The sequence below is a fragment of the Cebidichthys violaceus genome, unplaced genomic scaffold, assembly GCF_023349555.1.
Source record: "Cebidichthys violaceus isolate CVI_PGR_0920_01 unplaced genomic scaffold, fCebVio1.0.p SCAF_21, whole genome shotgun sequence".
NCBI classification, from domain to species: domain Eukaryota; kingdom Metazoa; phylum Chordata; class Actinopteri; order Perciformes; family Stichaeidae; genus Cebidichthys; species Cebidichthys violaceus.
Genome location: NW_027176384.1, coordinates 1,149,512 through 1,221,600, shown reverse-complemented (window position 1 = coordinate 1,221,600; position 72,089 = coordinate 1,149,512). Strand labels below are relative to the sequence as shown.

At 42.3% G+C, this 72,089-nt stretch overlaps 1 protein-coding gene across 2 annotated transcripts; it reads left to right on the top strand.

Moving 5' to 3' along the window:
- The first annotated feature begins 28,761 nt into the window (after positions 1–28,761).
- On the top strand, positions 28,762–43,840 carry LOC137877160 (leucine-rich repeat neuronal protein 3). Of its 2 annotated transcripts, none has more exons than XM_068716887.1 (2): positions 28,762–29,125; positions 40,101–43,840. In XM_068716887.1, exon 2 carries the CDS (start codon positions 40,525–40,527, stop codon positions 42,652–42,654), a length of 2,130 nt encoding a protein of 709 aa, XP_068572988.1. In that variant the 5' UTR covers positions 28,762–29,125; positions 40,101–40,524; the 3' UTR covers positions 42,655–43,840. The 2 variants fall into 2 exon arrangements, with proteins under 2 accessions (XP_068572988.1, XP_068572987.1); XM_068716886.1 differs by having other exon boundaries at positions 40,097–43,840.
- Positions 43,841–72,089: the final 28,249 nt, after the last annotated feature.

Below are 72,089 nucleotides of genomic sequence, written 5' to 3'. Positions count from 1 at the left end.
AAAACAGGAGGGAGTAGCTTTCAGCATCTCCATTAGGAGTATGAGGAGTGTATAGAAGATTTATAGCCCGAAAAGTGTATAAAGTTCTCAAACATCAGATAAACCTTGGTGACATAACACTGTCTTGTGGGCTTTGCTGAATTTCAATGGGAAGAACGTACCTCCAGCACTACGCTCAGTGCTGCGACATACTATTCATCCCGTCAGGGCCAATGCACATCCTGATCACAGCTTTGAGGTGACTGGAGGGCAGTTGGATGCTTGTGCTTTGTCTCTGTCTCATCAGTTAAGGACATTTAGACCAGCCAGGCCCTCTTTTTTTTTCTTTCTTTTTTTTTGCCTGCAAGTATCTAAAAACAGTTTCCTTGTTAAATATTCATGCTGCCCTTCTCTTTTAGGCAGGCTAAGAATTTTTTTTTGAAGAGCATAAGTGCTGTATTGGTGTTTCGATGGCGGGGCGTAAATGGAGCGTGAGGACTTTGGCAGATGTGCAGCCCAGGATTCAGCTGTTAACAGCCGTGTCCGTTACATGAAGGAAGAACACAGAGGCGAGCATCTGATGACAGCAATGAGACGTCTTCTTTTTGTTTGTGTGGAGGAGACAGGGAGAGGGAGGCGGAGAGGGATGAGGAGGAGGGAAAACGAGGAGGTGTGAGATACTCTTGAGGGACCAGTCCTCGATAGATGAGCTATATAACGCAGAAGTATGAAATCTTACTCATTTTGTGAGTTCCCCTCTTGTGTCCTTGCACTAACCCACCCAGCAGCTCCTTACTTAAAAGCCAAAAACTTGCATGTCCTTGAGAATAACCTGCTTGTAATGAGCGCTGGGTAATCTACCGTAGGACTTACTTTTAATTGACAAAAGAACCATCAAAGGCAACTTCATAGCTGGGACTAAGCGTAAATCATGTTTTAATTAAGGAGGATATAAGGATTCCTTTCTTCCCTCAGTGAGAAAGACTTCCCCAACGGACTGCCTTCAAATTCCTCAGTAACGTTACTCCAAATAGCTTAACTAGATGCTAATTGGAGGCTGTGCTAGCCCAGGCAAGGATACATTCTTTTTTAATCAATCTTTTAGGCAAAAGGGCCACGGTGGTGCTTTTATTTTAAAGGAGCCAAGTCGACCGCTCCAAAATCAGCGCTTCTTTTTAGGCAAGGGAATTTGCAAGCATGACAGAACAAGAAAGGTAAATACGATAGTGTCAGCAAATTGTTTGTGACTTTGCCCTTTGATTCTTCTCAGAACTTTCATTTGAATAACAACTATGAAAATGAATTAAATTTGCTGTGCACTGGGAATGAAATGTAAAGAAGACATGAAACCGTCTGACCATGACAAATAGTTAACGTTGCAGCATTTTGCAACTAGACTTTTCTCAGCATAAAGATAGAGAGCTCCTGGAAGCAAATTAGACATCATGAACATTCGGGAAGTCTCACGATAAAACAAAATCCTTATTTTGCCAGGCAGAAGAAGAGCCTAAAACAACTTCAGAGTACTTATTGATTTATGTTGAGAAATCAAAGCTCTCATACAGAAGTATGATTCACAGATAACCTTGAGGTATGAATGGAGTGAACAACTCAGCGCCCACGGAAGCCATCGTCAGTGTACGAGTCATTAACATGTCATTTATGTATATAGGGAAAGGGGGGGGGGGGGGGACAATAGGCCATCAGAGGGCCAGGTGGAGTAATTAAAGTCGCAAATCACTTAGGATCTGCCATTTCTACTGGCAACACGTTAGCAATAAACACAAACTCATTATTGCGGCGCACTCCTTGGCCTATAAATGTCTCCAAAGCTGAGACAGGTAATAGTGATGAGTAAAGCCTTACATCACTGTTTGGACTGATGGGCCAGAAGGGAACCCACCCGGCATCTGTGTGTATTCCACCCAAATGGCTGAAATGGCAGCTGCAATGGCCTGCGAGTTATTTGATTAGGGTTCCCTTCGGACCAATCATGAGAGAGAGAGAGAGAGAGAGAGAGAGAGAGAGAGAGAGAGAGAGAGAGGGGAAAAAAACAAAAACATAAATTGTCATTTTTATAGTTGGTTTTTGTGTAGGTTTAGCTTCAGAGGTGCAAATGGCAGATTTTGTTTTCTTAGGACCGAGCAGGCTATCTATTTTCCTCTATTTCCAGTCTTTATGCTAAGCTACGCTATCAGCCACTGACTTCATATTTAACATGCAGACACAAGAGTGGTATTGATCTTCTCATCTAAATCTGGGCAAGAAAGCATTAAAGCATATTAACCAAAATGTAAAACTATTCCTCGAATTTATGAAAGTAAGTGCCAATTTTAGTACGGCTCATCATATCAAATGTACACATGCATCTTGACAGTGACAACTAAGCCCATTTTTTTACGTAGTTTTATAACATAAGCAAAAGAAAGTGGATTTTGTTTCCCCTATGTAGCTGTAAATGCAAAGTGTCCCTTCGATTGGCAAACAATCTCATCTAGCCAGGCCTTTAACCTTGAAAGCTGGCATCAGAAGCAAAGGCAAGTTTTATGATTCCAGGCTGGACAATAGAAGAAAACAGTGCGTCACTGTTCATTTACATCAGCATGCCCTCAGGTGATATCTAGGCAAATGGCTGTCTCTAATTCTTCACTCAGTTTTTTTGTTCTTTCTTAACTGTACCTGAGCTTACCATACAAGACCTACGTGTACTCACATTGACACAAAGCTCACTAGCCACATCAGAGGAACGCTCACATTTTGCCGGCCCACCCAAGCACACATCACACGAAGTCGCTAATGAATGGCACCGCTAATTAGCCTCCTTCCTTTCTTCTGCCTCCCACTCCCTTAACATGGGATCACAGAGTGTGGGTCGGTCGTTCTCAGTGTGGAGGGCAGACTATTCACTAGAGAGCCCTTTACTGCCGAAATCACCAAGATGCCGGTGAGCAGCTTGTCTGATTAGCACTGATTACTCTCTAATTGGAGTTCTCCAAAACACGATGACCTCTGCTTTGTTTACTGATGGGATTAATCACAGTCTGGCAGAATTAGAAATCCCAACTGAATTCATTCCTTCCTCATTATTTGAAGGCTGCGTAGTTTAGCCCCCTGCCCCTCACCACCCGCCTCCTTTCTTGTTGGATGCTGAGTGGCTGGCACATTATTATTTTAAATGCTGTGCATTTTCTGCAGGAGCAGAGTGTGAAGACTGGGGTGAACCTCGACCCTGCCAGTGTCCACTGTTGGTCTTCCTCTGGTAACTCTCAGAGTCAAAGAGGACTGCTGTGAGTTTGCATTTGTGCTCCTGTGAAGGTAAAGGTCTTATGAGATAATTAGACATAATAGGACGATCAGGGATGATCAGTTGATGCTGTGATTTGTATGGATGTTGTGTATATCATTGCATAATATGCTATATAGTATAGTTACATCATTTGTGACATATGAAGTTTGATTTCATCGCACAAACGTGACTTTCCCTTAGAAGCTTCTCTGGTTTGGCTCCGACCAAATGTAATTAACCAAAATTGGTTACAATTACAATGTCAATCAACATTTCTTGTGAAATAATTGATATCTTGGTGAGTAGGCCATATAATAAGCAGGAAACTGAACAAGAGGGCAGTAATTATGGCCAAATTGTGTCTTTTTGATGTGATCAAGACCGTCCACTTCACACCAGGAACAGCTTGGGCTTATTTGGCAATAATGACAGCTCTCTTTACAAAACCAGTGATTTATTATCCGCAGCAAACTCCCAATTTGGGCGATTTTGGCTGTTTTCTCAAATGAGTACTTTACAGATTTTCAATCTAATCTTAATGTTCTTGTTTATATACACCATTACCTGTATCGATACTCTTTGTATAGCATAGGCAGGCTCTGTTCACCACATCTAAACTTGGCGCAGTCACAGGCTGAGCAAGAAAAACTGCCGTGCTTAGTTTTTTTTTTTGCAGCCTTTCTGTGTGCATGATCTTTGTAATGAAATTGAGTCGTTCTTGCTTCTGCTCATTTCATGCTTACTTCATAAAGGTGAAGGATTTGGGCATGAGCTTCAGCATCCACATATTTTAGGTATGACAAAAAAAGTGAAATAAAGGCATGTAAGGCTATGACACGGGGAAGGTTGAAAATGGGCAAATCTTGTTCCTGTTGTTGGAATGTTAAGTGGCAGTACAGCTGATGACGACGAGCAGCACTGAAAGTACTGACACCATGTTGAAACCAACAGCCTTTAAGTTTGAGCGACCACTCCAGACGAGGAAAGTAACTGATGACACGAGCCCAAGAGACGGGAGAAGTTATTATGCAGACTGGTACGAAGACAGAAACACAGATGCATGTGGATGGATCTGGTGTCACAAGCAGAGAACCAGCCAGCAAGTGAGAGGACGGAACAGATGCTCGGGGACGGGCCTGGGCTCGCAGCCGTCACAACCACAGAGTGTGTTGTCAGCGCGGAGAGGTTGATGGCAACATCACAGATCCCACTTTAGAGCCTGCTCGGGAGCGTCGGCCGATCCGTGGGGACCGAGTCGGGCAGCCAGCGTTGCTGTATGGCTGGCAGTGGCAGGAAAAGACCAGGTTTTCAATGATCTCACTGACATCTGTCCCCCCCCCCCCCTGGAACACTCTGGGCCATACCACTCAGTCTACACGATAGAAAATGTCCATCCTTCAGCATTCATTAAGTCACACTTTACCGAAATGTTTCCTTTTCGTTTGTCAAGAAATATCTACATCATGTAACTCCCTGCAACTCCCTGATATTTGTGAATGGATTCATTAGTGAGCTGAGTGGTGCTAGTACAGCGTAGGTGTACTTTTGAACTTGAAGCAGAGCCAGGCCAGCTGTTTCCTCCTGCATTCCTGTCTTTATGCTAAGCTACCCTAATTGTCTCTTGGCTCCGTCTCAATTTCTAACACGCAGACACAAGAGTGGTATCGATTCTCTTATCTAATATTCTCTGCAATAAAGTCGATGAGTGCATTTCCCAAAATATCAACATTTTCCTCGAAGGTAATGGTTTAAATGACATCACTTGCAATGTCCCCTGTATTTTGAGAATGAGTAACAAAATGTCACTTCATTTGTTTTATTTTATTATTTTTAGTAGAATTATAAGCCACTATTATAAGCACTATAGTGCCCATCGCTTTGGGCTGTTTTAGCATAGCATCCAGTACTCCGTTAACATGAACAGACTTTTCCATGTGAGACAGCCTGCATGCCACAACCAACTGACATAAACACAATCTGGAGAGCTTTATGAGACATGTTTTTTCTTCTTCTTAATCTGAGAACATTTTCCATTAGGCTGATTGCAAAATAGCAAATTTCAAAATGCCACAGAATAGTTAATGCTTATGGGTCTTTGCCACAAAAACTCAAGTTCCCGCCAACCAAAAAGTGTTGTCCTCTCTTGACACTCTTGCGTGCAATACAAAAGACTTTAGGATCCATTAAGGGTGCTACGTACAGACCCCCAAATATGGAACCAAGGGCAATGAAGCTAAACATTTACTCATCTATAAATTTAGAAAAAAATGTTTAACATGCAAGAATAAGCTGTGCTGAGTAAAACATGCAGCTCAAAGAGTTTTTACATGAATTGATGTGCAAATCATTCTTCATCTCTCTCCATGCTGTCTGGGATCCTGGGGTTGAAAAGATTTCCCATCAATGATGAGCGAACAGTGCGCTGTCATTTGAACATCATCAAAGATGCATCCGCTCTGAATGGTTAGAGAGAGAACAGCTCCCTCACATCACACAAGGGCCTGCTGAGCACCTTTTTTAGCCTCATGCAACCTGAACCAAATTGCCTTATCTTTTGTAGAAAACGATAGAGCAGCTATTACCAACAAGGATACTAAAACATTCGCCTGACAGCTTCCAATTACACATCTATTGATTACAGTAGAGTTCTCTATCACCCTTTAGCCTCTGCTATACCATCACCTGTATCTCGCTTTGCCCTTCTTCAGATGACAAGATAGTGAGGCTGAACTGCCCCTCTAATCAAAATTTCAAGTCCTGTTTTTGGAGAGTAAAGAAAAATAAAAACGACACAGAAAACCCAAAGAGCCTGGCTGAAAATAATTGGAGCAAAGAATAGTAATTGCTCACAATTCCACTTGTATGTTTTGTACCCTGTGATCAAAAGGGCTTTGGACGTTTTTTACAATAATGTTTAACTGCAGAAGAGCACAGGCCTTTTTGTAGCTTGATGAAGGTAGCAGAAATGCACGAGGTTGCATATCAAACTATTTTTATCCATGTTTTTTTACAAGCTGGCTTTTCCAATCCTACTTTTAATGAAATAGCGCAATTCTCTCGTACTTTCTTCATCATTAAAAGTAGAAATTAAATTAAAACAAGAACAAATTCATTCACTCTGGCCTTCTCGCTTTTGAATGACCCCGATATTTTACTACCACAAATATACCACAGCCTGGTCTGCTGACCGGGCTCCCCCTGACAGAACAAGCGGAATGCAAACGACATAATTGGCTATGTAAAACTCTTGCTCTATTAGACGAAGGGAGCATGGTGCCTGATAGCCTTCATCGCCACTAAAGCTCTTCATTAATCTCCATCCACAAGGTCAAGGAGTTGCCCTGTACGAGACAAATGAATTAAAGCTCCGTCATCAAGAAATTAACCTTGTGTGACCGAAAGATGGGGCTGGCACGCAGATTTTGTACTTTATCGCAGTAAGCTGCAAAGTATTTTTTCTTTCTAGTCACAAAAGAGACCATTATTTTGGTGGCGACGTGGTGATCAAGAACTCAGCGAACGTCTCTAATGTCCTCATGCTGCGTGCGGAGGTCTACCTTGCTTTGATAACCCCTTAAAGCTTCAAACCCCCAAGAAAACTCTTCTTCCCAAAGCAGTAAACAACAACTCCGGGCATTACCGGAGCTGCATAGCGCCGTCTGACCCTAAAATAATTTCCACTTCCACCAAACCAGGCTTCCACTCAGCGGTAAAGGTTAGCCTCCAAGCCAGCATTTAATGTAGAGGAAAAATATTGTGCGCCTACGCAAATAAATCAAAACGCATTTAGGACAGATCTGCACTGATTCATAACCCCCAGGAGCAAACTGCTCTCACTCACTCACACACTCACACACTCACACACACACACACACACACACACACACACACACACACACACACACACTCTATCTCCCTCCTATGAGTATTGTAAGCAGCTAACACAAAAGCTGCATTGATCATACCAGAAATGTGTGCTTTCATTACCTCTCATATCCTCGAAGGTCCCCTTCACTCCCCGAGTATGCAAGTGGGTGTGAACCTGCAGGTGTGTGCCCTTTTCCTATCAGTTTTTTAATCAAAGTTTGCTAATGGCAGACAAAATGAACACATTCCAATGGCCAACTCTTCCAGTTTATAATAGGTTTAGGTCAGCTGCGGGGCACTCACCCTTCTGAAAGACACTCACTTATTAAGGCCTGTAATCAAAAGTGCTTTGGCTGATGGAAAGATGGGGTTATATTCATGAAATACGCCTCTCTAATAAATCCTCTCCCATCTGCCTAAATAGATGTTTTTGAGCTATTACAGCTTGTCGTCAGAGGACAAGGGGAATTGAAATCTTAATGGGGCTGGATTAGAGCCGTCGTTGTTGTTGTTTTTTTAATGAGGGACATTTTGCTGGAGAAATGACCAGAGAAAAATTGGTGAGACTTGACTGGAGAACAAGGCTGAGAGGCACCAGGCCTGACCTCAATTACACGTATGCCCCTCAAGCAGCCGCTTTGCTCGAGATTGGACCGTACCTGCAGATATGCATTTGCATAGGTCCTCACTCCATGCATACAGTACATGCTGGTGCACATGCACTTGTCAGTTACCTGCACTTGCTCACATTTGAAAAATAAATATTATAACACTGATAAATATCAGAGCAGTGTTTGAGAGAGGAGTCTTTGTTTGTAAATCAATCTTAAACTGTGTGAGATGTTATGTTCTTGCCTAACAACGGTATTCATAGTGTCTTATAGTTCATGTGGGCTGTGCACTTGTATGTGCTTAACACAGTAAATCAGATATCCAGATAACTGACTACTCAGCCAGTGAAAACTGCTCTAGAATGTCTTATACAGGCCTGAAGCCACGATGTATAAAGAGAACTGGATACAGGGTTAGAGTTCAGATGAAATTACTCGGATCTTGCGGCGATCTTCCGCATCCATGAGCCCATACATGCACAGTAGCGGGTCCTTTCAGATATCGTCAGTTTTCCTGGGGGAATGTAAATCCAGCTTGCAATTTGAAACATTGCAGATCAGTCAGGAAGGATCCAGCAAAAAGTTGATCAAGTTGCATAATTGAGAGTGTAGGATCCTACTTGTGTGCTTGTGAATAAAATAAGCCTGATCCTACTTGTCCAGCCTGTCCCCATATTGTTCTACTACACTGGCAGCCATTCCATCTTACATGCACTGTACGCACATAGTACATACTGCACTGATTTAAGCTCCCATATATAAAAAGCAGTAGCAATAATATAGGTGAAAAACTGGTCACGGTCACCTGGGAAACTTCTCTCCATCACACACATGAACAGAGCTATAGAGGGGCCATGCTGTTCGGTTCACACTAGCAATCAGCAAGATCACATCACATGCTTAGATAAATGTTCCCGAGCTCACACATAAACAGCCTCGAAGCACACTTTGTCATACTGTTTTAAGCTCTGTGCAGCACACGCTGTTTAAATGTGATGCCTCTCGTGCTCACTAAATGAGCAACATCATTTGTTCTGGTAAAACTGCTGGTGGTGCATGTGAAACTTGGCTCCCCATAGCTAAAAACCATTACAAGTCTATATGTGTGTGCGTGTGTGTGTGTTAGTGCCCAGTGTGTGTGTGGGGGGGACATAGATGCATGTTTGCCCCAAGCACTTATAAGACAAGTGGCTGTTGTGTTCCATGCACACGTCAAAACGGGAAATCATATCATGTGTTGCAGCATGGTACGGTGTGCAAAGCAGAGCAGCTGGGTTACAAAAGGGTTTGATTCAGACATTCACACAGGGAAATATGTTGTATTATAATACCTCTTATGTTGTGTTAAATTACTTATATTGCACAATATAAACACTGTATTCACATGAGTGTTGATTTGTTTCTTCATATGACCTACTGCTGTACACAATACTGCTTTTTAAACACATAACTTCATTGAGCTACAGCACAATAACTCACCTACAAATAATTGGATTGAATAAGTTCTACGCCAAACAAAAAAAGCATATTGAAAACTCATCATTTTGATTAAAATGACTGCAAAGTTGCTAAATATTGACTCATAACTCAAACCAAATAATTCTCTGCCCCTCTTTTTATTACCTTTTAAAAATGACGGCTCTGCCTCTTGGCTGCATTTAAAGCTGCAGCCCAGAAGAGACATTTCAGATGAGTTGAGCTCAGTGGGTGAAAGCTCCAGTTGAGCACCCGGCAAACCTGGTGTATTGTCCCAACAACCAGCGGTGATGTCACACCTCAATGTGCAACTTAGCCTTGACACCTCACACACTGGCTTGATGCCCTGCAGCGGTTTAAGAACACCACTGGGCCAAGTTACCGTGTCCTGGCGAATGACATTCACTAGCAAGGTGACTGCTGTAAATGGCACCACTTCACATCAGATTGATAGTAGCGCTGAGTGTGTTTCTGTGTGTGTGTGTGTGTGTGTGTGTGTGTCCTTACCTGTAGCAGGCTCGCTCTCTCCCTCTCTCTCTGTCTGCCTCATGTGCTCTCTCTGGTTAATTGGTTAATGAGATGTATGACATCAGCCTGAGGAAGAGAGCAGTGAAAAAAGTGTCACTGTTTACTCGGCTTGTCACAACGATGAGAGCTTTGGTGCAGTTGATCGCATGAGAAAATTAAGCTAAACATTGCTTTCTCAAGAATGGTGTAATTATATTTGTGCGATGCATAGACAGCAGTTAATTTAATTAGCATGTTCAGTTTACATGTCATTTAAAAGCACATCAGTGCATGTAATAAAATAAGTACAAGGTTGAAATGTGTGTTTTATGAGGGGAAATCTGCAAGCTGCTTTGGGCAGCCACCTCCGTTCTGCTACTCTGATATCATACTGCTTTCATGTGTGCTGCAGCACCGGTCTGCTGAAAGCTGCTGTATGCTGTTGCTTGTGGCTGTAGCAAGTTTTTTTTGCTTATCGTGTGTTCACACTGGAAAGTATGTATACAGAGACCAGGTGGAATGCATACTACATTTTTGAGTGTGTTGTTGATGAATACTATTTTGAAAAAAAAAACATCAGTATCCAGGAAAGACATTTTATCATTCTGTTTGTGAAGATTAACTTCCTGTTAGTATAAAGCGGTTGAGTGTGTTGGTTGTATTTGTTTAGGTCTACTATGACAATTAGTATGTAGTATGGATCTGGGACACACGTGACTTATTATCATCACTCCTCACTCTACATATCATGACGAAATAGGTTCAGTCAAACACTATGATCGGTGTCACACATGGCAACGGACATGCAACAGCACGTCTCGCAGCCGTGGATATTCTCGGACAAAGCCCATAAAATGTACCCAGATATGGAACTCTGGACCCAATTAGCAGTCATCTTATTAATAGATGCACGCCACAAACAGTGCACATGTAGCCTATAGGCAGGGACAGCAGGTAGTTGAACTATTTACACAGTGACTCTGGGATAGTTGTAGTGGAAATTAAAGTATTTCCTTGTGAGAGATCTAAAAAGTATCTCAAGCCTCCTGTCTTTTAAGGATTTATTACAGGATAAGATATAGAAAAATTACAAAAGAATAGTGAACAGATTAATTAACAGATTAATCTAACAGAGTCATAGATTACGATACAGCTGTGTAGCAGAGCGCGTTCCTTCACCCATGGTAGAACAAAGGAAGACTCTGCCTTCTCCGTAAAGAAGGCCCTTCTTAAATGCTTGTCTGAGCGGAGTATCATCCTCCTCAGCAGAAACTACGTATCAATCAAAGTCCAGCTGTCCAGTTCCATGTGGCCTATGGATGTTTATATAAATCAGGTAACCATCTGTTCTCTATAAGGCCCTATCAAATGGAAGTTGCCCCCCTTTGTTCCCATGAGCCTGTTTATCCAAAGGCCAAAGTTCAAACTAGACAGAAAACACATGATCAACGAATCTAACTAAGAAATAATCATTAGAAGTTACATGAAACCAATTTTCCCCCGACAATAGTCTCTCTCCTGTCCACGGGCACAAGTTACTGCTACTTACCATAATGGGCGATACCTATAGAATTGTTTTTAAATGCTATAAAATGATGCAATCAGTGAAATTCATCTTTAACTTACTTTGTTGTGCGATTTGTCTCAAATGAATTACACTCAAAATAGTACTAGGGAGTTGGAGAATAACTGTATAACTAAAATCCTTTTAGAGGCACTGGGTTATTTACATGACAGCGTCATATGTGTACTATCAACATGATATCAATATTTCATTTTTTAATATCCTGGTCATCGTGAATATCGGTATATCACAACACCACTGAGCACAGCCAATAAAGTTTCTCTTCTCTAATCCCCCAAACACAGTCAAACAATTTTCAACCAAACTTTATTTAAATAACCAGGAGAGTGTCTTTAATTTGTGCTGCAGTAGACAGAAATAATTTTGATGATTGACTTTGAGAAAGTCTACTTCACTAATTTCCAGAAATTTTTTTCATTGTTATGATGAAGACTAATTTGTGTCCTAATTATTCATAATTATAATCAGGGCTTCCACAACTTCTTAAACATCAAATTCAAGGACTTTTCCATGACGACACTCCCTCACATTCACGGGGACCCAACACGGCTTGTCTGAGACACGGATCGAGCTTCATTACTGTCACAATACTGATCATTTCAATAATTAGAACTAGCAGGCTTCACAGGCGCTCACAGGCAACAATTACAATGAGAGAGAGAACACGCGAGCACCTCTCAACTGTGCAGAGTTACAGTGATGGCAGACTACGTGGTCTCTCGCCTTCTCGAAAACAGCACAGCAAAACAACATCTCAAAAATACATATATCAAAAGAACTTCAATTGCTTTTCTTGCAAAAAAATACACACTGCGGCTCAAAAGTTTGGGGTCACCCGCAATATTGATGTTTTTCTTCTTTCCTTCAGTAATGACGATTCTAACAGCAGAAGCTGTTCCTCAAAATCCTCAGGATGGGTTAAATGCACAGTTCAAATTCCATTTCTGTACCTATTTGTATATGACAATTGTAATAAAGTTTTTTGTTTTTTTTCAATAACTGTGGACCTTGCAATGTAATGCCTTGCAGTTCATCACGCACGCACGCACGCACGCACGCACGCACGCACGCACGCACACACACACACACACACACACACACACACACACACACACACACACACACACACACACACACACACACACACACACACACACACACACACACACACACACACATCCACTCAAGTGCACATGCGCTTGCAAAAGACCACAGCCTCTATCTTTAAATAAATACAGCTCTATTTGGGCATTGGCTCCGAGCACGAGAAGATAACACTGGAAATTAGAGCGTATAAAAGCTTCTCCACTGAGAGCGCCATCAACAGGTTTTCTGGCACATTTTCCACCGCCTGCGTGTACTCAAGTGTCTAAATGTGAGGTTATACGGTATGCATGTGCTATGCATGCAACACACACTCATGAGTGGTCGAGCAGCTCCACCCGTGATGATGAGTGCGTGTGGTGTGTGTCTAAGTGGGAGAGTGGAAGCATCTGGAGATTTTGATCCTGAACTTCCCCCCACCTCCTCTCCTCGTCGCTCTCTTTCTTCTCACTCATGTTCGCTCTTTCTCATGGTTTGATTTGAGGCAGAACTCAATTCCTCAATTCCACACCCTGAGCGCTGTTGATAAGGGCCCCGCTCGCTGCAGTCGGGCCCCAGAGAGAGACACAGCATGCACTCAGAATGGCAGAAAATCGAATTCCTCAAGACAATGAGGTCCATTTGTAGAGTTAAGCCAGATGAAAGGCCCATATTTAGCCAGCCACTGTTTCAGCCACCATCTCCCTGTTTCCCATTGTTGGCCAGAGAAAAATAAAAGCTTATTTAAGAGAAAGAAGAGTTGTGAAAAAGTGTTTTGGCTCCAACAATTAGCAGAGAAGCCAGCTGGACCGCTGATGTTTTATCCTACATGCTTTCTCTTCACATTTTCACATTTATGCATTTATTTCTTTATACTATTTTACTGCTTTTTCTAATTATCATAGAGTGGATTACTTTGACTATGTGAGTTTAATGGTTGAATAGAACATAAATCATTTGAAAATAATGAGGAATGTTTCATCTTTTCAAATGAATGATGCCAGAATAACTTTAACTTTTTTTTATTATTTACATATTTAGCGGCAACAATTTAGCTATAAATGTGAGAATATGTAATACTATACACAACATTGCAAAATGTATTACAGTTTTGCTACCTCTAAAAAGCAATGTTATCAAATTCTACTAAATATACTGTCAATATAATATATGTACAAAGTTGCTAATTGACAACATGATCGGCTTAATGCAAGATAATAAGCGTAAATGGGATTTTACACAGCGGCCCATGAGTGTTCACTGGAGCAGACAACCATTTGTTCCAGTTGTTCCTCATTAACTATACGTCCCATTGATTCCTGCAATGGTGCGGTAAATGGAACAGACCTCAGTCAATGATCTGCCTGCAAACATCTCTTTGACTGGCAAGTGACATCATCCACAACTAACACAGAATTCAATTCTGTTTCGAACAGGCTTCACCTTCTGGAGAGAAATACGTCTTTGTGTACAATTAGGATGGCATGGTCATCATTTTGCTTGACTTCAAAGGTACATTTGACAATATTTTGTGGTTGAAAGTGGGAGGAGCTGCTGGTTTTGGAAGTGTTTTCCCTGATTCTGTATTCACATTATATTTGCCTTTCTTTCAACGATATCCTCAATGTTGCTTAACATAGAAATATATGCTCTCCAGGATAATGCAGCGATGGCTGCTGTTACTATGGAGAAGAAGTGTGAACGGATGTGAACAAAACACAGCTCCATGGTAGCTGAATTCATCAAAGATGGACTACTTAATAAAAAATAATTAGTTTTAAACTGCAGATTGTAAAAACACAGCAATCTCCCGCCCAAGTGACTGAACATTAAACTCTGTGATTGGATGTTTATAGACAAAATGCACTTTGGGAGTTGTATTTAACTTCTCCCACAAAATCTTAAAATACCCTTGATCTTTCAAAAGAACCACATAATTTGAATGCACTTGTTAATCTTTTGGACTAATGATTCAACCAGTTAAGTTTTTTTTGTCGACCTAAGCCATGGAATTACTTCAACTGTCAGTCACCTAATATTGTTTATAATAAATATTCATAGGACTTTTACTTCCAGAACCAGGGGCTTTTGAAATAGCTCAAACACCTTCAAAAGTCTAGTTTATAGAATAGAGCTGCAGATCTGAATATTATCACAAAATCATCACTATCACTTCCATGTCTAGCTTCTAATCTCATACATATTATTTCAACTAGGCTTACAGCAAGCCAGAAGAACATATGGAGAAGGCGAAACAAGTCTGGGCTAAGGTACTGACATGTGAGATGAAACAACAAACAACTTTGAGTACTGAATTTATAAAAATGATGAGAAACAGGGAAGTTATCCTGGTTTCCAAAATCCAAAATCACCATAAACAAAATGAAGGTTATTGGTATAGCGATGATTTACTCATTTTGCAGAGATATGATGCAGAGAAAGAAGAAAACTGAAGCAAAGATAAACAATTGTGGAAAGCTGACCAATAGCAGGAAATATCAGGAACAACCTCTCATTTCCTTGTCAATGTGTAAAAGGCTCCTACAGTGTGACGACCAGGCATGGCAGAGCAGATGACCACCAATTTCCTGACTCTTCACCTCTTTACAATCCTCCTCCTCCTCCAAAAGAACTGCAGCGGAGACAGTCCTATAATGGGGACTTTTAATGGCCCTCAGACCTGCTGCGATCCACGCGGGCTTCTACTGTACATGCACTGCTGCAAGTTCCCTCTGATGCATGCTCGCTGCCTTCCTGACAGACTCCCACAGAGCGATGGGAGGAGAGGAAGAAGAGACAGACACAAGAAGAAAGACTTTACATGAAAGCGGAGACGACAGAGAAAACGCTCCTTTCATGCGTGGATCCTGGTGTCACTTTCTCTCTTTCTTCCTTCCCGTGTTCTTTGTCGTTTATTTGTTGCAGCCGAATGCTTGGAGACGAAATGGGGGGAGGTGAGGAGGAGCGAACACGGACTTGATGACTTGTGTGTTTTTGGCTTGGCCAATAGGAGGAAAGGGTGCAATTTTATTGGCATTGATTGGAGCATTATACTCAGCATTGTTGCAAGATTATTGCATTAACGGGCCTGACTTAATCACATTAGGAATGCGAGAGAGGAGAATGGAGTATGTCATACCCTTGCAGATACACACATCATAGCCTCGGCCTTTCTGCTTGGTGGGTTTATTTGGCGGCATGCCAGGCAGCTATACAAGAACTGTGGGAAGTTTGCTGACTTCACTGACAAATGGACTTTTATTTCTTGAAAGGGGCAGGCAACTTTTCGGGGTGATGATTTATGTTGTGCTTCTGTCCTCGATGACTGTGGCGATCTACCCTCCCGGAGTCTCTTGGATTTAAGATCCGACCTAGTGTTCGGAGCGCTTGGAGATGACATGCCTTTGTTCTCTAAAACAATGAAAATACATCAAATAAACTAACTTTTTTTGCTGCTGGCGAAATTCCTTCAAACGTTGTCCCAGCATCTGACCCCGCTAAAGGAAGTGTTTCTGAGAGGAAGTGACATGGCAGGCCAAAGAGAGGATTGTTTTTAGCTGCCTTCTACGCCTCATTGCTCCATGACCTGCTTTACAAGCACCCTCGCAGTCCGAGGAGACAAATTGTGCCTCGTCGGTAACTATAAAAACCAGTGTTCCTTAGAGCCCAGCTTGGGTTGCTCAGGAGGTTAATTTACCCCAGGCAGTCTACCTCTCTCCACCCCAGTCAGGGGGCCACTCTGACTGAGGACCGAAGCTCTCAAAGCTGGACTCTCATGTGGGAGTCTCCGCCCTTCCCATTTCCTCCTGAACCACAAGGCTTTTAACTCCTGTTGTCTCTCTTTCCCCTCCAACTCAATTTGTCTCTCTCGGTCTATCTCTCTGCTTCTCTCTACTTTATCTGTGAACACCTCTGCGCATAATCAGACATTTGACTCCCGGGACCAGGGACGTGCTGAGGTCTGGAGCCAGGACCCCACTGTTCACCACGGGGCCCCTGCACCTCCTAGCGGTCCTCATTAGTGCCTGGGTGAATGCTGATGATCTGTCTGTCTCTGCGTTGATCACGACCAAAGCACATCAGTCGTGAAGTCATTGTTTTGTTGCCGTTTACATTCCCGCAGATGCAAATTCAAAAGAGGCACTACAGAAAAGCTAAGTTTTTCGTTTTGTTTAGTCATGTTTGTCTTGTGTAGCATAAATGGACTAGGCTACAACGGCATTTGGTTGTGCAACCCTGTGTCGCAGAATGACAATAAATGATCCTTAAACCTTGAATCTAGAGAAGTGATGGGCAGACCCTGCAACAAGCTCTAACGCATCAGCTGGATGAAGCAGCTGGATAAAGGGTTTTGCAGGGGAACAAAATAACTATTTTACAACACAATTGTGAAAGCTTTAAAAATTCGCCAAATTCACAATTCAACTTCCTGTGCAGAGGGAGTAATTCTATTTTATCCAAGGATAAAAAATACAACTCACAAAAGCCTCAACAGGTTTGGTAAGCACCACCATGGCCACAACGTCAAAGCCATTAGCTTGCCAAAAGTGATAAACACACAATCTCACACATGCTGAAGACCTCTGGTTCTCTCTTCAGCAGTCAGAGAATTTCAAAAAGCCTCATTCTCTGCTGTGATAATTACCCATGCTGCTCTCTGATGGAACATTTGCATATTCATCATCAGCCATTCACAGAGGACACACAAAGGATTATAATGAGGCAACAGAGAAACGAGAAGCATTTCAGGGCGCCACATAAGAGTCACACTGAGAGGGCAGTCATTGTCAGCCGATAGTGTAAGCAAAACGCCACCGAATACATGTAATGATCTTCTGTTCAGGTGAAAAGAAACCATGAAAACACGTTGGTCAACGTGTCCCCAAGTGATCATGTTGCGTAACTCGGCGTAGCCTTCTTAGGCTGAGATGTTGTATTTGTGGAGAGTTGGTGGAGAGGTGAGCTGGAGAGTGGGAAGTGAAAAAAAAAAGAATCCTCTTAAACTTGCTGTTGTAACAATCACAGTAGGTGGAAGCAGCAGGAGCTGTCAGATGCACATCCCTTTAAATCCACAGTTATTGGTCCAAACTTTGTTCTAATATCATGTCAACTTGAATATCATGCACAATGTAGATTAGCATACACCTTGCATATGATGATGTTCACTGTTAATTATGGCTGGGCCTTTTAATAACACAAGATAATGCTGTTTGCCTTCCAGCTCGTCTCCCTTAAACAAAAAGGACTGATATCATGCTCTAGAAGATGGCTTGTATTAATTACAAGCGACAAGTGGGTATATTGCTAAAATCGTGAGAAAATTACGTTTTAATTATATTTAAGGAAATACCAGCTTGTTTGGACCATCAGGCTGGATTATTATTTGTTTAAGATGATTGCAGGGAGAGAAATAGATCGACTGCTGGGGGAGCTCAATAGGAAAATTCTAAACACAATTTGCAGCTGTCGTGTTACTATAGCCATGTCGATAGCTTGTTGTGATTGGTCTAGACTTCACACATGACAGTAGTGTTATAAATGTTGTCTCTTACTTGTTTACATAGACATTTTTTTTTTGTTTATTGTGTATTTAAATGTTAATTCTAATAATTAAAGATACAAGTTAATAAAATATATGTTCTTCCGACTGCATTTAGGATTGGCAAGTTGTACAAGTGGGCGCACACAGGCCCCTCATGCGGCTGTCACATATCTCACCACAAACATTATACACTGACCTAAATGTCTGATTGTGCTATATTATAGCAGATTTAAAGGCTAGCAAAGACATAAACCACTTTAATAACAAATACAGCAAATGAGCCAATTTCAGCTTGTGAAAGATGGGATTTTTTTTAAAGATGATTTTCTTCCACCTTCAACAGCTGTGTGCAGGGGCCCAGGTGTTGTTCTGATGTCTCTGGAGGCTACTGAATCTTATACAGCCTTTTTGTGAAAGGTTCGATGCTTTACAGTCCTGTCAATTTAATGATGAAAAGCTGGAAGGTACTGCATGTGCAAGAACATTAACAATATTACAAATTCAGTTTCTGTCTGCAACATTATTTTCAGACTCTCCGTACGCTTTGGGAAGATTTTATGAGAACAGGCGGAGAGCACAACACAATGTCAGCTAGAAAGTGTGCATCATCCTACTGCATCAATCCTTTTTAAATGCTGGGATCACGATGATAAGGGGGGGGGGGTTTAGGCAATCATAAAGTCATATTATTCTTGCTGTGACATGGCCGAGATAACATGGTGGACTACACATTGGACTCAAACCAATCTCGCGTTGTTTCACGACCTGCGTGAGGTACAAAAGGTAACCAATTTCTCTGGTCACCTGACAGCACAAACACCATTTTATTTTTGTCATGTTTACTGTTGTATTTGGAAGTCTGTGTCAACGCGTCATAGGAGTTGTCAAGCAACAACAAAAGCATTGATTTCATTCCACTGCACGAGATAAACCCTGTAATTGTTACACCAAACACATTTTTTGTTCCCCTCATCCCATGTCTGTCTAGTCAAGCCATTATTGGGCTGATACTGTCAAGACTCTTTTACCTGAACTGTTTTTTTCCTCCAGTGGGTCCTGATAGCGTCACTCAGAGAAGTACTAGCTTTGAAAAAGCCCAAATCTCCACTTCAAATTGAGCGTCTCAATCGTGGAAAAAAGTAATTGATCTTTTTGCGCAGTGTCTTAGGGACAAACACAAGTCTTCTGAAAAGCTTTTTCTTTTACAGTCTGGGATTTCTTAACTTGAAAACGTATGTGTGCACATCAAAGAGAATGGCATGAGCAGTGATCAACAGGCCTCGCAACCTCCCATGTGGAATTGTTCAAAATAAATGCCTCTGCACTTTGAAGTGAAGGGGATTGATTTATTGGATGTTGAGAAAGGGGAACTGAAAAGTAGGCAGAAACGTATGACAGACCAATGGGGGTTCAAATGCTCCGTCATTTAATCTTGTGAATGACTTATTACGGCTCCATACTGTGCTGGCTTAAACATTAATGCTCAGCGAACAACAGCGCACTGTTAATCAATAATTCAGGTTAAGATGATTGTGTATGCTTGCTGCATTTAACGTATCAAAACATCAGCCTTATGTGGCGTTACCACACAATGAATAAAGTAGGTTGAACCGCAACATGTGACGGGAAAGGCGTTGATCAATTTATGTTGCATAAACTGCGTGCCCTTCAACTGACGGGTAAGATATGGTTTATATAAACAACGAGCTAATTATGCATTCAGCCAATGAGCTGGATGTGAGCAACATCTGCCCACTGCACTGTGCAGTCGGCTAGCTTATTCAGGGAGCATTCGAAGAACGGCCAGCCTGTGGGGAGAAGTGCACGAGTGGCATCCCTGAGCTGTTTCTCCTCAAAAAAAAATAAAACATCCTGCATGCCTGTTGGTGTCCCCCTCCCTTCCTTTCCTCCCTCCCGTCTCTCTCTTTCTCCCTTTCTGCAGCTCCCTCACTTCACAAAACTCTCCCATGAAGGGACTTGTCATCTGAACACCTCCTCCTTGTCATGTTTTCCTTTCCTTCCCTTCCCCTCCTCTTCTCCCCCCCCCTCCCTGCCTGCCTCCTCTCTGTAACTTTCACTTGTTCTGCCTCGTCTTCCTCTGAGCCAGTCCATGGTGACAGCACGGCCTCTTCCTCTGGATGCTGCTGGGTTGACAGGGAGAGGGGAGGTCCACGAAACACAAGATAGGCATAGAGGGGGAATAAATGAACAGAAAAAAGAGATAGTGAAGAAGAAGAAAAGGCATGCACAGAGACAGAAAAGAGGAAAGGGAGGGAAGTTAAAGGAACTAGTAGGAGAAAAGTGGCAGGTTAGTTTTAGTAGGACAAAGCGAGAGGAAAAAGGGAGAGGTATGGTAAGAGAGTGAAAAGGTGAGTGATTAAGAAAAAGAGATGAAGAAGGGAGCAGGGAGCAGAGAGTGTGCAGTCGGGGCTGTGGGGATATGAAACATCCTCAGGCAATATTCCTCAGCCTCAGCTCTCTCACGGTGAAAAGACAAAAAAACTTTGCTGCATTGTAGACGAGGCTTAGGAGTAAGAGCAGCACGGTGAGGATGATGATGAATACAAATGTTAACTCTCCTTTGACTGCATAAGATAGGGAACTATGGTAGGGCATCAAGTTGTTACTTGAGAGGTGTGATCTTTTTTGACAAGGGCATCGGAGCAACCACCGTGGGCTGCCAGGCAGGTTGAGCAGGATGAAGTCGAGGCCGAGCTGACCCACTGATGCACACTTCATCATTCATTACAGTAGAGCCAATCTTGATAATACAGTCCTTGTTCTTTTTTTGCTTCTCAATATTTAAAGGAGCTGTATTTAACATTCCTAACGACTATTTGTTACGTGAAGATCAGAGCGTAGAGTAATGTCTACTCGAGCAGAGAATTAAGTCACTCTCCCTCGGTGCCTCGCTGCCCAGCTATCCGCCGCTGCTCTGCACTGCTCTCATACGACAGTTGCAGCTGATAATGTCGACACGGCCAACAGCTTAGCACCCAGCCTCCAGTTCCCCGTCAGGTAAACACTGTTAGTTCTGTCCGCATGTACGCTGTGGTTTGCGCTGTTAGGGCTGTTAGCACTGTTAGATATGAGCCGGCTCTTCGCCTTCGACATGTTGAGAGGCAATCTAAACACTCCCAATCTCAGATCTTGCACCTTTAACACATGCTACTTTCTGGTAAGCAAAATACGGACGTTTGGTGAACCTACCCTGTCCAATCAAAGCTTAGCAACTGTAACAAGCTATGGAATTCTGTCACTAAAAGCATCAGGGCAAAAGTTTGAGAAAATAATGAATAGTGTGATTATCTACTCCAACATAAGCTGCAGTCACTAGCATGTACGACTAAATAGCTCACTACCTGGTCTTGGAAATAACCATGCATTACTTCCAATGCCAGGAGTTAGCATAGCATTAACTAACTAACACTAAAGTCCCTGTTCACAATTACCACATCTACTGTATAGCATTACCACGCTGTGTGGAAGCTGGTCCTGGATGCTACTATGTCAGATTTTGGCTAACAGCAGCTCTGTTCTGCATGCTGTTAGAGTTGAGGAACTTTACAGTCTGGTAACCTGATGTAACGTTAGCATTACATTTACCAAACACATCTGTTAGTCCTCATCCAAAAAACCCTTTCTCTTCTAACGTTAACAGTGAAAACATACAGTTTGGGTATTACGTAAGCTAAGACTTCAGACTATCTATGTTAAGGGCGACCATGGCTGCAGGGATCAAGGCTTCTGCCAAAGCGAGCCTTTCTGCAACTCAGTGCTCTAAACGTGATGATTGAGAGGGTGTTTGATGTCCTGTTCTATTGCGGTTGCCATGCTTGCAATGGTCTTATTGTTTAGCTCTGCTGCAAGTTGGCTGTGGGGAGACAATTATCCTGGCAGTCAAACAGTGTTAGGTTAGATGGAAATAACTGTGATCTTATATATATTTTTTTTTTCATCATACTTTAGTTACTAGGACAAACTGGCTCTACACTGCAATGTAAAAACAATGCAGCTTCAGCCTTGGTCTTTTAGCGTGGTGTCACATACGTAGCCATTCATCTAACGGCCCCCAAGTTTCTCGTTTTGAAACAAGTCAACAAGAAACATATAAAAGTCAGTCAGAGACAGTGTTCTCAGCCAACTGATGAAGATTAATTAGCTAGCTACAGCAGATAACATCCGCCACCGGGTAGAAATGAGAAACCATTTTTTGTCTACCTGTCAGAAATCAAGGCCCCATTGTTACAAAATACAAAGAATTTGAGTGTTAAATCCTCCACCGTTATCACCGTAACCTGCATCATGTGCCGTGCCACAACAAAAGACAGGCATAGCAACTGTAACTGATGTGGACGGGAGCCAATGGTCAATTAGCTGATAAATTTACCACATAAGTGAGTTTTTAAAGAAGCTTTGCTTTTACAAACTCCTGCATATTGAATAGCACTTGAAGTACTCTCTCTCTTCTTCTTCTTCTTTTTTTTCTGACCACACTTGGAGATTGTGCCTCAGGCTGTGAAGTGTGTGTGCGTGTGTGTGTGTGTGGGTGGGTGGGAGGTTGAGAGAGGTGTGTGGGCGCAACTGAAGCATTTTGACTGCTTTAGAAGAACAAGGTCTGTAGAGCTATAACATGACAAGTCTCTCACGCTGTTCCTCATTCTTTTGCTCCCTGTCACTCTCTCTTCCTCTGTCATCATTATGAAGTCAATCAGCCTGCCGCACAACAGCCAGATCGTCTTTTAATGTGAAGTAGGTCAACACATACTGTGGCATAATGAGGATCCAGCATGCGGACTCCAAGCATTTGTCCATTTTACCATTAGAGATGTCTACTTGCATGTACTACGATCGTGATGCAAATTGGCAAAGTGTAGCAGATGATTTCTTGTTTCATCGCTACAGGAGGTTAAGCAAACAGGCCTATTTTCAATCCTGTACATCTCATTATGTATGTATTTATTTACATAGGAGAAGATCTTTTTATAATTTCCAACATAGACATAACGTCACAGATAGCATGCTGTTTTTGAACCCAGTGTCATTACTTGTTGGGATTTTCTTATATCATGCATCACAGAAGTAGATTATTCGTGAAGAAAATTTCCCTCAGTTGTTTATAAAGGGCACTAGGTTTAATTCAATCAGACACATACAGAAACAAGAAAAAGAACAACAGGCCCAAGATGTGTCGATAGATTTTTCCCTATTTTATTCTTGGCACATGCAAAGTAAATATCAAGAGAATAAAGAGCATAATTGGAACCTGAGTTTTGGAGTCTGACGATGTCCAGGTTTGTCATTTCTTCGGGGCTTTAACCAAAGCACAGACTGCCTGTTCTGTCTTAGAGAGATATGCGCCGTGAGCCCGGACTGTGAGTCTTAACTATTATTTAAAGAAGCACCCATGAGGGCTAATGTTTGACGTCACTGCTATTGTAGTGGGTGTGATTAGCTAGAAATAGGTTTAGAATCTGAACTAAGATTGGCATCTCCAAGGGAACGTGATTGATGTGATCTTGAAAAGCCTCCAGCACTGGAGAATATTGATAAATTACAACTTAGCGGTGCAATATTTTCATTTCCTCGACTGATTGAAATTACTCACCAGATAGAAGTGACTAAATGTACATCAAGCTTTGACATTTGCTCTTCTAAACAACCATTGTTCAGCAGGTTATTCTCTGTGGTGCGCAGGGTGTTTTTTTAAAATAAAGAAGGTAGAGAGCGTAAGCAGCAATAGCCACAATGGTTAAGCAGAGAAAAAGGAAATTGTGTCGCTGACTGAAATGCCATTAACAGAAAATACAAGCCGTCACAGTGCCGCCCACACAGCTGATCTCTGTCAGGTTCAGTGCAAATATAACAAAACACTGACTGCTTGTTGCACCCGAGATTTGATCAAGTGTTTAAGAAAATATACAACATTAGGCTTAATGAGCTAAAGGTCACAGAGGCATTCAGAGAAGCATGGTTTACTACATTTAGTACTCATTACACAGCGGAATGGTGATAATTTATACAAATAAGGTACTGCAATGACCAAGACTTTTACTTTTGATACTTAAAGCATGTTTTGCTTATATAACTTTCACCACTGTTTTGTTTTTGAAACAAAATCTCCGGCTGCCTGGAATTATCTTCAATGTTTTGACTTTACTGTGAAGAAAACAATAATCCTTCCCATTCAAAGATACTGTCACTTCAGACCCCCCCCCCCCCCCCCCCCCCCCCCCCCCACATGCATCAGCAAGGTGTTTATTTGCTGAAATAAGTTTCCAAGTTTGTGGAAAACTAACAATTTAAAAGGAAATTGCTTGATTTCTAAACAGTTTGAAGCATTCAATTCAACACAGCAGCATTTTTCAGACCGCGGCAGTCTTAAGGAAAGGCATTAAAGCCTTGGGGTGGTTTTGTGTGGAATATGTATTGCTTGAGTAACACTGAGTGTGCAGCGTAGACAGTGGTCTCTTTGTGTACAGCTTTTCTCTAGAGACGATTATTCTACTGGAGATCTCCCCATAGACCGTCTTCAATGCTGAACAGACGTCTGAGGTTTTTACAAAACATGTAAGACAATGATGGAACATAGCCTAAACTACCGGCAAAAATGTAAACACAGGCTGTTCATACAGAGCCTAAGGAGAGACTATTGTTGGAGACAGAATATATGCAGTGGCTAAGGGTTTTCTGTGAAAGAAACTATTCAGGTGCTTCAAATACTTTGCCTCCATCTTCGATTGTGGAAGATATTTATTATTAAGTTACAGTCTGTTGAACAAAACCTTATTTAATACAAGTGCCATGACTGTTGGCAGTAGACGGAACAAGTTTACAGATCTCCACGGCCTCAGCAGAGAACAGATCATTTTCTTTATGTCACTTGTAAAAGACTCATTTATAACTGTGAAATTCAGTCAATAAATTCTACTGCCCTCTGCGGCCTTTTCTCCCCCTGCGGAACACATCGCAAAATGTCACCATGAAACGCCTTCAGAATATTCCCCAAACTCCGCAATAAACAAGAATGAGCGAGAACATAACTCGCTCTGTAAACACCTCAAGCCTTTTTCACGGGAAGCTCCCTCCCCTCCAAAGTAGTGTTTTATTGCATCAAATGTGATGCTGATTTCTCACGGCGGGGCGATATCCTGTGTTTTTTCTGTCCATGCAAATTCCTTCCTCCGCCTCGACACTGCCAAGCTGTGTTGGAGCGGTTTCATGAGGCACGGAGTGCACCCTTGACTGGCTTCATGAGGTGTGAAGTCACCACGGTCAACTTATACTGTAAAGGTTCAAGACAAAATTGCAGAATCAGCTCTGGGTCTGCCATCACTGAACATCTAAAATAAAGTAGGCTGCTTTAAAAGTTTCCATCTTTGTAGGAATGAAAAAAAAGAATATGTTTTGATTTTTATATGATGATGTATTATAACGGTGTGTGTGTGTCATTACATACAGAACATATACTGTAGGGCTAAACTCTGGTTTTCAAGAACAACAAGACTGAGATCCTTTAAATATTCAGAGCTTATTTCTCAAGCGCTGCAGAATCTTGTGCAAGACAGGAGTCACTGTGCAGAAGGTTAAATACACAGACGGTCCATGTGCTTAAGTGGTTTTCCATGTCTCCGTCAGAAACTATATTCCGCACTTGAACAAAACGAAGCGATGTTCAGGTCTGCTATAACTTGCACTGCTGTTCCATATGTGCACATTTAACATGTTTGACAGAAGAAGAGAAACACAATAATTCACTTTGAAGCAGTAAAATGCGAGCAGGTTTAAGACAACTAAAACTAAAATGAATTATCCAACTGGATACTCAAACAACTACAGAATTTATTGTTTGGTGTTGGGTCATGTTAATTTGTCACATTCTCCTTATTTGCCACAAACATACAATAATATATTGTAAACAATTAAGAATTTCAGCTGAAGTTTTCTTCATAATTATGGAGCCAAATAACAGACTTTTATTTCACTACGTCAACCAGACGAGGTCTACTCATTCAATTTGGCCACATCAGTGAACATACTAGCACAATATGATGTAAATGAGAACATACAAACAAAAGCTTCTCTCCAGGCTCACTATTGTTATTTTATTTGTTCTGAATTAAACAGCTGGCTGGTTTTACTTCTGTAATAACCATATAAAGCTAGCGTCTTTCGAAAAGGCATCTGTCCCATTATCAGCGGCAGAGGGCAGTTTGCAAATCTATAGACAACACAAATCTTAAGCACCGTAATGTAAAATGCAGCATAAACTAAGAGAAAAATATGGAAAATATTTGAAAAATCACATAAATACTTCAGTTTTGAGTGTACAGCATCTGGGGCCATGGCAAAATCCTCTGCATCTAATTAAAGAAAACTGTCTAAATAGTCTCATGGCATTATATTTATTCATAAAGCTCATCTGTTTATAAGATAACTTTCAAAAATAAATTATTCCATGCAATTTACATTCAAACTTGAATAATTTCTAGTGGACATTCAAAGGGGAACTTATGGGGATATTGACCCAGCAAAACTCCCAAATCTCCCTGAGTCTTTAGAAATGTGAATGACACCACATAGATTAAAAACACCATGATGTACGCTGATGTTGTATATATTAAGACCTCGACCCAGTCTAGCAGCCTCGGGTAGTACAAATCTTGGATCAGAACCCCTTTGGGCTGTCAGATGAGGTACATCTCTTTCTCCGAAGCTGCGGATAACCCAGCCCGACCTCCACGGAACATCAGGTTTGTAGAACATTGTGTTACAAATCCTCCTGGGAACTGAGTCGGGAGCTCTGGAGCTAATAGGTACAGATATCCATTTTCTTTCCTGCCTTGCGCCCTCTTCCTCATTCCCTCTGCACTGCAAGAAATGTTGCATCTCAAATACACTTGCACACGGAGAGTGACAGCTGCTGGCCAGGCTGCACACAGTTTGAGCTGAATTCCGCCGTGCACTTGCGCTGATGCAATTAGTAAATGTGCCAGGAAGGTGTGGCGATTCAAAATATGAGAGTCCATCTTCTTGTTTAAAGCTGGAACTTTGGTCTCCCCCCTCTGGCAGTGAGAATAAATACACAAACACTGCTTATGACGTACTCCTGCAGGTGAGCTCGCCTTACTCCCCTGAGTGTTTGTCCTCTCTGAGGATTGCTTTCTTATTTTTACTTTAATCCTTCCTCTGAACACCCAGTTTCTTTGTTTATGTGAAGCATCCACTGCTGCTCTGTCGCTTTGGTCTCTCACCCTCCTCCTGCCCCTTTAGCTACAGCTGGTTCCGGTAGAACGCATCACCTGTGCAGCACCACAGAAAATCACCACAGACCCCAGACACCACAACTCTGGTATACTGTGAAATACAGAGAGCTGTCCATGGCGGCGATAGGCTTTATCAGCATTGAGTGAACTCGTTTGACGAGGGCTTCAGTGTTCATTCATATGTTAAAGTCCTGCACTCTAGCTCGAAAGGAGTAAATCATTTTCAGGTCCATACTTGTCTCTTGGGTTTCTACTAAAACATATTTATATGCGTTAATGTTCAAAACACATTTGTACTTTTCTCCCACTGTCTGTCTGAATATACTTTACTGTCGTCCACTCACATCATATCTGCTTTGCAATTACTGCCTGCCTGGTTCCATGTGAATGCAGCGTCAGTCCCAAATGGCCATATGTTGCAATGGTCAATTCATTCTTTTATTATTATGAGACAATGTGTTTTCGAGACACAGAACAGTGTGCACTGCTGTTTGCTACTGTTTATTTTATACTAGCACCATCGCCCATTTTAAAATCATACACATAGAAGACCCAATGATGTCCGTTAGGAGGCATAATCCCTCTCATTCTAAACTGCATGAAAACTAGATGCATTGTTCTGAGCCCTCTCTGTGTACAAAAGAAATACCTGGTTTACAAAGGATCTGTAGTTTCAGTTTGGTGAGTCCTCTGCAGAGGTGGAATGTACTTACATACACATTTTGGGGACTTTGAGGTACTTTACTTGAGTATTTCCATTTCAAGTTACTTAATATTTTTAACGTCCCTACAGATCTGAGGGAAATATTTTACTTTTGATACCACTATATTTATTTGACAGCTATACGGTACTTTCCAAATGAAGGTTCTAAGAAAGTAGAGTGCATGCAATTCAAACTACATAATCAACACTATAGAACATCATTTAAAGTAGCTCCACTGTGACCAACTACAACAGTACACTGCTAGAATGCTAAAGGATCTAACTGATTTCTTCCCACCATGGTCCTTGACCTCAGGGCATTCTGGTGATTATCAAATAAGCTGGATATGTTTTTTGTAAGACGCTAGTGTGAGCAGTCAAACAGGTCAAACTGTGAGGTCAGAAATGATGCCAGATACTGTCACATGGGCACACGACCTTAGGAGGTGGCAGATCTTTACAGTGCAGATAAACCTGATCCGACTATTATCTTGACTCGTCATCATTTTGATGTTAGTGCAGTGCCTGCATTTGTTTTGAAATGCGTCTTACACATTTCCATCAGACAATGGCACCTATCTCATCCACTTTAATAGTTAGTTTCCCATTTCAGCACTTTCCGCAACTCATAATTTGAATCAGTGACTTGTTAATATGGATATTTTTTGCAGCGTGCTTCACCTCCAACAGAAGAAGACATAGATGAGAACGGGCTTCTGGGATATGACTGACGGCTCCCCTCAGCCAACCAGAGCAGGGATGCTGCGAGCGACTCGCCCGATTCTCTGACGCTATTGGCTGTTCTCTGGAGAGTCGGGGTTGTTCTGATATTAATGACTGCTGAGGAGACGGCGGGCGCATCTATGTGGTCCGCCTGACGCTTGATCGAGGGGAGAGATGCGCCCTTAGCAGCCGCTAAGACGGGAAGGGAAGGGCACGCGGAACACAGGAATCTCTCTCCACGCTCTCGAGGTCTCGCCAAACCCGCTGCTGGTGGACTTCGCCGTCTTTCGTCCTCGCTTCACGCAGAAGCCGTGTGTTTTTACCGTGGAAGAAGCCCAGAACTGATTTCTCATCAACAGCGTAACAAATAAGAAGACCACACATTGTTGACTGGCTTTATGTCGCGCGCTGGGGCTCGCTCGTCATTGGAGCGGCGCACTTGATGGGAATATAGACAACACATACATGCTTCGAGAGGGCTATCATGGTTACATCGGGTAAGTTAACTCTGATTACTATAACAATGCATTTCGGTTATTTGATGGTTGCCTTTGCGCAACGCGTTTTCCAAGTTAACGAAACAACGCCTGGATTCAGTGATGTTGGAGCGGACGCGGAGTCTTGTGATTTAAACAACGCATTGATTCGCTCCGCAAATACCGATCACATATAAGTTGTTGCAGAAATTAGTGAAAAAATTATTGCAGGACAATAATGCTGAGGACTGGCCTCGAACCCTCGCTGGACGTGGAGACGCGCTTTTGCGCAACTCTGCAGGATGCGCCTTAACCGGATTTATGATGGACTCTGTTTAGGCTAGAAAGACTAATTAATTAAGGACATTCGAGGAGGAGTTGCGTTTGTGTGTGTGTGTGTGTGTGTGTGTGTGTGTGTGTGTGTGTGTGTGTGTGTGTGTGTGTGTGTGTGTGTGATAGGAATGTGATGGACCGGCAGTTTCATGTCCCCGGGTCCAGCTTAGTGAGCGCACACCAGACACGTCTCGAAGAAATCCACAGAATGGTGGCCAACCCCCTCCTCCTCCTCCTCACTCTCTCCTTCCCTCTCCGTTAAACCTTCCTGTTGCAAAGAGAGAAGACGTTACCGACACAAGCCACGAAAGTACGTTACACGTACACCCGGGCTCCTTTTGAACGCGATCACGCGTGCGCACACACACACACACACACACACACACACACACGCTCCAACGGTGGACGGAAAAGGACTCGTTACTTAGACCGCCTTCTCGTTGCAGCCAGGGCTTTTGTGTAATTAACGCACAGCCACAGAGAGGCATCTTCCAGCGCTCCACCTGCGCGAGGAACCCGCTGGAGAAAGAGAGAGAGAAAGGGGAAGGTATTCACTAATCCCTTAACTGCATTGGAGCGCCTCTCTACCCTCTCTCCATCCCTCTCCCCCCCCCCATCTCTCGCACCCTCCCCTATGTCCAAAACGTATGTCATCCAGCAGATGCATTACTCATGAATATTTCAAATGCAGATAAACAGATAATGGCCGATAATGATAAATGGGATTTTCACTGAGGGGGGGCTACTAAATGTGATTGCTGTAATCTTCTGAGCAGACGTGTCTGCATGCATGCATGTGTGCGTGTGTGTGTGCTCTCGTTCCCAGTGATGGATACAATAGAGTTTGGCCTCCACAGTGCGAATGACTCACCCAAAGCAGCTGCTCGATATGAAACCCACAGTCAAATGCCACATGAGAGCCATCATGCCCTCACATCAGACGCCACACCACGCTGAGAGAAACCTCGGCCCACACACTATGTTTTGTTCTCACTTCGAATTATGCGACCACCTGCCGAGCCGAGGCCGCTTGTAGCTTATATTTCAATAATCAGCCATCAGCTTTTCACAAGTGATCCTTGAGCACAAATGTTTATGTATTTTCGAACAGTGGTGATTTCATCTCATGCAGCTCCAAACAGTTAGTGAGGTTCAACATTAAGTATACGCTTATATCACAACATCGTAGCCATGTTGCCACGTCCCCCCCATGGTGATAAAAACAGTAAAGCAAAGTAGTAATGGGTTGCTTTATTAATTTGGGCACATTTGTTCAAAACAAATCAATATTACATGTCCACACTAAGTCATACACTTAAAGTGAGTGCCTTTGCGAATTGCCTATTGATCCGCGTTTGAAACAGTGAGAAGCAGTGTGTGTGTGTGTGTGTGTGTGTGTGTGTGTGTAGGGGAGGGGGGGCTATTGTGCCTGCAGTGGCCTTATGGAGGCTTGGAGAGCATGATCGGCAGCACGGTGCGGGTGCTTCATATTAATTTCTCCAGAAACAGAGGGCAGCAGGTTCCTGTGAGGTGAGAGGATGCACGGGTGCCAAAAGCTACGACCGGTTCAGAGTCAATGTGAAGTTCAGGAAGACTGCACTGTTGCACCATCAAAATCAAATTAATCTCACAATTTTTTTTTCCATGATGTTGATAACGAGATGCCTCAGGATCTATCGAGGCTTCTGAGTGAAATGCATGTAAACATATTCACAAGACAGCTGCAGGGGATCAGCCTGTGCAGCCAAGCATAGGCTCTCTGATAGCATCCTGTTCCCAAACAAACACAGGCATCCATTAAAATAGAATAAGCACAGGCAGAGGGCAAAGGGAACAGGGGGGGACGGAGTGCATGTTTTAATTTTCTAGGATCTAGTGGATGGACTGTAGTGGACCTAATGTATATAAAAAGACACAAAGGAAAAAAAGCTGAGGATGAAAACATGGTTTGATGGCAGCATGCGTGACATTTTGCTGTTCAGTCCTTATCAAAAGGTCAGAATGGGAGGGGACAGCTCCTTTGTATCCAATGACATTTGCTTTCACATTAGCATTTTAAGTATTTAGCCAGCACACGTTTCTGTGGGTACAATGTGGTTTAACTAAAAGGTGTCCTAAAAAACTAACACGCATAGAAATGTCAGGTATTTGGAAAACAAGAACTGACACTGATGATGACAGACGAAGACGCCAATCCTCACATAGAAAAATCTAAGTTATTAATAACTAATTAGTCTGCTATTCTGCAGATTCTTATCAGAGTTGGACATGATAGGGACGTATGGCCATGTGGCAGTTTCAAACATGGGCAGAGAAGAAGGATAACATCTAAGGGCTACTGCTGTGCCGTCCATCTGTTCTGCATTCAGATTGATACATATAGGCCTCAGTGCACTAATGTAAAGCTTTGTGGAGGCTGCATCAAGAGACAAAACCAAGTGTTCATGCATTGATAAAGCCGCGGCCACTTATGCATAGATTTTGCACACACGGACAGACACAAATTGCCTGTATACATACATTGGCAGAAATATGCACGTAAATGGACATATATGTATATAGCAATGACTGTCTCATGAACAGACACATTTTTGAAAGTGCCATATCTTGCATCTGTTTTAGCTGAGGAAGAGTAGCAGAGAATGAAAACAGAAAGAGAAAGCCCATATCAAACCCTATGAAATCATAATAAAGAGGTCCGAGCCAGCGATAAATGCATTTCAGGGGCATATAATGATTGATTCCGTCTGCCGTTGGAACTTATTCCCTGCAGGCTTGTGGCCCCTTGACCAGCCATATATTATTCATATAAATATAGATAGCCGCGCATCTTAGAGGCAGCACACATGCCACATTTGCACCTGCAGATTCAATTTGACTCTGACTTTGAGGGATATGCCGCTGGCTCCATTCCCCCTGCCAGCCCCCCCCCTCCATCCATCCCTCCTAACGCCTTCCTCTTTCATTCTGGCTAGCAGCTATACATCGAACATTATGCAGATTTTTGTCAAGAGTGAGTGTGATTATGTTGGGGGAGAAATGAGTGTTGGAATGTGTTCGCTACGCCTTTGACCTTATCAGCAGCAGCCTTAAGCTGGATACCTTGCCTTAATTTTAATAGATGCAGCACTATGTGAATTAGACAAGGGGTCCTAGCTGTGCTCTTACACTGTGTGGTGCGTTATGCATGCATTATGCGAATGAGCTTGGGTATGTATTTTTTACGTTCTCCATGGGGACAAAGTTATGTGTGCTTGCGTCTGCAAATGCATTTATCTTTCTATGTATTTATACTTGTTCTGGTCCGGTGTGTGTGTGTGTGTGTGTGTGTGTCTGTGTGTGTGTGTGTGCTGTAGTGTTCCGTAGTGCCTCATGCGTGTTCTCCCTCGCTCAGCCCAAGGGCATGTCTTTTCCAGAAGAGGGCTGAAATACCAGAGATCAGGGTCCAGTGGTTAATTTGGAACATTGATTTTACATTAACAGTCGACTTGCCACTGATTCATGGCCGTGCAGATGTAAGGGAAACGGTTTCCATCCGCTCCCACATGCACGCGCGCACACACAGGACGCCCATACAGGAGACTTTCATTATGCATATACACTGAATTGAAGGTTCTCTGTAATGGACTCTCCCTTACCTTGGAGAAAACATAATAGTAAATCAATGAGGTAAAGGGCAGAGGGAGGGACAGTAAAGCCATTCAGAGGCACCCACCCACTAAGGGGTTTACCCAGAATGTCTTATCGGAAGTGGCTTGGTCGCGTCATGGCTGCGCTACATGCCCACTGTGGGTCCAGTGTCCATAGTGGAAGCTTTATGGAAGCGCCGTGTTTTAAAGCATCTTCTTTCACTTACGTTCTCTTGCTTTTCACATCAGAGATAGACAAACTCTCCAAAAAGCTTAGCCACACTAAAACTGCTTTGTATTTACAGCGAGAACGATATTTAAAGAAAACACACTGATACTCTTTCTCTAACCATGTGTCTCCAGAATGTCAACTTTTCATGAGCAAAGAAAATCCTTTGATTTCATATTAAGAAATCATAAAGGAATACTTAACCCTTTATTTTATTTGGGGGGAAAAACTATTGGCGATACATACGTTTTCTTTGGAACACCTCTAATGTTGCATTATTGCAAATTGACTGCCTGTAATATGAAGAAATCAAAATAGAACTAGTCATGTGCAGTGATGAATGGCATTACACCTGCAATCATATCAAATGTATGGATACTATTTAATTTCAGCTGTAAATGAAAATGGATTTAAAGTGCTTGCATTGACAAGTGACCAAGCCTCAGGAGTGGAGAGAAGAACTGCACCTACGCTGCGAGTGAGGATCACCGCTCATGTGTCTGGTAGACAGTGACGCACTAGGTGGAATGCGATTGGCTCGGGACCAAACCACATCTGGTGGACTTTAGGGGTCACCAAAAAGTCATGATGCACGGGCCGAAAGACACTCATACTCGGACACTCGGACGGTTGCAATTAGGAAGTAGCAGCTACTGAGACAAACAGTCAGACGGGATGCAGATAGACTAGATTTGGCATAGCAGGGCTGACAAGTATTGAGAAGGCAATTAGGCCGACAGTGAAAGAGCAGCGAGACAGTAGGATGCCCAGGAAGAAAGACGGGTAGCTGGATACGCAGGGAGACAAAATTAAATGCCTATTTTCTAAATAGTCCATGGCTTGGGTAGATCATGATGCAAGTGGGGAACATAAGGAGAAATGTTCACTTTAAGGGTTTGAAGAGCGAACAAAAATGTGAGAGTGTAGGCTGAAAAGGACAAGGTTTAAAAAAAGAGATGTGCAATATGAGAAAAAGAGAGGGAGAGAAGAAAGAACCTGAGAGAAGGGGTGACTTGAAGAAGAAAGCCTTGCAAAGCTTATTACCAGTGGATCAAAATTCCACAGTGAACCATTTCTACAATACACAGGCCATTCTCCTGAAAGACGAGGCAATTCGACTGCGCCCTACTTTCCACTTACGTCTGACCTTTATGTCTTCCGCCCAGTTTTACCACAGTGAGTGAGTGTAATGTCTACCTCTCTGCAGATGCAATACTACCTTGTTACAACTTAAACCGTGCAGGCCTCATAATCATCTCCCCGAGGGCCAATATGCTCCCTACCTACATCTCGACTTGTTCCACAGCTCAGATCTCACAAATGTTCTCTTCCATGCATGCCAAAACCCCTCACAGAACTTGTGCATTGTGTTATGAATGATTTTATTTTTGCATTTACTGTAGGTCAACCTGTCGCCACACAGGGCATTCAGGAGCACCCAACCCGCGACAAAGCAATCATCTTTACTTCCCCGCTCCGCCAACCCTCATCCAAGCCCTGTGAAGCGAGGGGGGAGGATTTATAACTCATTTCAATAAACAGCATAAAACAAACAGTTCTGCCCGGTTGTTTGGCGGCACGACCGACCCGAGTCGGGCTCGCCTGAATTAGCACCGCAGAGCCACCAGGACCAACGCTTCCTGCCCCTGCTGTGCACACTCATTAATTTAAAGTGGTCGTATCTCACTGGTCTCTAATCAAACTGTATTTGTGCCACTGCTGTCCGGAACCGCCACAATGTTAGTATAATGGAGGTGGCCCAGTGGGAAAGTAAGTGTGAGGTGTTGCCAAGATGTGAATGGAAAAGCTTTTCACCTTGACAGCAGCTGAACCTCTTAAATGTAGCCGCGTCCCAGATCAGGTCCATCGTGATTAGTCTGTCGTCATTTACAGGTGAGAGCAAATGGTTTCCAAATCGTACATTTCAGGGCACATAAGTCATACAATTCCCTCAACACATAAAGTATGTGCCTGTGTCTAATTCATATTACTGAACAAAAAAAGCTTTTTACCTGACAACAACAATAAGCCAACCTAAATGTGCAGCATTTTAATGAGGACAGGTTCCAGCTTCTTCAGAAATGTCAAATGTCACGCTAATTAAGAGTGGAATATGTGACTAAGGAGGACTAACGACATACCGGTTTATAATGGTGATGCAATGACAGCCATCTCTCAACAGCTTCTCAGTGTGAATATGTCAATAACTTTACAGATAAAGTAGCTCCCGACTCCTAATGGTGATGCAACAACACTCCCTGAAAAGTGATTTTTAAACATATATTTTCATTTAAAAAGAGGCTATAATCAATCCTTTTTATAATTGCAGTGAATCAAAATAATGTGGAAAGTGTCTCTTTTAGTAAACCAGTTTTTTTTTTTAAACACCTAAATATTAATAATTAATATTAATCAGTATAGTCTGAAAAAACTCAAGTATCACGTGGGTTTTAATAGACTGTTGCTCTCCTTAGCTCCATGGGGGCTTTATAGTGTCTTTTTTTTTTTAGCTCTAGCAGAAAGCTGTTTTCAACGAAAAAGTTCACCCACAGTATGCCACCTGCCCAGCACCAAGCAGCAGATAGACTAAGTTAGCAACATAGTCGAGCATGTAGCAGCATAAGGGCTGAACATTTCCATCAGGAGTTGGCGGAGACCAAACCACAGCTAAAAATGGAGTAAACACTTAACTCGATGGCCAGAAGCATGACTTCACATGAATAGTAATGTTTCTCCGTATCTGCTGGATCTGTAGTTAGGCAACTGTATGCTAAAAAGGTAACAAATTAAAAAAGGTTGATGACGTGTTCACAGTTTGTCACCAAAACATCGATCATTGCAGGTTTAACCTTATTTTTCGCTGTAACAAACCCGGCTGTATTTCTCACAGTTAAGGAAGTCCTGAAACAAGCCAGATACCAGGAGCTTGTTTGCTGTAATGTTCACAGTCAGGATTAACACTGGTGAAAGTGAAAAGCCCATGGGCTAGACTGTCAGCCTGCTACAGTAATGGAGGTGTTTTGGAGACCATGGCTTGAATGATTGTGCCCCCCCCCCCCCCCCCCTTTCCTCTGACACCTGGGAACTTGTGTTAACTCCATGAGTGAACACCTTAGCCTGACCTATAAAAAGGCTTCTATTGGCTGCTCCAACAAATGTCAAAGCTTAGACTTAATGTGTAAGTGCAGTTAGACATTAAGTTACAGGAGATCCCATTTCAAGCCCTCTAGGTTATACTGTATTACCAGCTGTTGATTATGTATCTCTCTACACAAGGTTTGCAAAGGCTTTTCCAGGCACATATTACAAACATCCATCCTTTAATTCTATTTGCTCCAACCATATTAACCACATTACTCTTGGTGGAGCCAAATGCAAGTTATTGCCAATAAAATACACATACATCGTTTTCTTCCAATACTTGGCTGGCTAATACTTCGGCTTCATGGTCTTGCAAAGGTTAATATGACAGTCAGGGTCACCAGAGGTTAATGCACCACTACTGATACAATGACAAGTTCCTCCTCTGGCAAGTCATTTTGTCCTCCAGATCTCTTCTCTCCCTTCTGCCTCCCTCTCTCCACTGCAATTACCGCCAACCGAGTAGCGGAGAGTTGGAAATTAGCTTTACATCGTAGCAGTGTGTGTGTGTGTGTGTGTGTGTATGTGAGTGTGTGCTGGGTAGCTTGACTGTACCTGTTACTAATAGGTTAGTACAAGTGTGTGGACTCCATAGCCACAGCAGTCACGGTGCACAGCCCGAAGAATATAGACTGCCTCTTCACTGGGCTTCACATAATGCGGTCGTACAATACCAATTTACCTGCTCAACCGCCTGTGCATGATTAGGATAGTTCACTTAAGATGATGCAGTTTGGTACCAGATTTCCAACTTCATAACGTGTAATGAAATGCAGTTTCTGTACCCTTAACAAGCCATATTTTTCCCGTCAGATAAGCATTCTTAATGGAGGCTCTGTTGTTGAAAGCTTTTCAATTTTGCTGACGCGTTGCGACACCTCTTGATTAACCACACTGAGCTCTGCGGATGTTCCACTTGTCATTGACATTTAGCAAATCTGAAAGCAAGCATTGTGTAAACATTTTCTTAGTTGTATTACATAGCCGTCTTGCCTTGACTGTCTTTATTGCAAACTGTTTTATTACATAACTAAGTCATTGGCTCAACACTATAACGCTCAGGCGGCAAGCATGCCTGAAGACTCTGAAGTACATTTGCCACATCAGACACATTGCCACACAAGATGTCACCTCTGATTCAGTCAGCTTCTTCTTACAAATGACTCCCACTGTTTTCCTTCAACGGGACCTCAGCTGACACACAGGAGAATGTAAATTAAACATCATTCAAATACATTTGTCAATAACATTTCAATTTACATTTTTTGGGAATATGAAAGTCCTGCAATATTTATATTATATAAAAGTAAGAAAGCAGGATTAATAATAATAGTAATTTGAGAGTAAATCTACATTTCAAATGTATTTGCTAATTTTACTTTACTCATTGTTAAGACTAGAGCCTAAAGTATCAATCTGCCCAGATATTAGGTCCATTAAATATCCACATTACTGGATACAATGGAATAAAAACAAAAATTTAGACTTTTTATTATGTATTTTGATCATTAGTCTAAACACGTTATACTATTTAATGACTCAAGTGACATCAAATGAGGCAATTTATCTGATTTCACACAGCTCCCTCTGGGAAATTTTCACACATGCAATAGTACTAGACAATTTACCTCAAACTGAATGGTTATAACAATAATTTGATAAAGCTAAAGTGATTAGTTGATTTAATTCATTAGTCGATAATTTAAAAAAGGAATCTGCTACAATTTTGCTTAACTGTTCAATTCTTTTAAGATGAAAATTTCTCAAATGTGAATTTATTTTCTTGTCCTTCAAGGACTGTTGCTCGGACAAAATAAACAATATAAATATGTCAAGACACTATATAGACCGAACTATGCTAACAAGTTTGAAAATGCTAACATTCCAAACTTAGACAGTAACTGTAATTTTGCAGTCAAAATGAAGTGGTGGCCACAACAAAGCCTAAAATGTCTATTTCAATGAACCAAGTGTTGAATGATCATTAACAGGATTGTATCCTCATTAATTGGCCTGGAAATATGTTTGCTGGCCACACCATCTTGTAAATTGTCCGGTAAAGCCTTCCTAATCCCATCCTAGATACTCGCCAGACAACAGATTCACATTAAACTAAAAACAATAATTAATTGTCTTTATCAATCTGTCTCTTTCTACCTCTCATTACCATGATGTCCTCCTCACATCTATCTTCAAGCTTACGTAAATCTGATGAAGTAACACCTTATTTAATGTGTTGTGAAAATAGTGCAACACTATTTGTTATTCCACTCCAACACTTTGCATTCTTTAAAAAAAAAAAAAAAAGACTTTATTTCGGAGTGCGGCAAAGCCTACAACCGAAAATATCAATCATAAAACAAAAGCCATTGCTTAAACCCTCCCAAAAGACACAACTAACATCATCGGTAAAATGGTAACAGCCCACCCGAGCCGCCTGCAGTGATTGCACAATAATGCTATACACAATAATAGCTAACCTGACCAAATTACACTGCTGGTAATTGTGACTGCTAAAGAGAGAAACTGGAGCGAGCAGAGGTGAGACCCAAACCCTGTAGGCTGAATTACAGATTATGGCCTTTTGTTTGCAGGGCACGGATCAACTGCATAGCCCACAATGAAGGGCCAGTGCTGAGGGAGGGAAGCTAAACCCTGTTTATCAGAATGCTCTGGGTGTTGTAGCTAATTAAAGTGCCAGGTGCTTTTGAAAAATAATCCCGCCCCGCTCTCTTTCTCGTTCCACTAGCTCCTTGTCGGCCTTCCCTCCTCCCTCACCCCTCCGAAACCAGACTCCAGCCAATGCTGGAGCAGAGGTTGAGGAATGAACCCCTGGCTCGACTTCGCCAGCGGGGCAAACTGCAGCGTTTCTGCCACCTGCTGAAGATGTTATTTATATATACAGACTCCCCCCCCCCCATGCACGCACACACGCACACACGCACACACACACACACACACACACACACACACACATCTCCCCCATGGCCGCTGAGGGGGAGACGGCGAGGGTGATGAAATTAAACCATCTCTCTTTTCTTGTGCTCAGTTCCCAGCTGCCGTCACACTTCTTCTCTGGGTTCTTTTCCATTTTATGTGTGTATTTTGCAAAAAACATTAAATTTGATGAGTGTGCAGATAAATCACGTCAATACACTAATAGCTTTTTAGCTGTCGGTTGCTGCATCTTCTAACAAACAGGTGCAGGCTGCGTCTGTTTGCATGTACAGCTCAACTGTCTCACTGTACGGTGTTTGGCATTGGCTGCCCGTTTACTTGTTGCCATAGTAACTGCCATATTCCAGTGTCTTTAAGCCGCTTGCCCAAAAGGCTAATGCTTAAGCCCTAGGATGTCTGCCATTTAAGAATCTTAATAAAGCCTTCCATTTAACCAATAATAGACATACCCTGCTAACATCAGATTGAATGCCATGTTGTGGGGGCACACCGGTACGACCCCACAATGAAGTATAGAAGGTCAAGTAGATATAAATCCACGGTTCTATATCTTGAAGGGAGCGTGCACAAATGTCAACATGCATCAGTGTGTCTCTGACAAATGTCAATATGCCCAAATCCCTCTATTATGAAATTCCCTGACCACGTCCAGTGTCATGTAATCCTCACACCGCTTCTCTCTGTCTTGTTTGTCTTACTCAGGTAGGATTGGACCGGGCTGTGGACTCTGGAAGCAAGTGACGACAATCAATGTGGACATCCATCGTTAAAGAGATTTTTCATGGATGAATGTGCTCAACATAAATCCTTTGAGGTATAATATCGGTCCATCCTTTTTTTCCTTCTTTTTTCCCCCCCTCCCACCTTCTCGGGTCTGTCTGACTGCAGCGTTGGCCCCGGACCCTGACACCTGCAGGCAACAGTGAGTGATTGGTCATTACATCCAAGGGCGTCGACACAGCAAGACAAAAAACCCCAGGGAGCCCTGCTGCAGTTGGTGGTGGCGGTGGCAGGGGTGGTGAGTCAATCGCCTCAGCAGCTGGAGCAAATGATTCATTATTTGTGAAGTTAACAGCTCAGACCACTTAATCTACAAGGACCAATTTCTTACTGGAGGGAAACGGTCCAATATGAAGGACGTGTCATTCGTGGATCGCCTCTTTGTCGGCTTGGCCATGGCCTCTTTTGTTGTGGCCACAGAGGAGAGGCCTGATTGCCCGAAGCTCTGTGTATGTGAGATTAGACCCTGGTTTTCTCCAAGTTCGGTGTACATGGAGGCTCAGACAGTTGACTGTAATGACTTGGGACTCTTTAGCCTGCCGGAACAATTACCGGTGGGCACACAAGTACTATTACTGCAAACAAACAATGTTGCCAAGATTGACAAACCCTTGGATTACCTGTCCAACATCACAGAGATTGATTTATCGCAAAACAATTTATCCTCTATCAGCGACGTCCACCTGGGGAATCTTCCTCACCTGCTGTCCCTTCATATGGAGGAAAATTGGATACGAGAGTTGCCTGAGCGAAGTCTTGCTGAGGTGGCTAACCTTCAGGAGCTCTACATGAATCACAACCTCATCTCCTCCATTTCCCCGATGGCTTTTCAGGGTCTCGGCAACCTCGTGCGGCTCCACCTCAATTCTAACAAGCTGACGGCCATTCAAAAAGAGTGGTTCGAGCCCATGCCAAATCTGGAGATCCTGATGATCGGTGAGAATCCTATTCTTTCTGTTGATGATATGAACTTCAAGCCTCTCTGTAACCTACGCAGTCTGGTCCTCACCAGGATGAATCTGTCTCAGCTTCCTGACGATGCACTGGCTGGTCTTGATAACTTAGAGAGCATCTCGTTCTATGATAATATTTTCGCTGAGGTGCCTCACTCTGCCCTGAGAAATGCAAAAAATCTGAAGTTTTTGGATCTAAATAAAAACCCAATTGCGAGGATACAGAGGGGAGACTTTGTGGATATGCTCCATCTGAAAGAACTAGGGATTAATAGCATGCCAGAGCTAGTTTCCATTGACAGCTTTGCCCTCAATAACCTCCCCGAGCTCACCAAAATAGAAGCCACCAACAATCCTAAACTCTCCTATATCCATCCTAATGCTTTCTACAAACTACCGCGGCTGGAAACCCTAATGCTAAATGGCAACGCGCTCAGTGCCCTTCACAGGATTACTGTCGAGTCCCTCCCAAATCTCAGAGAGGTTAGCATGCACAGCAACCCCATCCGCTGTGACTGCGTAGTCCGCTGGATGAACATGAACAAGACCAACCTTCGCTTCATGGAGCCTGACTCACTGTACTGTGTGGAGCCGCCAGAGTACGAGGGCCAGCACGTCCGACAGGTGCACTTCAGGGAGATGATGGAGATTTGTCTGCCACTCATATCTCCCGAAAGCATGCCTGGGCACATTAAAGCACGGAACGGGAGCTCTGTGTCACTCCATTGTCGGGCCTTCGCTGAACCAGAGCCGGACATCTACTGGATCACCCCGTCTGGTACCAGGGTCCTGCCTAACACAGTGTCTGACAAGTTCTACATGCACCCAGAGGGAACTTTTGACATCTATGATATAACAGAAAATGAAGCTGGTCTTTACACTTGTGTTGCCCATAATCTGGTTGGAGCTGATCTTAAATCTGTCTCTGTAGAGGTGAATGGATATTTTCCCCAACCTGCAAATGGCTCTCTGAATGTCATAATCAAATCGGTGGAGACAAATTCCATCCTGGTTTCGTGGAAGGCTGGCCATGGCACCTTGGCACCAAACATTAAATGGTACACAGGATCAGATGCTAACCATCCCACCACAGCGTTTACCACCAGGGTTCCCTCTGACATCCAGGTCTACAACCTCACCCATCTCAGCCCCGCCACTCTGTACAAAGTCTGTGTGGATGTCGGCAGCATCCACTACAACCATGACACCAAATGTGTCAATGTCACCACTAAGGGATTAGAGCTGGCAGCCAAGGACACAGAAAAATGGGACACAGCAGTAATCACCGTCTTTGGTGTGCTCTTGGCTGTGATTTCAGTGGCATGTCTGCTTATTTATGTGTCTCTGAGGAACCATCACCTTTATGGGGATATAAGGAAATGCGACTCCAAAGCTTCGCTGACACCAGTGGAAGCAACCGGTATGCACTCTCCTTTCTTTACAAAGCTGTGGGTTTCGGGTAAGGGACTACCAAGTGGAGTCAAAGTGAAAGCCACAGTCATAAATGTATCTGACAATGCCTTTTAAGAAGCGCGGCTTTGTAGAGCACCACACACCAACTACACTGAATGGACACGGCCATGGGCAGGGGTGGAGAGATCTGTAGTACTGTTTCAAAAGGCATACCCATTGCTGGTCCCCGGCTCAGATACTCTGGCAAATCTACTATTGGACTGGGATGGAACAGTGTAAAATAGACTACATGCTCTCCCAGTTTCAACCCCAGCTAAAGTGGTGGCTTTGTAACCGCTACATCAAACCAAGCTAAAAATCAACAGAAAGGGGCATTTACTGCAAAACAATATCATTCAATACCATTCATACAGAAATGCAGGCAGAGAAAAGAAAGTGAAGATGATGATGGTCAACTCTCTTGTAATTGACTGTTAAATGTGTTCAGAGTTGTGGAACTGTCTGTGTGATCCCAAGCAATACCGTCTGTGCTTTGTCAAACATCCATAGACGAGTTAGAGATACAGTAATAACGCCTGTCTATTATGGGAAGAGAGATTTAGTAGAGTAGACAAATTACAGTGACTATGGTGTAAGCCTTTTGATGAAATATAAACCCCCCTTTTCTATTTAAAATGGATTCTTGATTTTTCATGGAAATATTGTTATATATTCTATTATGTTGATGTAATGACAAATCATCTGTATGCGAACAGTGTAAATGGGTTTCAAATCGAGGCAAGGGGCAGACTACTTTTGATTACAACGTCACATTAAGCTTAATGAAATTCAGCTACTAAATGAGTATCGAGAGAGGACATTTGCCAAATGGCTGTTTATGCTGTGTAGTTCTCATTGCAACGGTGACTAGGAAAAAAAACAAATGTGTTGGACTAAAACAAATATAACAGGTTGATTAAAACTGAGGTGATTGATGTGTTATCTCCTCACAAAGCGGTCTGTTATGCCCTGGTAAGTGCCTACAACAAGAACTACATGAGGTAAACAGAGAAGAAACAGAAGAAACAGCAAATCATGGCCAAGTCATCATTGCAGAATCGCAAGCTATTTCCAGTACTTTTAGTGGAAATTCTTTCTCAGTATTTTTAGCATACATATTTTAAGAAAACATTTCGTTGTTGCTTTGGGTGTAAAGTTAAAAAGCCATTTTTATATTAACTGTATTATATGTGATCAATGGGCACAACAGACTAATTAAGTAAAGTGCTAAGAAAAAAAATAAATGTCATTGTTTCTTTTACAAACAATTGCCTAGTTTTTGCCTTTTCTTTATTGTCATATTTGTCACAATGCACTAGATTTATTTCAAAGTAAAATGCATGGTATTATAATCATACCATTTATTTGAGTCGTCATCCAACATGGGGATACTGTTTAATGACTTTTATGTGTGACATTTCAACTGCAAGCATGCAAAACACATGATTGACAATGACCTGGTAGTACAGAGGGAGTCTTTTGAGGGCAGGCCACGGGGGAAACGTCACAAGACTTCAGCTGAATGGTTGAATGACCGTCCTAACCCAGGGAAGAAGAAGAAGAAAAAAGAAAAAAACAGCAACAAAAGAACAGAACTCATTAGCCGCCTCATTAAGAACATGTTCGTCCTTCAGCTGGTCTGAATATAGTCACTGTGCTGCAGCTACAGCTGCTGCTGCCTGTGCTTAGGCAGGGACACAGCGTCCCTATGACAGAGAGATAAAGTACAGTGCTGAAAAGTCAACGCATGGTGGGACTGAGCCGAGTCGAGGCTTTAGGACTCCCATTTTATTTGTCTGACTGAATTATCCAGCGCGCAGAACATTTCACATGAGAAAGTCAAGCATGATGAATGGCTGTCAGAGGCGGAGTGACATGGTGGATTTATCAAACAGGCCCTGACGCTCGTACATCAGGCCAGCCTTCAGCACCATGGACAGAGGCTTTTAGAGCCGAGCCATCTGTCAAAGACAAAGGGAGTTAAAATATGACGCAGTGTGCTCTTCAGGTACCGCTCAGGTCAGAACGAGCCCGTCTCTTTGCAAATACAGGCACAAATACGGATGCGTAGGTACATGCAAACATAAATTCAAGCAGAACTCGGTCTCTCTCAGTCGGCGGGCACGGAGAAACAACATGAGAGCAGAGGAAGAAGCCACTAAATGAGTCCAGCAAAGCAGCTCAAAGCTTGCCATATTTGTCCATCCTATTTTTATTTTTTTACAACTCATGATTTAATGACATACTTGAGTGAATATGCTGAATGATAGCCAGCAACTCATCTCTCCTGCCGTCTGTCCCAATCTCGTCTTGTTCTTTTCTCTCTCTCTCTCTCTCTCTCTCTCTGCCTCTCTCCTCGCAGACGACGCTCTCCATCCACTGGCACGCATTTTGAGTTCGGGTGATAGCTTTTTTTTTTTTTTTTGAATTTGTACATTCAAAGCAACCTATATTAGAAAAAAACCTCTGGATTTAACTTAAATCCCACATGAAAAGAACCAGTGAGCTGCCACCATTTAATCCGCAGTGAGGAAGGAAAAATTATGTTTCTCGCTGATTCTTCAAATATTTCAAATATTAAAACCACCTTGTTCTATTCAAAAAAAGCCATCTGCTCCAAGGCAGATATAAAAGCATGCTCTGTGAAGGCTTATAGATATGTGTTCCTACTGGTTACATATTCATTTTAATTTAGCAAGGATCATTGTCATGGGGCCTGAGATTCAAAGGTGCAATCCAACAGTGGGAGGTGCAAGTTCAATAGTGCATTTATTTATTTCATTTTCAACAAAAGGCAGTCATTAAGTCAGTGACTGGCAGGCAATTTTCTCTTTGGATTATTATATGGAAAAAAAAGTAGTATAGGAAATGTAAATTTGTGAGCCAGCTTAAATTTGATAGCATTACTCAGATGATTTAGTTCAATGCTCTTCTACTCTTCTACTAATTTCCTATTTACTTTGTATTAGATGGTTCTCCAACTAGCTCATATTAATAATAGTCTTATTCTGACGACAGCCTGATTTAATACTAAATGTTGTGTTCCTTTTTCTTCCCTTTTTTGACTGCAATTAAATATTTAAATTCCCCTCTTGCTGAGATACAATTTAAAAAACCCTATAGTACTGTTCGGGCTGCAGAGAGCAAACAATGCTCAAGTTGCCACCGGCACTTTTATATGTTTGAATTATCAGCTGATTAAAGTTACAAACTTCCACGTACTGCAGGTCAGCCAGTGTAGCTACAGGCTCCTACATTCAAATGAAAAGGGAAATGTCAACATGCATTTACAATCCTGCTGCTAGAACTCTGTTTAATGCCAATGCTTGCTTTTAGGAGGCGTTTATAGCCAGCTATTGGAAGAACAAATGGATGACCTATAGATTGCAATAACAGAGCAGGGATTGCTTTCATGACAGAATAGAAATGGATTTGCTTCTTGCAGTCATAGGAAAGAAAACAATGATGGTGAACCTTTAGCAATAAAACTATTTTGATGCAGCATTGTAGGTTGTTTCGTGTCTTATCACCCTTTGATGTGTTTACACCGAAAATAATTTTTCATACACACCACGTATCATCAGCGAGCCAGAAACTGCCCGGCGCGTCGCCATTCTGAACATGCATTGCTGTGTATTTCCTGAAAAGTGGAGACAGAATGTCACACTGGATTTGGTACGGCTCGTCAGAGAGCAACCAGTCAAAAGCCATTTGTGTATGGGCCTTTCTGCTCCGTCTGGCCTCTTCTTGTCTACATTTCCATAGCCATCACTCCCAAGGCGTCTCCAAAGCGCAGCTAAAAACAAGCCTTTTTTCCCCCCTAAGCCTCTGCAGTGCGCATACATAACCACATGAGTGTGCACACACATCCACGTGTATGTGTATTAACATACAGGGAAAGTGTCCCACCAAAACACAGCTGCCATTAGTCACTTCCATTTCCTGCACATGACAGTGTTACTTTCGCATTTACATATATTTCCTATGATTCACAACTTGCATGGCATCACTGAAATTCCACATATGAGAGAGGAAGTGGACCCAACATACTGATAAATACGGGTCAATAAGTGTTGAACCGCAGTGAAATATGAACCTGGATTGAATGTGGGAATAATATTACACCACAGAGTGCTTTCCTGCTAATTGAAAGACCCATTCACAAATAGATGATTGGTTTCCTGAGCCACTGATTGATTGCTGCCTCCCCTTGTCCGTTTCCTCTATGAAGAGGGCATGCAGCCGATCGATGCAGGGACTAATGAGTTATTCACATGCATGTGCTCATGTTAATGATGGATTGGAATTGGGGGGAAAAATGGGGGGGAGTGTGCTTAACAAGCAAGGACATGGAGGAACACCCTTTTCTTAGTAGGTTTCATAAAGCATCGTCAACCTGATGACACAGATGCACCATCGCTCCCATCAGAGTCATTAGCACTACAGAGGCCATCGATATTCACAGCAGGCCCGCATTAATCATCACTGAACATTAATGTCTTGTTGTGAGATGGTGGAAAAGCCACCTACAGTTACAGTCTCTGCGTAAGTACCACCTTTTTTACGGCGGACTAATGCTTCACTCAGCATCTGTAAAACGACCTGCTGTAGGCAGAGGGAAGGTTTGAAGAAGAGTCGGGTAATAGTTGTTGATGTGGGTTACAACTTTGAAGTCAGGCTCCAGGGCTTTTTGTAATATAATGAATGCCCATATAACTAATATTTGCAAAAGCGTGAATAAATTCCAATTTACTCAGTGGTAATTATGCACTGGCCAAATTGTTAGAGCATCTGTGCCAACTGTTTTATACAACCAGGGGAGAGTTGACATGGAGGACATGGAAAATGATGAATTCAACTTTAGTGAGTTTAAGTTTTAAGTGCAAGAGCGTTTAGTATAAAACACATAAACATGCAGAAAAAAAGGTTACATACATAAAAATCCATGTGAGGGTGTCTCATTAATGCCACTTTAGTACCATATTTTCTTTCCTTATTACTTTTGTTTTCAGAGTTTGACTCTTTGCTGCAATTAATACATTGTAGCTTTTCAGAGAGCAGATAACAAAATTGAGCAATTTAGTCACGATAATAATAAGCAAACATTTTTCAGAGGGATAGCAGATAAAAGCACACAAAAGACTCTTAGACACAATACAAAACATATAAATAATAAGTTTGGTTTTTAGATTTCTGGCACATTTAAATTACTTTGTGTTTCTGTTGACCAGTTAGTGATGTGTTAACACAGACTGGCCACAATAAAGAGAGATATAAAAGATACAAAATAGATAAATACTACAGCACTAGCCATTGTGCACCCTTTTGTTGTAAAATATTTTCATGATAAATCATTGTATTTTTCCATCAGCTAGAAACAAATGTGGCATGACTAATTCAAGGTGACGATTCTGTTAATTATCGTCTGTCTAACTTGATTCAGTTTAAGTTTCCATTTGTCTTCTTCATTCTAGATGAAATTATCTAGAGCACTGTGCAACATGAGTAACAACCATGCTCAGCACTCAAGCAGCACATTTTCATGGCAGCAGTACAGTAGTTCATTTAAAAATAAGGACCCACCTTAAAGTAGCTGTATTTAACATTCTGATTAATATACCAGCAAAAAACTTTTTTTTAAATGTTCTTCTCCGAGCTTTGTTGACATAGCCGGGCCGGCTACACATGCTTTCTGAAATTAAATTGAGATATTAAATTGTATGACCAGTTTCCACCAAAGTGAATTCTGAATCAAATTTAAATGTTTTGCCGATATCTATAAACTACCCTCAATGACTAAAACTGTTTCAGTATCAATGTATACCATTTATACGTTTGATGGAAGTATATTTAATTCATTTTAATGTAATAATTTCCAATGATCATGTGATTAAATTAAATGTCAGAAATTTGGTTGAATTTATCTTTTTGCTATTTTTGCTTAGTGTATTCTAAAATAAATTTGGATTGGTTCTTTGTAAGATTGGTTTGTCTTTTATTTTGTTGTTTTCTTTGTATTTTTAAACTAGATCTTATCTGCCAGAGATGACAAAAAAAAAAGTCATGCAATCTGGTAATAAATCAGACAAAAAGAACAGTTTTATTTCCCTCAAAAGATTATCAGCATCTAATAGAAAACCGGATAACAACTCACTTTTATTGGCTCTTTGTCAATCCTCCTCAATGTATAACTATTCCTTGGTTATTGGTATTCTTTATCGCTTCCTAATCTCAGAAAATGCTAAATGTTGTGAGTTATCTGAACTGCATTTCAACATCACAGTCTTTTGCTACGCTCCAGAGAGTAGTGTACTATAGCAATGGTGCAGCAAAAAGGGGTGTATGACCTAAATAAATTGGCTGCGTGTCTCTTTCATCATAACGGGTGGCCTTATTCTTTGATGTAATGACGTTTGGTGGACAGAGGGATGGATTTTCATTAGATGGGGGCTGAGGCTCACGAGGGCCATTCAACGGAGGAACACATCAGTGCAGATAAAGCAATGTACCTCTCGCTGTTATGTTTCAAATGACTGTTCATACCTGAGCAAACTGCGAGCATATTTACTCACACAATACTCATCCCTTTTGTCCCTTGCTCAGGTTTCATGCTCATCAAGCTTAAGGAAAAAAGATGTCTCTGTATGCGTCTCCCTGCCGTCTGTCAGAGCTATTTACACCGGGATTTTTTAACTTGCTCTCAAAATGAACACACAAATAGCTGTGGTGCACCATCAATCATCCTCCCAACCCCCCGGTATGTGTGGATGGCGGCTCTGTGTGACTCCACACACTGTGGAGCAGCATGCAGCTCGCAGTGAGGTTACACAAAACAACCATATTGCTTCAGTTCATTACACGCTTCCCTGGAAACTAGAATAACAATAACCAAAGGCCTGTGTTTGATCTTCATTATCTTTGTGATAGATTCCCTTTTCTCTTTCTGTCCTTCTCTCTGTTGATATTTGTGCTTCTGTCTCCTGTCTCCTCTCATCTCCAGATAAGACAAATCCAACCAGTTTAGCCGAGATAACGGCGAAACTGAATGGCCGTTTCACATTGATGATAATTGTGTTCTACATAAATTATCTATCCAGATTATTTGCAATTGAAATGAAGGGAATGGGGTAGTTAACGGTCTGGCAATCTGCTCTCCTTCATAATGTACGCATCTAAAATGATGTTTCTACTGAATGAAAGCTGTTCATCTATGAAATAAAAGAAACTGAGTGACCTATTAAATCATATTATGTTAATGGTGGAATTAGCAGCAGGCTGTGGAATACCATCACATTTATTATTGTTCCAATAACAAATGATTCACTCTTGAGACCATGTTAAAACATTTTTTCTCTCACTGGGGAATAAAAAGCCAGCCCATACTGGAGTTTTGTGAGGGCCTTCTGCTGAATATGTTGAGATCATTAAAGAAAAATGTCTTAAAATAAATTAATATGACTAAAAGTCCTATTTATGTACTCTCTGCGCGACTAGCTGTAGAGATCTGTACCATCTGTAAGCACTGTCTCTTCTGTCAAAAGAGACAGCTTCCCTCGGTCCTCTGAAGTGCGTCCAAAAGAACATGGGCAATAACAAGGGCCTGGCTCCTCGCTCCTAGTCCTGCAGGCCATTAGTGGAAGTCTTCGCTGCATCTCGATTTTTAAGAAATTACTATTTCTGTCTCCATGGGCTTTCGCTTTGGAGCCGGGAGACGCTTGCTGCCCAGTCCGCCCCGCGGGCTTCAAAGGGAGGCTGTGAAGGTTGAGCAAGTGCCAGTCACCACTCGTAGCTCTGGCGGAGGATTAGCAAGGTGAGAAGAAAAAAAAAAGAAGGTGTTTTTGAGCCTGATCAAAATCAAGAGGGAACGGAGGTAATGAGGGGGGATTCAATCAAAGGAAGGGGACTGCTCTTAGAACAAAGAGGCACACAGCAGTCAGGACACAGATAGAGATACTTTGATACAACTCAACCAAAGCCACATATCAGTGTGTGATTCAGGTGAGCTGCCAAACGAATGGACACCTTTATTCTAAAGGTAAGATTCAGCAACATACGTTTTCTTCAACATTAAAGCATCATGTTGTCCCCCCCCACAGAGACTATTTTACACCAAAACCACAAACCAGTGCTTTTACTCATCACTCATACAGCTGGTTGATTTCTTGTCATTTTCCTCCCTCGCTCGCTCGCGTAATGTATTTTCATAGTTCAATAGTCCAAATTGGATATTGTTTATGATGCATGATATTGAAAGCATACAGACTCCTGAGGGACCGGTGACAGTCTCGTCGACTGACTGAACAAGCTAACAATCAGATCCAAGTGATTTGTGTTGATGCTTGGAGGCATGTAGCTCCCCGAGCACAACAAAGGGACATTCATTCTATATTTATGCCACTACTGAAGTGTCAGAAATATTGATGACCCTCGGCAGAATTTAGCCTGCTTGTCAAATTAGAATAGTGCAAATGCAGGTTTTTTTTTTCTTCTTTTCATCCCGCTTGCAGTCTTTGCAGCACTCATCAAGTAACCAGAAATTGTGAGCGAACAAGCACAAAGCCCCGGCGCGCTAGATCATTGTCAGTCTAAATTTAAACTAAACACATCTGTCATTTTGTGTCACTAATGCACAAAAAGCGCTCCAAGGTTATGAAAGTCACTTGCCTAATTGAAGTGAGACAACTTGTTTTCTGTTATTGCCATTAGGGAATTTTTGGTATGAGCGTGTATCTGTCACGAAATAGACATGTGGAAATAAAAGAGCCCAAATTGACGTTTTTTAACTGTGATCTGGGCAGAGGCAAATCGTTCAGGGGCTGGCAACACCCTCTTCTGTTTGTTTACTTTGCTAACCGAGTTAGGAAACTCTAATCCAAAATCACTTTTCACAGGCCCAGACTTGTAAGTAACAGATGAAAGCATCGATTCCCGTCTTGGATCGATTCCTTTATTTCCTCGACTCAAAGTTTGCCATCAAACTCTTAACCACAAACAGCCCGGCCTGGCAGAGAAAACCATCAAAAAGCAACAACGAAAAACATCGGCGCCCACAGAAGACAATGGCAATTGATCAGGCATTCGGCAGGAGAGGTGGCATCTCTCCTATCAGATTCATTAGTTTTCCGGCCGCTCTGACATTTCCATTTGCACACTCCAATTGACAAAATAAAATACCCGTTCGGCTCTCATCCCTCAGCTCCACGCCGGGTAATCACTCCTCCACTGCACCACCGTCTCCCACCCTCTCTGCTCCTCCTTCCCTCCGTCCCTTAGAGTGCAGCCTCATCACGACGGAATATGAAACATAAACAGAACACACGCCTTTTTTTTTTTGCAGAAGAGTACGCATGCCACTGAGCATTCCTTCAATCTGGGGTCACTTGTACAAATCACCTCAGGGAAGGGCACACTTCAACTTTTCATTTCCCTCCCATCACCACCTCTCTTGTCTCTTTCCCTCTCTGCCTCTCTCTCCGTGGGCCTCTCTTGCTCATCCTGCATACCTAAACAACTCCTCCGAAGTGCTGCCATCTCCTAGAATCAGCATCAGCATCTCCCTGCCAGGCTATTGACTGGCCACACACTCGCGGGGAGTCTCTCAGCCATCCATTTCATTTAGACACAACTTTTTGACTCCTCCACATTAGGGGTCAAACAGGTTCTTTTCAAAAGAGACTCGGAATGGAGGTAAATTATACAAATTGAGTGGCAGGAGGGATGGGAGTGAGGCTGAGCCTCGGCGGCTCCGTGAACCCGGACGACCTCGGGGTTTCTTAATGATGTCTTTGCCGAGCCAGATGGAGGCACATTGGATGATTATGCTGTGGATCGAGCAGAAATCTCCCGGTCTAGCTTTTTCTTTCCACTCCCCTCCATCGCCGCCACATCCTCCCAAACATCCATCACGCTGCTGCTTCCACCTCTCCCCTTCATTCTGCTCTGTCCCCTCCTTTCCGTCTTTGCACATTCCACTATACATTCCTCCTCCTCCTCCTCTCCCTCTCTATACATTTATCTTCCCACTCACAGACTTTTTCACAACTACACCCATTTGGGGCTGTGGCAACACGCGGAGAGACTTTGGTCAAATCTGATGATGCTCCTTTCCAGCCGTGGCACTTAATCAATTGAAATTGTATTTTGGGGATGAGCAGAGAGGAAGTTGTTTTTTTCATGAGCTGCTCTATAATATAATAAAACAGACTGAAGGCCAGGTCCCTCATCACCGGGGACTCCATAGAGTGAGGTGATGGAGTTGTTTGAAGATGAATTTTGAACACTGCCTACGCCGGCTGGCAGGCCGTGCTCAACTCTAACTCACTTGAAATTTCGTAATAACATTAAAAAATGTCAATTAAAAATGGAAATTAGAATGAAAACAAGCTAATATTGCTTTGAAGAGGGGCTGATTTGCATAAAGTGTGTTTAGGGAAATTTAAAGGTTTGTCTTTTTCATGTGGGTAACAGTAATCAGTAACAGTAAAATACTGTTCGCCTCAACTTTCAAGGCATATTTGTTTTCTTTTAAAGCAAGATCTCTTTCAGATTCAGTCCACTGAATTAAATGACAATTTTATTTTTCCATTTAACCAGGTTAATGTCCCAATAAGACTCATATCTCTTATTTAAGAGATCTGTTCAAGAGCAGCATGGGAATCGAAACAGCACAAACAGACCAAGACAACCATCAGCCATTCCAAAAGAGTATCTAGTTATAAGAGTATTGACAATGTCCAGGTCAGATGTAACAGTAAAGTACTTTGACCTCCAGAGCAACAGACACTGCAAGTGTCCTATAGTTGAATGCCTCTACCAGCAGAATGACATCCTTTATCAGACGTTCTCATCATCTTTGCACAAATAAAACAATCTTCTTATCTGTTCAGGTTTGGTTAGGTTTAAGCACAAAAACAACCTGGTCAACATCATGGTTTGGATAAGAAATGATAGGATATTTGTTGTACAATTGAAATAATAACCATCTGGTTAACTTAAAGAGAACAACTGTGCATGGTGACGGTTAAAAGAATCCAACGCTGTCAGTCTCCCATGTCATAATCTGACATGTTGTTTAGGCATCCAGCCACATTGTGGCTCTACGAGGTCATGCTATTTCCTTCTTTTCTCACAACGGACAATAGTCATAAATCTTAAGGCCATCAGAGAGCTTTGTCACCAGAATGTATATTTTTGGTCATTTGCTGAAAAAAAGAGGGAAGCTGTTGTTTTTCTTGGAAGAATCATCTCAGTAATAATAAAAAAGATACATTTCAAATTGAGTGTTGGCAACTTCATGTCAGTGGCATTTCCATATAAATAAAGATTGTTGCACTAATTGGCCATTGATATAACACAATATTGATTCAACCTACACACTGTTCATTTGAGCTTGGCATGTTGCTGTCTTAAACATGCAGAGTTGGTGGCCGTGGAGCAATTGTTTAAATTCTATTCGGTATTTTAACATATAAAACTAATTTGTATTTTATAAGCTCAAATTTGGTTTTGTGGGTAAAATATCATTCTGCAAAGTAACTATAGCTGTAAAAGAATGTAGTGAGTCAAAAGTACAATATTTGACTCTGATTTAGTGGAGAATAAGCATCACAAGATAAGTAATAGCTGTGAAATTAGCACTGAAGTAAAGTACAAGGACTTCAAAATGGTTCTAAAGTGCAGTATTTGATTGAATGTACTTTTGTAACTTTTGTAATTTACTGTCTGTTAAAATGTATGTTCATATACAACAAATTTACATTGGCACATTATTTCTAGGAAAAGCTACTTGGATAACTTTTTTAAAGATCAACTTAACAATATGCACGAATCGAAAGCATCTGCAAAATGTTAAAAACGTTATCTTTCAATGTCAAATTTAATTTGTTTCCCCAGCAATGCGACTCAAAGCACCTTGGATAAGGTTAGGGAAAAATAATTTGTTGGTCATTAATATACATAATATGACTTGCACAAAAGACATGCAATCATGCACGTAAGCCACGTACAGGAAGCTATGCGCACACACACACACAGACTGATGTGGCTTTGACTGATGGTGATGATGATGACATGGCATTTGGCAGGTCATGCACACAGATGGTGGTCACCTATCGATTTCACTGGCTTGCTGCTGGCACGTTAGATTTGGAGCCGAAGCCTGACAATCATGCTGCGTCCTCAGGAATCGCAAGTTCGGGGGGGGGGGGGGCTGGCTCCACAGATTAACAGAGCAGATGTTCTCACCTCCTCCATCACTGACAGCCAACCACATGATGACCAAAAATGACTGCAGAGAAAAGTTGGTTTAAGTTTGGACTTGACTGACAGCGCGACAAAGACTGATCTATAACGGTGTGAATCAGCCAACGCCTTCATCTTGATAGAACTCCTTTGAATTCTGGGTCTCAATTTAGCAGCACTCACTCAAAGCAGGGAACTCTCAGGCTGCCAGACACCCACCTAATAAACACAGAGCCATTTTATTGCTCTCACACTGTCATTTAATGCGTCAGAAAAAGGTAAATAAATATGTGCATGACATTAACCCCAAAAGATGTGAGCCTTTGTTTTATTGATATAATGCCACAGAGGGAGTGTTTATAGTGCCTGCCTTTTCTCGAGACAGAGAATAGGCCTGGCTATGATTGGAATAGCAATGACATTTGTCGAATTGATTTTGGCAGGGGTTGCTATAGGACGGGCTAAGGCACCGGCTTGTATGTGTCTCTTCATGTGGCACTGAAGTTTGTGGCTTGGCCTTTTCTTGAAATACAAACATTCCCTCTATAGAAATAGCCATAATGCCCCAGTTAGGGTGGGCAGTAACAGACAACAAGTGTGGCTCAGGAGAAAGCTTTCTTCAAAAGTTCCAGCCAACTATACACAGTGACAGAGGGAGACACAGTGTACCGTTCAGTACAGTTACAGTATATGTTGTGCAACACCTAACTGAACGGCCTTTATGACTTGATTTGTTATGTTTTGCTTACCACTTCAATTTGCAAAGCACATGCTCTACTATCTCTATTATCCCTCATCTATCCATCCTTCTGTCATCCATCCATCCATCCATCCAGCAACCCTCCAAGTATCCACCCATCCAACCAAATACCTTCCATCCATCTATTTGTCCAGCAAACCTTGAAGCATGTATCCATCTATCCATCCAAGTGTTCATCCATCCAAGTATCTATCAGTAACCAACCATCCAAGTATGTCTACCCATCTACCTGTCTGTCTGTCTATCCATCTTTCACACCAAAGACAACCCGATGCAATGGGATCCACAAGCCATGACGACAATTTAAAGAAAATTAAAGAAACCCATGAGGCAACCACAAAACCTTTCAGTGTATATTAAGAGTCAATAAAGTCCATTACATACTTCCCTGCTCTGTGATTATGCTGTTAGTTCTCACGGCCAGCAATGGTGCTAAAGAAGCATTAAACGCGGAGACATATTGTACAGTGATTCAACGTCCCAATGACCCACATAGAGGATCTGTAAAACAGAGAAGCCAAACATTAGGCCAAATGTGTTAAGATTTGAGAAAAGCATGTTCAAAGTGGAGTCTGACTGTGTGAGCAAGAAAGCAAGAGAGTAGTGGGAGAGGAGGTGAGGCTGGGGGCCATTAATGGGCTTCTCAGATGACGAAAGGTCCCAGGCGCTCCGCTGCTAATTAGTTTGATTCAGCAGCCATGCTTAAAGCATTGTGGTTTGTTGTTTTGCTATTATTATTTCCTATCTTGTGTTGGCGTCCACTCTTTGAGGCTCCACTTAGTGTGCTATCTGAGGCCCTATGGAGAGGGAAATCAGTCACAAGAAAACAGCATTGTTTTCTTCCCTCCGTGGTGTAAAAAGATTTCAGTAACCACTAGCTTGAAATTAATTTTACTGTAAGATAGAAGAAAAAGTTAACAGAGATAAAGAGAGTAAACACAGTACAGGAACTGAGATTTTCAGAGAAGCAGAATGTTGCAGTACAATCTCCTCATGAAGGATGCTTTGGAAGCAGAGTCACATCGTCCCCCAAGGCTCGGTATGATGGCAGCGGTCAAATGGCGGCAAAAATGATCAAAAGAAGAAAGAGAGATGGAAAATGGAGAGAAAAGCAAAAGACTAAAACTATCATTTACCTGAAAAGCTGGAAACCTTGAAGTTCCGCCACGTAAATGAGTTCCAAAGAATTTATTATCTCCGTCTAAAAACGGCCTGAAAAATCTATTGAGTTTGGGCTCTAGGAGACTGGTAGTGGTTAAATACTCCAGTAATCAATAATGTAATAACCTTCACAGGGTGTGTAACCACAATGCATCCTGAAGACCTGCCTTTACATTTGTTTGAAATGCAATATTGTGGCTTTTGGAAGGTATACACAATACAATACTGTAATTACTATCATTACTTTTAAATGTGACAATTTTCACAAAGGTTTTTTACATGCAAAAAGATTAAAATATGTTTTAATTATGGTGCTGCCATGCACCTTTTCCTGAATTACTGTACAAGACCAAAAAGCTGGATTTCAAGCAGGTATAAAATTGTCTCTTCTCATAAAACTGATGCTACAAATGATTTGACAATGTGTCACTTGATTGCTGACTTGAAGAGTGTGTGTGTGTGTGTGTGTGTGTGTGTGTGTGTGTGTGTGTGTGTGTGTGTGTGCGTGTGTGTGTGTGTGTGTGTGTGAGAGAGAAAGTTAAACTTCTTAAATGCAGTTTATTTTTCAATCAAAATGGACCTGAGTTTTGAAGTGTGCTGGCTGTTAAAGCACAGTCAACACACCATTTCTAAACATCTTTTTTACACTTCTGCTGACTTTAGAATTTAACTTCCATTAGCATCTTGCTTGCAGAGAAAAAGAAAAATGTTTGGTTAGCTTCCCAGCACAATGACGACACCCTCACTGATGTCAGCCCCCATGTTTGCCCCAGAGCCCATCTTCACCAACAGGAAAATATTAGAAAAACGATTTCCGATCATTTGACAATCAGATAAAGAAAATGCTGCGCACGTCTCCGGCAATAACGAATGCCTGCAAAATAAGTAATGTATAGAGCCTCGCAGGTGATGTACTGAGTGCTGTGGCGCATTAAGCGACACAGTCATGAAATAGCTGCTGCCTCTGCGTATGTTTTCAGTATTCTGCAGGCGTGGAGTTGGGTTAAAAACAGATGTGCCACCTGCCTGTGAAAAGGAAGTTGCAGTGAAGTTGTGAGAGAGAGGACGCGTGTGCCCTGTGTGCACAATTGTTTCACTAAGCGGTGAACTCCAAGAGTCTGGAGGAAGAAGGCAGGATAACAGTTTTGGCACAGTTGCAATACCTTAAATTAAAGATTGGTGCCTTTTCTTCCTTCATCAGTTGTGGAGGTAAAGACCAATAATCTCGATTAAGGGAAAAACAAAGTGATGAGAAGACTATTACAAGTTTCATTGAGTGATGTTTGTTTCCCTTTGCATTATTACACAAACGCAGCGTAATGAAACGTGCAGCGCAGTCATGGCAGATGGTTGCACGGATCAGCAGGTGACGGCACCCGTTGGAACGCCATGAGCAATTTGAATGATTGCAACTGCTTCAGAGTTAGGAGTGGAGCAACTGTAATTAGCATCGCAAATATTTTCACAAGTTCTAATTTGTTGCATTGGAGAAAGCTACGCTCAGGCTAACAAACAAATTAGCTGTTAGCTAATGAAACAAGCTCTTTGGTTTTTGTTCCTTTGCAAGTTATCCCGGCTCTGCTGCCTTTCCCGGCTTCCCAGGCAGCCATTAATGAGTGATATTTCACCGCTGCCTTCTTTGTTCCTTGCGCCCCTCTTTTACCCTCTCCCCTCCCCAAGACCGCCGCTCATCAGTCGGCTGTCTCTCGCTTATCTTCCCTAACCACTGTGCAGTCATATCAGCCTGACCTGACCATCCATCTTCCGCCATCACCGTATGTGTATGTGTGTGTGTGTGTGTGTGTGTGTGTGCGTGTGTGTGTGCTGGACCCTGAGCTGTCTGTCGGCGCTGTATTCTCCAGCCCGAAACCGTCCATGTTTACCCTCCAACAGGCCCTGAAAACTCTCCCGCTCGCTGTCTGCGGTGGCTGATATCTCTTGAAAGTGTTTGTTTGGTCTGTTGTAATAGCGAAACAGAGCGGGCAAGAGCATCGAGAAGTCTGCCTCGCTTTCAGCTCACAGTTTATTGCAGCTGATGCATCTGAAGACAATCGCTGACAGCTCGGCAACCCTTTGAACCCCACATCAAAGTATGACAAAATGGTGGGCGCTGTGTGGCAATTTGATCAGTTGAAATGAGCTGCCGCCATCAGACGTGGACACTCATGGATCATCTGAAATTCAAAAAAAGTTTCTGAAAAGCATATTTACCCACTGCCATTGAACCTCTATTTCAAAATAAACTATTCTGTGACTCAGCACGCAAAAATTGAATATTCCCATTCTATGGAAAGTGACCTGTGACCTGATTTCGAGGAGAAGTTTTCCAAACTGGCCCAAACTTTGCATGATGCTAAGCTGTCCCACTTATCAGCTGCTGCAAAAAAAAACTGATGGATCTTAACTGTAATGGTTTCAAAACCCTACCACACACACACACACACACACACACACACACACACACACACACACACACACACACACACACACACACACACACACACACACACACACACACACACACACACACACACACACACACACACACACACACGATAAAATCCTTTTGGATCTCGCTGAGAAATTGTGTGCCTAAATACTGCGGGGTAAATAAACAAGTGCCAGAAGATATGTCTTTCTGGCATTTGTCAGTAGCACAGCTATCTATTTCAAACATTTACAGAGCACAGCAGAGGTGCTCTCAAGCTGCAGCTAAGCAATCACTTGCTTCAACACACTCAGAAGGAAAAGAATTAAGATGAAATCACGATGGAAAAATGCTGTATCTTGCTGCATGTTGTTGCTCTGCAACAAATCAAGTCATTTTGTAAGTCACATAGATTGTAATCTGCAAATGTAATTTTAAAGGATAGTAGTCCTGAAAGAATTCGTCAATCAATAGAATATGAACCTCCATCAATTTAGATTGATTAATCATATTAAGTCTGCAATAATTTGATAAGCAAAAATTACAAACATTCTCTGCTTCAGGCATCTGAAATTTGAGGATTTGCTTCCTTTCTCAGTTCTGAATCATTGTAAAATCAGCGTCTGTAGGTTTTGGGCAGAAAAAGCTATTTGAATTGGTCACCTGGCCATCTTTCACTATTTTAATTTTATAGATGATTCCAAACAATACATTGATTGAAAGAGAAATCAAAAAAGAAAAACCTGGCAGATCAATCAATATAAAAATAAAGGTTTGTTACATCCTAACCATCATGCTATGTAAGAGCGCCATGCTATTTTTTAAGAGCAGTAATGCTGCTAACATTTTGCATTGCCTATGTTTCTGTGTGCCACATGCTAATTAATACACATGTACTGTCGCTCTATCCGTAATGATCCTGCCAAAGCCAGCATGGAACCTCTCCGTATCAGAGACCTTTTGTATGTGGGACAGCCTTCAAGCCATCACTTTAACAGACCACTTGTGTTGTCAACTACATCTCATTAATTGCATACGTTACTGTGAAGACTAGAAAGCGGTTTGAGATCAAATGAATGCAAATTGTGAATTGCAAACGCACTGCTGAGCATGCTAGCAGACTTAAACACTAGCATGCCGGATCATATATCAGATCTTTGAGGCCGGATTTGAGATAAGCATACCAACCAGTAAAGCAAGTGAAATGCCTGCAGTGGGATGGGAGCCAGCTATATACATTTTTGTTTTCCTACAGCACATAGGACGCAGCTGAAGAGGAGGTAATTAGAGGATGCGCTGACTGCATGTTCATAGACTCCTCTCTTTGTTATTTCGTTTGTGCGCCGTATGTGTGAGTGCATCAGTCCCAGGGGATATGTGCTGTCTCTTTCTTGTGGGTAATTATGGGTAATATAGGATGACAAAGGAGCAGTCACATAAACAGCAAAGGGGACGACTACACAGACTAAAGGCACCCTGATTAATACTGAACTATCTTCTGGAAGTATAGGCACATACTCCCACAAAAGCAAGCACACCCACACACACTATATAAGTACAGAGGCAGACACACACATGAATGTCAACGCTCAGCAGGTAATGGAGGTGTGCATTACAGCAGCTCATCGTGGCTCCTCAGTAAACACACATTCTGCTAGTCAAGCATGCTCTATAGCATAACGTCTCATCAGCTGTGATCACTGTGAGACCATTAGATTGTGTTAGTCAGAGGGGAAGTGAAATCAGATACTGCACAGCATGTATGTTTGCCCCTGTACGTCTGTGTGTACATTACACATGTATGTGTGTGTTGCCTCTCTGCATGAAGCAACAGAGCCATCTCAGTGTGACCATGTGTTTGTATTTCTATCCAGCCAGGAGAGGCAATTTAGCCTGCTTGACGCGCAATTATGCGTCGGCAAATATACCCACGAGAAAACAACTATGGAACAACAGCCGATGTCTTTTTTTACTTCGCTGATCATCAGGGCTACTTTTCATTCTAGGTAAACAGACCTCTATCCATCCACGTCAGGAGATATTACAACTAAAATATGTATTCACCCTAATATACAGTGATGAATGTGTTTGTGCTGTGGTGCAACGCACCATGCGACTGTGTTTTCCTTGGTTTAAACCCGTCCATTAAATATAAAGCATCAGCCGGTCGAAAACAATACCGGCGTCACTGTCGCGGCTCGTCATTGTTGAGCATTTAACGGTGCTGGTAGGCAGATTTTTTTCCACCTACGCACAGAGACGATTATCTTAGCTTAGCATAAAGACTGGAGCAGGGAGAAAATGGCGAGCCTGGCTTTTAAGTTAGTTTGGTGTGAGATTTAAGAAGAAGAGATTTGGTGTAAAGTTGCTACAAGTATGCCTTCTGTAACATTGCCCACCTGTTTAAATTCAGCAGCCAAATTAAATATTTTAAGGCATTTATAGATAATAAACTAGTCAATAATCATGGTCAATAATGAATATGTATGTCTGATCAGCATACTTGCCGGCCTCCGGACATCAGCTCCCAAGAGATTCTGATTAATCTGTGGTCGTTTAAAAAAGTTGAAACCAAGTGTGAAAACAGCCTCATTTGACATATTCCATTTGTCTTTGAACTTTTTGCTGCATGAACAAAACCATGACTTAGTTTGGTAATATCTATTATTTAGTTAGCCTAATTGTTGTGGCCACAATAATAGCTTGATTCTCTTGAACTTGATCAAGCAGATTTTTTAACCAGCGGTTGTGGCATTAACGGCAGCTAGGCAGAATAATGTCTGTCATGACTGAAGACTTTTACACAGGTCACTCTCCGTACAACCCTCTGAAGGCAGCAGGTACCTGTACCTTGCGGCCTCTGAATAGAGTGATATTGCGCATTGTCAGCGCCACGACTACATGGAAAACAGTTCACACGGGTCAACGGAAAATGGAAACGTCTCGCTCTGTGTACCCTCAGGACAGACCGTTCTTTCTGATCCCACCCCGTGCACAAATGCGCAGCGGGTGTGCCAAGGCAGCCTGGCCACGAAGCTACCAAACTCGTTTGGCACCCTCGCCACACAGTTGGCAGGGCGCACCTGTCTGCGCCGCTGGGACTGTGAAAATAAGAGTCCGCAGTGTCCTCAGATATAAAAACAAACGCTCTGTGTTGAGAGTACTAACAGCTGATGATGAACAATGATGCATCGTTAATAACATGTTGAATAAAACACCACATATCAGAGGTAATCAGCCTGTACTTGTGTATATAACAATGTTTGTTCTATTCAGTTTTGACTCAGCCGTAGCATATTCCAGGTTTAAATCTCCTCTATTATATGGATCATATTGTTTATTCTGCTGTAAAATCTGTTAAAACTTCCATACAAGTTACAGATTTGTCAACTGTTAATTTTAAACATAAATATGCACGTAAGCTGTATCCAAATGTATGTATCCAAGGGTGTGTGTGTGTGTATATATATATATATATCTCAATCTTCTCAATAAATCTAGAAATAAAAGCAAAGAAGCATGTATCCCAAAACGTCTATTAAACTATTGCTAATTTTTGACTGTTGTATGAAAGAGAAAATCTAATAGTTGGAGGATAATGAGCTACTAAATAAAAAACACTAAAGATGGGTAAAGATGGGTCAATAAAGTTTACTTTACAGGGAGAAATAAAATGAAATTGAGAAGAGGCTGTGTTGTTTCCCCACGTGTACATCAATAAACCTTCAGAATATTTCACTTTACAGGAACACAGCAGGTTCAACTCCAACATGACGTGTGTTTGATCCGGCCATATGATGGATAAAGCAGCACTGTTGTGGGAGCCCTACAATGCAAAATAATACGTCTGACAATCTTCAAAGTCCAAGTGAAATGAAAAAAATTATCATTGTTTGTGGACAAAAAAATCATGTCAAAGTGATTTCAGATTGATTGGTATCATATTTTATATCTCAAAGTATGACAACTACGTCAAACAGGGGGATTTGCACCGAAAAAGTGGAAACAATGTCACACCTTTGGCACATTATCACTTGTTTAATCTTGATTTCAACCCCTTTTCCCCCAGTCTGTAAGTCCCATATAGCTACAGTACCATATAGGATGATGATAATCCTATGCGTTCTCCCCCTCTGCCTCCCAGGTTAGGGAATCAGTAGGCAGCCTCACCAGAATACCCAGAGATCCCCAGGCATAAATCAAACACCAACACTATTTTCCATCCTAACCCTCCTCCTTCTTTATTCTTTTTTTCTCCATTTCCCTCTCACTGTCCACCCCTCCCCCCTCTTCTGGCTTTGCTCCTCTTTTCCTGTTTTCATCATTATGCCACAACTCCTTCTCTGTTGCTCATGCTGCCTCTTTTTCCTAATAAATATTTTTCCATGTTTCCCTGTTTTCACTGTTGAATGTCTTCTTCTTCCCTTTCTCTCTCTCTCTCTCTCTCTCTCTCTCTCTCTCTCTCTCTCTCTCTCTCTCTCTCTCTCTCTCTCTCTCTCTCTCTCTCTCTCTCTCTCTCTCTCTCTCTCTCTCTCTCTCTCTCTCTCTCTCTCTCTCTCTCTCTCTCTCTCTCTCTCTCCAAGCCTCCTGCTCCAACATCATGTGTACATCACACCATCCTTTGTCTCAAACGGCGAGAGAATGAGCAGCCACCTGCCGAGTACAGCATGAGTGTTCAAATTATTATTCACTGTTAATAAGATTTTGATGCAAAGGGGTCAAAAGTCGAGACAGAAGGAGAGAGACAAATGGGGAAAGGATGAATAACTGTAATGTGCTTTATTGCAGTTTTTCATCATAGTCACAGAACTATGTTGGAGAAATTACCACAAATTGTGTGCGTCTATACTTACTTTTATCTGTCCAGTTGCAGTGTGCATTTGGGCGCCATGTTTGGGTGTTAGTGTGTGTGTGAGCGTGCCTTTTGTGTGCACATGTGGGGCCTCGCCATCTAATTACTTAAATTGTGCTTACAGGTCTTATTGTACTGTACACTTTCCCATGGAGAGCAATACCCTGTCTTCCTGCTCGCCTGCTGCATTAGCAGTAGAAATAAGCACATTAGGCAATTTTGTGCTCCATAATAAGCACCGCACCGGAGGGATGTTTTGGGGTAAAAATGTCTGGACAGAAAGAAAAACAGCTTTCTAGCCCAACCGCACTTTCTCTGTCTCTTCCCCTCATTTTTTTGGCTTCACCCTCCTCTCCTTCTGTCCCTCTTCGCTCCCACAAGCAGAAATGAGTCTTTTGATAGAAAGGCTCCTTGTTTTTGTGCCGGCCACCCCTCAAAGATGATTGCTCTGTGATTTTACAATTATTAGTAGATGGGCCAGTTCACCCTTCCAGGAAATTGTTTCCCTCAGCTTTTTTGCCAATCAACAGGTCAGATTGCTTCATGTCACCTAAAACAAAAGCACTTAAAAGAATACTATGGAGTTTAGGAAGCCCATCTCTATTTCATACACGCCACTCATGTAGTTGTGTAAAGAAAGGCTTGATTGTCACAGTCATCTTTCTTCACACTGGACCTAAAGCTAGAGCTTTCCATCAGCTACCATGATGCTACAACAGCCCCTAAAACCAATTACCGTCCTGTTATAAATTTAAAAAAAACTTTAAAATTAAAAAATAAACATCTTTTGCTGCCTTGGAAGCCAGACACACTTCTGTTTAATGCACCTGAACATGCACCTGAAAATACAGCGCTGCCTGGCCCTCTAGGTCAGCTTAACAAGGCCCGGGGGTGAAGGAGGCCCTCTTGAAACACTGAACCCATCTCATTTAACATGCTTTGTGGGTGTGAATTTATGTTGTGCTGTGTCAACACCAATCATAAACATACAACCAATGTGTTTATGATTAAATTGTTTACAAGAGCACAACATTCCCACTGGTCGCTGCTATGGAGAACTCCAAGAAAAACCCACTCACTCACACACAAAAACAATGCACACACACACACACACACACACACACACACACACACACACACACACACACACACACACACATTACTTAAGAGTCCACTGGCTCAATTTTCCTGCAAAACCATTGGCAATAAGCTAAGTTATGCATGCAGAAAGGAAGGAAATAAAGGAAACAGCTGATGAAAGCAGCACACAGGGACTATCGCTGACAGGCAGTATCTCAAGTCATTTAGAAGAGAAATTCCTTTGCTGATTACCTTTAAATTAGCTGTTGTTGTTTTTAAATTGCATTGCCATTAAGTAAGATGAATACTGTCCTGGTAGCCGGGGCTAAATAAACGCATTATTATGTGAAATATCACACCTCTGGTAATTACTAGCAAAGCCAATGAAACAAAACACCCACAGAGCTCGACGTACATACAATATGTAAAAACATATTCGAGGGCCACACATTAACAGGGGACTTCCACTTCATTCATTTTAGTAAGGGCCTCTGTTTGGTAGATTGTGACAGGACGAGGTGCTCCAACACGTGGACATATCTAATGAGGCGAGACGGCAGGATCGAGAACGTGTGAAGTGTGTGTTTGGAACATAATCACTGGTCCCCGGGTAGTGACAAAGACATGAGAAGGACGGAGCCACAGATATAAAGAAAGCAGGCATGTGTGTGTGTGTGTGTGTGTGTGGGTGGGTGTGTGTGTGTGGGGGGGGGGGGTTTACATGTGTGCTTAGAGTGCTACACATGTCCTCGCTGATATTTGTGTGGTATAGCTTCAGCGAGTTGCTGGAACTGTAGAACAGGGAATGTTGGGGGTGATTTTGTCAAGTGTTTTATCCATCTTCAAAGCTACTTAAGGGGAGAATTAAGGAGAACAGTGGGAGCATTAAGGCTCAAGTGGTTAAACTAACCTTCAGCTTTCATTTCCAAAGTTACAGTCTTTTAGAATATCATCCTGCTGAATATGAAAATGCATGCGGCAGCTACAAGACATGATATATAGGACAAAGATGCCTCTTTCATAAAAAACGCAGTTTGTGTGTGCATTTCTGTGTGTGAGCCGAGTACAAAATTTAGCGTCGCCTGAATAAAATATTTCCCAGGGGCCTCTCTGCTTGGCGCTTTGCTGGGGGAAAGCCTGGAGCATCTTTTCACTATCACCCCAAGAGAGAAGAGGAGCATTCATGAAGGGATTAAATGAATTGTCACTCTTCCCCTCCATCTTCCCCACCAATAACAAGGGGCTCACAGGGGCTCTCTCTGGACGCAGTGCCGTGTAGAGGCTGGGGCCAAGGTTTAGACGGGATCATGTGATCAGATGTGTGAGTTTGTGCGTTATTGCTGGTAACGCTGGTTAACGCTGGTTTCCGGATTGTTGACACGGGGCAAGATTTCAGTCACACTACAGTATACTGCTTTGATCACAAGGATCAGTTTGACTCTTCTTAGTCATGACTCAATACTAACCCTTCATCGGAAATATCTTTAGCAGCCAGCAGCCAGTGTAAACTGCTTCATTAGTGGAGACTCAGAAAGAAAGACGATGGAACCAAAACAGCTCGTTTCTTCCAATCTGTTCATATTAACAGAATTTTTTAATTTTTTATTATGTGTTCGTAAAAGGATATTTCTCCACTTCATTCCACATCTAATCATCATCTCCCAGCTGTGCACATTAGAGAGATCAAAGGTAAGCTAGAAGACTGTCACAAATCAAAAGGAGAAGTGTGATGTTTCCTCAGGGTGTGTTTTTTTTTTTTACTTCTGTGCTAAAATACCATAAACCCAACAAGATGTAGAACAGGTGCTGCACCTTGCCAGGCTGGTTCAACTTAGTGTGCATGAACTCATTTTGTCATCTGCGAATAAATCAATGAAACAACATTCTTCACTGTATAGAACAGTTCACAGTGATGCTAGTGGGCAGTGCTTATAACTAAATGCTAAGGCTAGCATTGGCAATAACTCACAATGACAATGCTGAGGCGCTGGTGTTTCGCAGGTATAATGTTGACCATGGTCACCATCTTAGTTTAGTGTGTTAGCATGCTAACATTTGCTAGAATTTAACACAAAGTACAGCTGAGGCTGATGGAAATGCCATTAGCTTTGCAAGGCTTGGATCACCAAAGACACGATTCAAGAATCGAAGTACAAAATTGCATGACAATCAATTGTATGGTTAGATATTTAATTCTTAAACAAAGAGGTGGATCAACATTGCCATAGAGCCATGTCACCGATTTCACAGCAATGATACCACTTACTGGAGTTACACTCCTTGTGTTTTGCCTCCTTCAGCTCTATTTTTTTTTCTTTCAATGATCAAATAAATGACACAAGCAAGCGGAAACTGCAATGTTGAACCACCGTTGCCTCTGTTAGAAAGTGTCAGTACAAACTGAAGAGCACCTGGAGCAGTTACAACACAGAGAGGGTTAATATTATGCTGCAAACGTTGTCCTACATTTAAAAAATAGAAAAGGACCAGATGGTTTTGGCTTGAAGCTGGAGACAGGCGCTTTCAAATCAAGAGCTGAAAGTTGTATGCTGAGCTACTCCCTGTTGCGTGGTTAATTACACCATGATACAAAAGACTGAGACCTGCTGATGACACGAGGAAGAGGAGGAGGAGGCAGAGGAGGAGGAAGGAAGGCAGCAATAACGCCGGCTGTAAAGCCATCAAAGCTCCAGTAAATGTTGACTGAGTGTCCTTGAGATCACGGTGGAAGGCAGAGGAGTGTGCCTCTGTGTGTTCATGGCAGACTTTGTGTGAGCTGATGTGTGCACATATAAGTCAACATATGCCTATGTGGGCATGGAGTGCATGTGAGGATCATTATGTGGGCGGTTGTGTGTTTGCTGGTGAGCGTGCACAAAATGTGAAAATGACCAAAGAGGGATAAGAGGTTAAAGACAGCAGAACACAAGTGTGATTTAGATATAATGAGGCTTTACAGATAACACACTTTTGTTTTCCACAAATACACAATATATTCACCATTAAACAAACAATCATGTCCACGCCAGTGACCCAGTTATCAAAGGGAGACCTTTCTTACATCAGCTCCTAATGTCTCAGTAGTCAAATTAAACAAGCTTCAAAATGCTGGCTGAAAAGAGTAAACAAATATAATAGCGTAAAAGCTTTGAATGGTATTTCTCTTTATGTCACATGATCAATTAACACTAGGAATCAAAACACTCACACAGACACTGTACCTCGTCCTAAGCGGTGTAGTTGAAGTAATTAATTAGCGTTTGTATATAAAACAATAATGTTTAAGTGTGAATAAAACAGCACATAATAAAACGCTTCCTTGTGTTTGCTCTCACACACACACACACACACACACACACACACACACACACACACACACACACACACACACACACACACACACACACACACACACACACACACACACACACACACACACACACACACACACACGCATAAGCTCCACAACAACAAGCCTGCAGGGTGTGAATACTGTACGCAACTAACTAATCAGGCAGTCAGCACATGTGCAAATGCAGATAAATGAGCATCAGTGTATGGGAGCAACTTCCACTGCTCACTCTCAGCTGATCGCCACCTTGCATCTGTCCTACAGGACCCAGCAGGAATACCTACAATATGTGTGTGTGTGTGTGTGTGTGTGTGTGTGTGTGTGTGTGTGTGTGTGTGTGTGTGTGTATGGTGACAGGAGCCTGCCACTCTGTTCATCCTATAATCCGCCCGCTAAAGGCAAGTGTGCTAAACACAGATTGTGCACCCCAGGTAATCTACAAGGGCATCATCGCCAGCATACGTGCAGGCACATATGCACACACACACACACACACACACACACACACACACACACACACACACACACACACACACACACACACACACACACACACAGAGATGTTGTGTGGCCTCGAGCTGCACAACGCAACAATAAATCTACTGTATGTTCATTATTAACACAAACACATTTTGTGTAAAGAGGACAAAAAAGTAAATGAAAGAAAACAGAATCACCTGGCTCCTTGTGCGCACGCATACACTAAGTACTGGGTGGCCTTCAGCAGCATCTGATAATTTCATTCAGCCAATCTATGCTCATCAGCCCCACATGGATGTGGGGGTCTTTGAGAACATGTGCTCCTGACAAGCAGCACACACACCAAATCTCACATGCACACATACACCTCACCTAAACGAACAGGAATAATGAGGGATATATGTGCAACTTCCTCTCTACGCAGCATTTTGCTTAAGAGTAATACCCAGAAAAACAAAAACACTCTGGGATCTGGGCTATAAAACCCCCTTTTCCCTCTTTTCCAGCTGAATTTCAGCTGGTCTTACTCGTGTTTATTCCAGTGTTGCTAAATCTGGTTTGGTTTTACATCACAATAATGGAACTTCAAATGATTCTTCTTCTGAGCGGAGCCGGCTACAATGATGGCACATCAGTGTAAGTGGTGGAGAACGTAACTGCCACACAATAAAAGTATGTTCTAGCTGAAGCAGAACTGCAACACATGCATGTGGCGCATTTGACATCCTGTGAGATTAATGAAAGAGCTTAAAGCCCCCCACTGCTCGCAGCATGAGCTATAGTCACACACACACACAAACACACACGATGATGAGGAAGTGGTCTTTTTGCTCATTAGAGCATCTCTATCCTCAGGTTCTGCAGCCACAGGACAAATGAGCTCAGGGTGAAAGGAAGTCTCTTTCCATCCTTCCACCTCGATTCATCATTTTTTATTTTTTTTTATTTTTAGAGCCGAAAATACTTGTCCATCTTTCCCACACTGCTTTTCCCGATCCATCTCAATTTCTTTCTACGGTGTTTGTTTCTCTTTCTGCGTCAGCACACTTCCCCCCCCCCCATGTTGATACATTAACCCTGTGTTGTACAATGCACATACCACAAGAGAAGCTTTCTTCTCTTTCTCTGAAGCCTTTCATCTGCGTTTTTCACCTGCGGGCCTCTGTGATCCCACAATGACTCAAACAGTTACAGACCCCCAGTTGGCCTAATTAGGCTAAATAGAATATTGAGACAGCACAAAGGGGGAATGCCTTTGTGCCTGCTGTCCATAAGGATGCTATATGAGCGCTCGGAATATCACAGGCAATTTACTTAAGGGTTGGTCCCGCCCCCCCCCCTCAAAAAAAAAAAATCCCTTTTCAGCAGAGCACGTCTACAGCGCTCAAAGTGGGCCGTGCATCATCCCACGCCGCTGCAGGACTGCAGAGAGCTTGAGACGCCAGGAGGCTAATGTTGTCTATCATATCACGTCTTTGAGTTTGTATTATTGAAGCCAGAGCTTCATATTCAGACCTTGAAAGGCCGAGCTCTTGCAAGCGCTGAACATGTCGGCTAATGAGAGCTCAGTGCTGTGCTTTTCACTTGTGAACCGGTGGATACATCTTCAGATTCAAAAACGTTTGGTGCTGTTGAGATTTGCTGTGCCTAGTGTGTTTACTGTGCTGGCTTGCTGTACTTGTTAAAAGGTATAATTATATGACATTTGGGTAAATGCGCTACTTTGCTTTGTCGCCGTTGTTTTATTTATTATCTGTCCTTGCTCTCGGCGTGGGAAGACAGTAACGACAGCACAAGCTTTGAAGGGGCTCCTTCTCTCTCCCCAATAGCTGTCAGAAGAATGAGGACATTCAAAATGAGGAAGTGAAATGGCATCGGTCCATTTCACTTCCTCATTTTGAATGTCCTCATTCTAAGCGACCCCAGCCCGGCACAGTTACATCCCATTCCACGGAATATAAAAGCCACTGTGTCCCTGCATAAAACCTGAGGCCTTCAGCGCTCGACACAAAAAAGGTGCATTTATGACTAAACTAAGTTCCGTCTGCAGAAGTAGATTTAGAAGTAGATAAGAGTAGTTTCTGTTTTTTTGGATGGAGAATCCAAGGTCAGAGATTATAGCTCACTGATGATTCAACACTAAAATAAAGAGCTCTGAAATAATTTATTGTTGCTCCCCACTGACAAGCCCCCGTCTCTGCATTACACAGCTGTTTAATTGATGAGTCTGACTCATGCATAACAAAATCTGTTATTTGTAACTACCTCATTGCAACCGACGCTTCTTCAGCGATCAAATCAGGCTGACACACCTGCATGACTGCTACTGCACCTGCTTCTTTTCCTGTGTGAACCACTTATGCAATCGCTTCAGTTATATTATTGAAAGAAATACATGAATAAAAAACGCTCCGAAACTAAAGACAAGAACATTTGTGGTTTACTTTGGGTGCCTGTGCCACAAACTGTGTGGCGTATCTGTTTTGTGTACTGTGTGTAGAGATGTGTATGATTCATTGACACCAAATCATATAGCAATGACCGGTGCCAAAGCCAGAATCTAAATGCAGGAAAGTGAACTCAGTAACACCTCTCCGTGGGAGGTTATACAGGAACCTTATCGCACTTCCATTTCTATTATCCGGTGGAGAATGCAAGCAAGTTGGCAGCAGCTCCCACTCTTGTTTATTTGCCTTTATAGATTTTTCTCTCTCTCTGTATTTTTTTGTTCTCTAATGGAACCCGGCACTGTGCCACCTGCCAAATTGTGGTGGTTGAGAGAGGAGAGCAATATAAATACAGCCTGCGTAAATGTGTGTGTGTATGTGTGTGTGTGTGTGTGTGTGTGCGCGCAGGTGTGTTGGGGCTTCTGGGAAACCAAAAGACAATATGTGTGTGTGTGTGTGTGTGTGTGTGTGTGTGTGTGTGTGTGTGTATGTGTGAATGTTGTGGACTTTCACAGCCTGTTATTTGTGCGCCGCTGTCAAATGAGCTCACTGTAGAAAAAAAAAAGGATCAATCGGCAGGCCACGGCATCAGAGGCTGTCTGGCAAATCGAAACACACAAACCAGAGTGTTACTGAATTGTCTTGTCGTGTCATGTCTCGCCGGCCTAGTGTTTTAAAAAGTGACCCTACGTCGCTGAAACGAGGCCAAA

What these genes read in the sequence shown, in the direction of transcription:
- LOC137877160 (XM_068716887.1), top strand. Translation starts at nt 40,525, where the DNA reads ATGAAGGACGTGTCATTCGTGGATCGCCTCTTTGTCGGCTTGGCCATG.